Raw genomic sequence first — 70,851 nt, 5'->3', positions numbered from 1 at the left:
GGGAAATGTAGGCATCGCTCCGTTCTCCATTTGCTTTACAAAGCGAATATTTTTGTGGGATGCACACTGACTCTGGATTCAGTCACAACAGACACATCTAGCCTTTAATGGCAGTTGTGAACAGACAAACGTATCAAAGTCCACTTGTTGTCAGATCTCTCTGAACAGGTGTTCACACCAGGTCTGAACCACAACATGCTTGTTGTTTACAGTATTATGTTCACTGTTCTGCGGAGACTATCTCACAGGTTAAAAACAACATCACACCATATTGTGAAAAATCACTTACTATCAGTGTTTCTCTAAGTCTAAACCCATATAAAACCTAAACTTAAACTTACATGTAATGTTAATATCAACATAATACAATTATTCTAATGCCATAACCTACACCACCAGAACAATACATCACAATCTGTTCATACCTTGTTGTATTGAGCTGCTCTCTAACACACACACTCTCCTGAGCTGTGGGTAAAATGCAGATGCTGCACTCTTGTTAAAGATAAACCTCTGCAGTATCTCCCACCAAAATATGTTGTCACAGCTCTCTTATTCATTAAACTTGTTTATTTTTTACAATATAAGCTTTTGTATTTGCAATTCATAACTTAAATATGTTTTTGTTTAATACAAAATGGCTTATTTCTTTGTGTTCCTACACTGCGTACAGGATTTTTGATGTCATTAACCATCAATTAAAGACAGCCCTATTCACTGATGATTTAAGCTCTTCATTCAAAAATGAACCGATCGTTTGTCTAGTCTTTGAATGTATGCCCTCATCAAAAATCAGATTTGGGGCAGCGTGGTAGTGGGCTGGCTTTTGTTGTAGATGAGTGATTCGACCTGCTTTCTTCTAAACCCCCACCCTCCCCCCTGTCTTGCTACCGCTCCTCAAATAAACCTGCAAACCGCCGTCCCTCTCTCCCTGAGCCATGTGAAATCTGAGCACATGGCTAGTGCAGATTCTGATGACATCACCGTCAGCCACTCGGCATCTGCAAAGGCAGAGTGAGAGAGATAGAGAGAGGCTGATGGCAACAGATACAGAGCGAGACAGTACCACTCCTCTGTGACGGTGGTAGTTGTATCAGCTTTTCTTTGTCTCCTAACCTCTTTATCCCCCACTCCCTCCCCGTCTTGTCTTCACCTCAGTCCATTTCATCCCGCGTTGCCCTGTTGTCACTCGCCTTGAGAACCCTTGGTAGCCATAGCAACAAGCAGCAGGTTGGCCAGGACACTGTAGTCTGTCTGTTCCCGCTGTGCTTGTCGTCATGGGAGAGTGTGCATGAGGATGTGTGAGATGTATGATCGGGCCAATCTAATTCTGGTGGGTATTTGACGGAGTAGCCGCTTGGGGTGCTCCGTCTGTTTCCGGCGCTCCTGTTGCAGATGCAGATGCACTTTTGTCGTCAAGCTCATACGCGATTGAAGCAGAGACGCCCGATTTGTCGCGTATCATCACACCTGAGTGACCTTTTATGTATTAGGGGGTATGTGTTGAAAGAGGAAGGATAAAGGAGGCATAGATGAACATGTGGGGGAGGAGGGTTAAAAGGGGGAAGGGTATCCAAGGAGAGATGGACGGGATGGGGGGTGTAGAGGGAGAGCGAGCGTGGGATAGAGAGGAAGAGGAGGGGGGAAGGGTTTGGAGTGATCTGAAGCACCAGCAATCGTCCAGTGACATCACTCCTTAAATAAAAAAAAAATACTCCAATGCGGTGTTCACCCAATTTGTCCCCTTATGCTTTTTTAATAAACTGCATTTCACATAGCCAAATCCTCACAGATGAGGTTGCCAAGGAAACTGCTACGGGTGGCAGTTGTTTCCTTGGTGATTTGCTGCAGGGCTAATGGTGTCTAGGTTTGTAAGGGAAGATCTTGAAATGATATTCGGGGCATAAGCAGTTGTAGTTTTCGCTGTGGCTGTGGCCATTCATTGGTGGCGTGTGCATCAGTCGTGTCATGTCTTCACTTTAAGTCTTGCAGACAGTACAATTTATATAGAGTGTGTGCGTATGCACCAGGCCGAGTAATACGAGGAAAAAAAACAGACACAGATCAGTTGGAGTAACTTCTAGTCGAGACGGAAAAGTTACTGTTCACACAGGAGGTTTCATCAGAACCAAACACTTTTCAGTTCTTAAACCAAAACTTTTCCAAGCTGTTGACTTGAGCCGCAGCTGTTAATCACCTAATGGTGTCACGTGTAATATTTGCATGTGCAATCGTAAATTTTAGATGAATGTGTTTTATAGTGTTGATTATGGAATGAACCATTAGCAAAAAATGCTGCTCAACAGGCTGCACTTGGCAGCGGTAACAGTGGGTTTGACTTGGGATAGATTGTGGTTTTTGTTTTTCGATTTTTGGAGGGACCAGGAGACTGTGGCGTATGCTGTAAAGTCGTCAAATTTGCTAGTCGTTTCTGTGCCATGGGACTGACCCAAAACCTGAAGTTCTGTAGTGCCAATGCAGGCCATGCAGACCTGCTCAGGCTCTAACAGGGGTGCCATTAACTCTGTTATACCACCTTGGAGACATTATTTGAAGGTCGAAATCCTATATATTGTGGCTTTTATGAAATTACTATAAACAACTTCTCTCCTTCACTTGTGACTTCTAAAAACTGCCCCCTTAAGTTTATGGAAATAGGTCCAGGTGTGGGAAAATCTAGGTATCTAATGATTTTATTCAATGACATTTCAAAGGGTACTGTCACCGCCTCCTAGTTCTTTACATTTATTAGTCTTTGGAAACATGCATTTATTAGATCATCATTAAATAATCAGACATATTTACTTCCTTAGTTGTTATCTTTGCCCTCATTATCTTTTATGGATACAAACGGAAACACATTTCTGAGAAAACCAGGAGAAGAAACAACTGCTGTAAGAGACACGTGGTGTCACAGTGATGTGCACTTTCAGTCTATAGTGGTAGTTGGGTGCACCCACTTGTTTGTGGTTCCCCCTCCCTTAGTTGTATCTTTCCTATTTAAGCTTTATGCTTCTATGGAGCAATATTGAGAACAACAAAATAATTGGCTGTGGTGATAGAGCAGCCCTGTCCAATGAAACGGAGTAAACGAAGCGCGATGTGCCGCAGTGACGAGCAATTTCTTACGCAAGTCCTCCAGCTGATTTAAACAGAAAATGATTCATACACTTCAACGACATTTAGCACTCCGCTACTTCTGTATTCCTTTGTAAGTGCCGCAATGTGTGTGTAACTCTGAGACTGTTCCTTGGCATGAGCACGAGGCTTTTTCAATTATTGACTTTTCTGCAGAGATTCATAATCGCTCAACAGAGGATTACAAGGGGTTTTTTCCCCCCACCCTTAGAAGCACATAGTGTGGGTTGATATCTGATATGAGATATTGAGCTGTTCTGGATGGGCTCACCAAGTTTGATTTGCAAAGAGCACTCTGATTTTGAAGACTCGGGGAAAGTCGGTGTGTGTGTGTGTGCGAGGCTTTAATTTGCCTGTGGATTAAATAGCTTTGCACATTGAAGTCGAAGGATCCTGTGTCCTCATCCGCTCGTATTCTGGCCTCTTAAATCTCAGTCTTTATATTCTCTTTTTTTGTGATGCACCATTACACAAGTTTTCCGGGTAACACTTTATATCAGGGAACACATATTCACCATTAACTATGTGCTTACTAATGCTTATAAGTAGCATACTAGCCCTTTATTAGTAAAGCACGTATTAACACCTTGTTCAGGAAAAATCTTAATTCATGTCGTAATAGAGGTCGAATAAGGTTCTGTATAATAAGGTGTTAATACATGCGTAATAATTACTAATAAAGGGCTAATGTGTCTACTTATATGCATGTTAGTAAGCACGTAGTTAATGGAGCCCCTTCCTCTCTCACCCCTCCTTCCTCTGCCCTCCTTTAACCCCCCCATTTTCCTCCTGTACCTCCCCTGACCCCGTGTAGTAATCTGTGTTAATGTTCTTAGTCTGTCACGCTGTTTGCTGTTTATGTGTCAGCTGACCCACACAGAAACTAGGTCACAGAGACGGCGTGGCGAGGTTGAGGAGAGCAGCTCTCCCTCTTTTTTTTTTCTTCTTTTTTTTGTGCTAAATAATTCTGTCAAGTTTTCTTGTTCCTCCAGATCTTACCGCTGTTGTTTTTGTTCCTTCTTTTCCAAGTCGCTACACGGCCGATGACACGGCTTTGCCAGGAAATGAACACATTGATTCACTCACATGTGACAGGCGTAGTGCAGTGACATCAGAACGGTTGAGGAAGATGAGGATGAATTAGTGTGATTGTTGGGAGACAGAAAGCTGCAGGATGTCCCTCCCACTATGACCCCCTCAAAAACAAGCGTAGTGTCCAGGAAGTGGGAGAAGCTGTAGGTGAGGTGGACAAAAGCAGTGCAAACATCCTTGTATGAGTATGCACACCCTTCCTACTCGTTTATGAAAGTGGAAGTGGAGAGAACATTGTGTGGGAACGGCCCATGCCAGTGACTTGGTTTGTGGATATTTCAGTCTTCTTGGTGTACACAGGGTTTACTCTGCCTTAGAGTCACAAGGCAGAGAGTATTGTATTTTACATTCACATTTTCAAAATGTTTTCTTTTTACTAAGTTATTTATTAACCCTTAGAACACACAGAGCATTTTGTCTGCTTTTCCCCATTACTATGTTTAAACATACAGTATATACTATAAGAATGTGCAATTTATATAATTATAGATATAATTTATACATTTGGAAATACGTCAGTTCGAACGTCACTTGGCTCGTTTTTCATGAACAAAAACAAAAGAAAGACGGTCTAATTCTGTGACTTCTGCATAATTATTGCTTCTTTATATCACAACTAAAAATGCAAAATGAAATGAATCAGAGCGTTGACTCAACAGCGCATGAGAAGACGAAAGAAAATGCCTTTGTAAAGCCTGAATATGTGACCTATAAGGAGTTGTGTATTATTCCCACTATAGAACTAAAGAGGTTACACTCACACAAAAGTTATTGTGAGCAAAGCAAAAAAACATTTTCCCACCCTAACCCTACAGGGGCTCTGTTATGTAGCAGAGGATAGAACTTCCTCTCATCATCTTCCTCTCGCTGTCTGTGTCTCCTCCGGCAGACCCTGAAGCGCAAGGAGAAGGAGTACGAGCACGAGATGGAGCGCTTGGCTCGCGAGAAGATCGCCTCGCAGCAGCGGCTGTCCGAGCTGAAGAACGAGCTCGGCCAGTGCATGGACGTCATGGAGATCGACAGAGTTCTGCGGCAGACCATCCAGCCAGAAGACGACCAGGCGTCCACGTCCACCGCCTCAGGTGTGTAGTGACGAGCGTCGAACACATGAACACTGCAGCGTGTAACCTTGGACGTTAAGTTTACGTTAACGTTGAGTTCACATGAGTTCACACAATTCTGTTTCTCAGTGAAGCAGTGTTTAGATTACATTCCCACTCATTAGTATGATTAGTGATTAGTGCTGTTACACCCAAGTACTCCCTCTGTCAGGTCCGATATAATTGCTCCACAGAGTCTGATTTCAGACTCTGACATTACGCGCTGAAGCTTTAACTTCACGGTCGCGCACACTCACAGAGTGAGTCTGCATCGACTGACCGTATTCCTCTCTGTCCCACAGAAGGAGAAGACAACTTTGAGCAAGACATGGACGAGGACGTCACCCCCGCTCCGACGCCCCCACCGAAACCCAAACCTCCCATCCTACACGCTCAGCCACTCCTCACCTCCCACCTGTCCATCCAGCACGCTGCCCTGCCCATCTCCGGGGTTCTGACCACGCCGACGCCCTCCGGTCCGCCTCCCCCTCAAGCCATCGCCCCGGCTCCGGCGCCGGGCCCGCCCCCTCCGCCTCATCCCATCCAGACCCCGACCGTGCAGGTGCAGCCCACCGTCATCGCTCACGCCGTCTCCCACCCGTCAGTCATCCAGGCTGTCAATCACGCACTTCCCGCCAATCACAAGCACCTGACACACATCGCCCCGTCGCCCGGCCCGACGTCCTCTGCCCCTCAGCCGATCACGGTGGCGGCAGCCGCCGCCGCCACTCACCAGCAGATCGCCGCGCAGCCCATCGGACACATCATCACTCACCTGGGAGGTCCACTTCCATCCCACCTCCCGACTCTTTACCCCCAGGGAGTGTCCGTCTCCCAGCCCACCATGGTGGGCCACATCACTCACACGTTCACCCACCACACTCTTCCACACGTGCAGGCAAACCCCCAAGCTAACACTAACGGGGGCCAGGTGAACAGCGCGGCCGTGGTGAGCCAGGGAAACCCGTCGCTAGGGAAACCGACGGCGGTGCTCGCACCTCACCCCCAGCTGGTCGGACAGGCTGCTGTCCTCAACCCGGTCACCATGGTTACAGTACCAACCTTTCCCGTCAGTACACTCAAACTTGCCTAAAAAATAACAATAACAACAATAATAATAATAATAATAATAATAATTAAAAAAGAAAGAAGCTGGGATGGACTGAATGAGCAAAAGGTTCAGAACATTCTGACGAGTCTTTACACGCTGATCAATAATCGATTGAGAATCTCTCACAGACTTGCTTGTGGAGAAATATCCTCCTGATATTTAGGTCACAGCTCTGATTAGTGTGTGGAGAATAACATTAAACGCAGAGTCAGTGGGTCCGGCCATTGTTCATGAAAATAAGACTGTGACATTTGTCTTTGCTGCAAAGACAGGAACTCTGTGTTCCCTTCCTCCCTTCCTTGCCTTCTCCTCTCCTTCCTTCCTTCCTTCCTTCCTTCCCTTCTCTCCTATCTTTTACAACCAGAAGCACTAACATAATAAGCTCACACTCAGGCATCAAGGATTTACCTTAATTATTCATTCATCTAACTGAGGGCAGGAAAACACAAGAGAGTAGTTTGTCCTTAGGCTGTTGTCGTGGTGACGCGGCGGCGACACGTGCCCTTTTTGTATCCATGTAGCCACAAAGTTGTTGCCGGGGAATGACGTCACTGGTGTGTTTAAGAGCAAAGGCGACCGCATCACATCGTCTGATAAACGGAGCTTAAGCAGTGATACCGAGCGACACGTTTACCCTTTTATTTGGTTCCACTGTTCTGACGTTAAATTTCAAAATGGAATGCGCCCACCTCCAAAAAATGGGTTTTAAAGGTGAAGAATCAGAAGCAGGATAGCTGCATGTTGCCTCGACAGACAACTGGACGTCTGCCTGTTGTTTCCTTGTAGGAAACCCCCAAACTGCAGAGTCAGCAGCGGTCCTGACACGGAGTAGAAATCAGTGGGAAAATTTCCATGTGTCTTTGAGTCGATCCCAACGAATAAAAACCGCTTGGTCAGAATCAAATCTGAGCTTTTTGAACCCAAGGGCTTTTGGAAAACATTGCTAATGTTAAAGTTATGTGTTGCCCTGATGTGGTTATACTGCAAGTCATTCTCTCAATGTATCTGTTTTTTTACATTGGCTTTTTATGAATTTTGTTTTTGTTTTTTTTGGTTCAATTAGCAATTCTCATGAATGTGTGGACAGGTCATCACAAATGCTTTAAACAAAATGATTTTAGAGCAGAAACGATCTCGATCTCGACTCTGCAGCGACCGCTCTCAGAATACTCAGCTGTCATCGGTTGCTGTCTTTTCTTTTTTTTTAAAAAACAAAATAGGAGAATACAGGTTTCCATCACTCTAATGCAACAGCTCCCTCTACTGCCTCATCCTGCACGTCATACTGATGTCACTCAAACTTCCCGCATCTGGAAACAAACAATTTGAGAGGAAAACTTTATCTCTGTGAAGAGAGAGAGAGAGATGGGGGTGGGGTGGGGGGTGCTTATCATTTAAAACCTCAAGAGTTTTCTCACTTAAAGCTCTAAAGAATGTTTTGCAGCACACACCACACACAACTATTTTTTTTAAAAAAGTGAAACGGATAAAAAACACCCACATTATCTGTTTCTAAATGTGGACATTTTCCCCCCGTGTTTTGTTAGCTCATGGTTTCCCGGCCTCCTCCTCCTTCTTCATGTTATACACACGTCCCCCCCGCGCGCTGTTTCTGTACGTCCTGTCCTGTCCGTGAGTGTACTCGAAAATGTTTTTTTTATATTCTATACTATAGTTAATCCTACTGTACCTGTAGCATGGCTGTTGTTCTCTCTTGTTTATTCAGTTTGCCCTGTGCATGTGTGTGTTTATATCTTTGTGAGGTCCAAAAACCTATCTTTGAGAGGACATTTTGACCTTGTGGGAACATTATGTCTAGAATTGGGTTTAGGTTAGGGTTCGGCACTTAAGTTTAAGGTAAGGGGTCTATGACGTGTCCTCACTAAGATATAAAAAACGAATGTGTGTGTGTGTGTGTGCGCGTGCGTATATGGTGAGCAAGTTATTTTTTTACACAGAGGTGATCTATGGTATGAACCCGCTCGGGGTGCTACGGTGTGTGCCTAAACTCCGTTTTCCTGAACACTGTGACAACTCCGGCGAAACACAAACACACACACACACACTGAGCGAATGAAAGATTTTACAGTCCTATAAATGTGTGTTTTTGTTTATGTTAGGTTTATGTTTTTCCACTTTGTGTGTGTGTGTGTGTGAGAGAGAGCGTTTGTGTGACATTGCGTGAGGAAAAAGGAAACGAAAAAAACAAAAAAAGCCGTCGCTCTTTTATCAATAACAATGTCTAATATTCAATTAAGAGTTTTTGTAATATTTGTGTGTGTGTGTGTGTGTGTGTGTATGGAAGTTTTGTAAATTTGTGATTGTATGCACGTTTCTTTGGCATATGAGTGTATGTATCTTTGAAATTGAAATGCTTGTTTATTTGTTGTTGGGTTTTTTTTGCATGTAGATTGCCGTTTAGTTTTGTTTTGTTTAAAAAAAAAATTGCTTTTGTTTTCATGTTTATTTCTGGGACCATGTACAATACTGTATAACGTGGGCAAGGATCTTGGACCTCATGCTACATTGATATTATATATGAATATAAGAACATGTTTTCCCTATGGAGAAAGTTTTAAGTTATATATCGCCTGTACACTTTGGGCTGCCTTTAAGATCTAACTGTCCACTGTTTAAAGATAACAATGATGATAATGGATGAAAAAAACAAACAAAAAAAACATATTAATGAAGAATTATGCTGATGAAATAATAAAGATTCTTAATAAATCTTATTACATTTACAACACAACTTGCTCCTGTGTTTAATGTGTAAGAACAACAGTAAAACACTGGAAATGCAGTTTGGATTTAAGGGTTATTTATTTATGTAAAACCTAACCTCACTACAGTGACCACTAGATGGCAGTGGTGCATCATTGTTCATCCATTTTCTACCGAGCTGTGGGAGGAAGCCAGAGAGAACCCATGCACACGTGCAAAGGCCCTCAGTCGAGCCAGTGTCCACCTTACTGTGAGGTGCTGTGGATGACATGTCATTTTCTGTTTGATTTCGTCCCTTAAACGTTATAAAACCAAAGCTGCAGGCCGCACAAAATCTGAACGAGGGCCATGATTGGCCCACGGACCGGACTTTGGACAAGCCTGAGAGTGTTGAACCACTGCTCTTGAATGCATCACTGAGCTTGTAACTGCTTAAGGCTTAAGGACCATGCTTCTTTCTCCTTGCTGCACGTAAGGAAACTTATGGACTGTCGTACTTAAAAAAACAACTGGTGTTTGGGGACATTTAGATCCTGACTAATATTTCACTGAGAACCCTTTGTGCAATTGCTGCAATTGAAATACTTGCTAACACACAATAGAAAAAGAGTTTGAGAAAACCTAAAAAACCTAAAACAAATGTTCCCCTTAAACACACCAACACACATTTTTGGCTTTTCACTTCTAACATTCTAACAATTTAAATGTTTTTCATGCATATATTGTTAAAAAGTTATGCCGTGTTCTAACTTAAATACTCACACTGACACACCTGTGCTCATCGAAACCTGTTCAAATCACTATTTTTGATGCATCGTGACAAGAACTTGGCAACTTCATTCATTTTTTTTAATGAGCACATTTTGGTGCTCTAGCTGTGTTAACGTGAGTATTTTATGAAATATGACCATATGACAAATATGAAAAGAAATGTTTCTGCTTATCTTTCACGTGGGCCAGGCTGCAACAATCACACCAAAGATGACCCAGTTTGCATGAAGTATATTGAAAATATTTCATTCATTGTTGGGGTTTTTTTAGACCATAAAGTGAAGCATGATGCGTTGTGACAAATCTTAGCTATTTAAGGGTTAACATGCGTACAATTTTTATAGCTTGAAGTGCTTTGCTGACAACTGAATCTGTTAATAGGAGATAGATTTTAATAAAGCTCCATTTTTGCTGCAGGTTTCTGAATGTCACTCACAAGTTTCACACACGTCCAACTGAGGAAAACCTCACCAGACGTGACCAGACGAGGACCTTAGTGGTGCAATGTGGCTCATTTCCTTTTCATAACTCTCATGAACTGTTGCCCTCTCTCTGCTCCTGTGGGGAGTTACAGTAATGTGAGAGTCAGCAGGCCTGGTTGTGCTGCATCTGCTCCTGAATCCTCCCCAGCACCTCCTGCATCCTCCTCAGCTACAGAATAAAGAATAGAGGAGAGTCAGTTTTGCTCTTTAAGTGAGTGACTGTGTGATATAAAAAAAAAAAGACCTGATTTACCTCTTCGTCTTTCTCAGAGATGAGTCTTTCCTTTCCGGTAGTGACAGCCAGCGGGAGAGGGAAATCAGCCTCGCTGCCTCCCTCTCGATGCTTCTCAAACAAACTGTAACACACACACACACAGAAATGCACAAAAGAACACGTTTTTTTTGCATGTTTTTAAAATATCCTGAAACATTAAATACCACATGAGGATGTTTTAAACTGACAGGAATGACGGCAAACAGCGAATCCTGCTGTGATGGTCTGGTTTGTGGTCGTGTTTTTTGGGGCCACTGTTTTTGTTTGTTTGTTTGTTTGTTTTTTCTCCTGCAGGGCTGGAGAGTGGCAGAGGCGGGGCTGACCTACTTCCTCTGGAGTGCAACGAGGCCTCACCTGGCTGCAAATCCACACACCTGACTCCTATCTGCTCCTCACCCTCCCTATATAAGCCAGCTCAGACGTCACTCCAGAGCCAGAGAGTTTCTGGCTTACTAGTTCTCAAGCCCTTTGGAGTTTTTCCCCCTTTAGTTCCTTTTTTTTTGGGCTACTCTTCACCTGCTAGGACATCTTCCAGTGCAAGAGTCTCTCCTTGTGAGTCTCTCGCCTTTTCAGCCACTCAGTCCTCCAGGCCGTTCACAAAACAACAGAAACTTTGGCAGTGAATGACAATAATTAAGGTCTGAGTAAGAAAGTTGGCTTGTTTGTGACCTTTGACCTTTATGTGTTTATCTGTTTATTTTGTCAGCACTTTAATTTGAAAAGATTTGCCAGGTTTGACACAAGAAAGAAGCCCAACCTTGTAACTCAGTAACTTTTACCCTGAATACATTTGAAACAAGCTACTTTTTTACTATAACTTGAGTATATTTTTTGACCAGTACTTCTACTTTCCACCTCTGATTGTGACTGGGAAGTCTATATTAACTCTATATTATTTACACCTGAAGACGTCATAAAAATCCGTCCCTTTCCATCTCGACGCAAGACGTGAGTAATAAACTGAGCTGCTGAGACAAACAGACAAATGGCAGCCGCCGTGTGCATCCTGTCCCTCACCCACCTGCGCGTCCTCTCCTCCACCACCATGCGCGTCATGTTCTGGATGCACTGAGCTCTGTAGTTCTCGTAGTGCGTCTCGCGGGTCACGTCCTTCAGGTCCTGCATGTGCGTCCTCACCAGCATGTTCCTCAGCAGCAGGAAGTCCGAGTGAGCCGGGTTCTCCACTGACACATGACACACATGAATGGATTACGCAGGGTTCCCAGAACAATGAATGCACTTGTGTAAAAGTGATAAACTACCTTCTACCACACCCCACGGATAAGCACGACCCCTGAACTTGTGTCCTTTGCTTTCCGCCTGAGCGTTACCCCCGATGACTGCGAATGGGATGCTGTTCTGCAGCCACAAGCAAAAAGATTAGTAGTTAAATTCTAAGGTGACGTCATAATATTTACCATGAGAAACTAAGTAAAAAATAAAAACCTTGAGAATCTGTTCCTGCATCTTAAACTCTTCGTCCTCATCCGAATCAGACTCTGGAAACTGGTAGATGTTGATCCCAAACTGCTTGATCTCCTCTTGGATCTTAAATATATGAACACAAAGGGAAAATAATGAACACTTGAGCGCACAACCGAGACAATTATATGAACACGCCCAAGCAAAATGTACTCAAATGTTTAAAATCGGATTGAATTTGTGCAATTTGGTGTCACAGTTCAAACTGGACTTGACTTGTTTTTTTAGGAACAAAAATCTAAGAAAAACGGTCTAATTCTGTGACTTAATTATTGCTACTTTATATCACTACTATAAAAATGTGATGAAAATGAATCATAACCTCAACTCAACAACACATAAGGGGAAGAAAAAACTGCATTTTTTAAAGCCTGAATACCAGGATGTCCATATAGGGAAGTTGAAAACATGTGGTCCCTACATTCATTCAGGATGAACTATAACGACCTAAGTGTAGTGACCCTGCAGTTGTCCAATTGTTTGAATGTTTTTGGTCATTTCAAAGTCTTCTTCGAAGTCCTCTTCAGATGTCATACCTTTGTCTTCTTTCTGCAGACCTCCGCCGGTGTCAGGCTGTCAGCTTTGGCCAGCACAGGAACTAAATTGACCTTCTCATGCAAGGCCCTCATACACTCCACATCCAGAGGTCGAAGACTATAACGGGAATTTAAAATGTAAAATTCAATTCTACGCCCAGTAGATACTGAAGGATTGTGAGATGCTGCTGTTGTGAAGTACCCGTGGCCAAATGGAGAGATGAAGTAAAGGCAGCAGTGAACTCTGTTGTCCTGGATGTTCCGTCTGTTCAAGCCACTCTCGTCTCTGAAGAACTGTTCAAACTGCTGATCGATGTAGTCTTCGATTTGCCTCCAGCTGCAAATGGACACAATTGATGTTTATGAGCAGCAGGAGAGGAGAAGGGTGACGCCGCTGACCTCACCTCTCTGTGTTGTTGAGGGAATCCCCGAATCCTGGCGTGTCTATGATGGAGAGCTGCAGCTTGATTCCCTTCTCCTCGATGCTGAGGGTGTGTTTGATGATGTCAACTGTCTGACTGATGCGCTCTGCAGACGCACGCAAGCATAAACACGACTGAATCGCCCGAACAAACACAGGTACAGACCACTGCTGCACTATAAATTGCATTAATTATTGTTGTGTCATTTACACCAAACCAACAATTAAACAAGTTTAATGACTTTGGTTTTTAAAAGACTTAGAGCATATGTGCAAATATGCTCTAAATGAGCCAAATTAAACCAAAAGAACTGGCAAAATAATTTGCAACTAATAATATAATAATACTTTTCTACACTTGTTTGACTACTTCCTGTGAGTAGATCCATAAACGGCAGCAATGTCACACCTTCTGCGTTGGGAACTTTCCTGTCTTTGTAGAGATCCGTGAGGAACAAACTGTTGATGAGTGTGGATTTGCCAAGACCAGATTCTCCTACAGAAGAAGAGAGAGAGAGAGAGATCACACTAATTCATAAAATATTACAGCAGCAAAGCAATAATATGAGAGAGAAAGAAAGAAAGAAAAAGCCTTATTGATGTCCAAATCACAGAAGTCCAGCGTCATTTATTTCTTTTTAAATCTTGGTCAATTTGGTCCTTGAAAACCTCCAATTGTGCAATATTTAGTTGAAATGAATCGCCTATGGAAGAACTTACCACATGACACTCATAACTCACGTTCATAGAGTTTACATTATCTTCTCTAAAAGGGGCCTAGAATTAAAATGTATTATCATTATTAATATTACTTTTTACCTTATAACGTTTGTGTATAATGGTATGTTTTGTTGCATGTGTTTGGGGGGGAAACATTGTTCTATGCAGTCATGATAACAGCCTCAGTAAAGATAGCGACACACTCACCTGCCACCATGAGTGTGAATGTGAAACCTTTCTTCAGAGTTTTTCTCTGAACCTGATTGGGCAACGTGGCAAAACCCACGTACTCCTTGTCCTGATCCTGCAGACAGAACAACAAACACACAACAAAAACTGATTAAGGGAGCGTTTGTTTGTATACACCAGCAGTGCAGGGCTCAAGATGGATTAAATATTTTCTTGCTTGTCTTAAAAGTATTTCTGTTGTACTTCGTTGCTTCTAAATAATTATTATATAATTATAAGGATTTATACATTTTCTTTGAAATATATACAATTCCAATACAAAACTTTAATTTTTTTTTAAAGTCAAACCCCATGATAACACACTAAATCACACCTCTGTACAGTCGTGGGAGTCAAAGCGTCCCCATGGACTGTGTGGACGAGAGGCCGGGCTGACGGGGGAGTCCAGAGACGCCTGAGACACGAGCTGCTTCTTCAGCAACAGAGGCTGGAACCCACGGTGAGGTCTCTGGGGCGCTGTTGGAGATCCAGCGGGGGGGCGGGGGGCGGGACGGTGCAGAGGAGGAGGAGGAGCCCCGGGAAGGCTGGGCAGTCTCCCGTTGGTTGCACCTGCCTCACAGTGAACAGGCACCTGGTGCTGTTCACCTGGTCCAGAGGAGAGAGAGAGGTCTCTCATGGCGTAAGGAAAGTGAGCTTCCTCCTGGTCCTCAATGGACAGAGTGGACAACTGGGACAGAAGGAAGCAGTGTCTCAAGATGTGTTTATCATTTACTTTATTTGAGATTCTTTGGGCAATTTTTGCCTTAAAGGGGGAGGAGAGAGGACGGAGCAGACACACAGGAATCTGGATTTGCTCTAAAACTACGACACAAAACATTTGAGGATTTGTTTTGGTTGCCTTTATGTTTAAATCTATCTGCACATATTTTCAACCCCAAAATGACAGCACAAAATGAATATTGTAATTAAATTGTCCAAAACAAACCCCATTATATTTCTTTAAGGAAGAAATGCAAAATTACGCCATCATACAAACAAACACAAGATAATATTAGGTGTTTTACGGATTGTAGATTAAAAAGGTGAGAAATGTTATATTAAGTGTACATCTGCTGTCTTTTAACAGTTTAGGTTGTTTCTTCATTAATAAGCCCTGACCTGCAATCCCCTTAATACCATGACATAGGCCTGTACCTGCCCACCTATCTGTCCAAGGAGGACAGAGACACAGACAAAACAGACGGACAAGACTGTAGTAAATGCAAAGAGCTAATCTGAACATATCAACAAGGTTTAAGTTGTTATTCCTGGACCCTCCGTCTAAACCCGTCACTGTCATCAACACCAAACCTCGACACCTGAGATACACATTTACAGCTTCACACAGTCCTCACAACCGTCACTCTGTCTGTCTCTTGTTACCCACAAAGCTTTACAGACGGCTTAATCCAGCTTATAATGCTTCAGCGGGGAGATTTAGCAGGGTCACACACACAAACACACGTTTATGCCGCTAATTTAACCAAACCACAAATCAAAGTTTAGCCAGTTCCTCAGACGTGAGGTTCCGCCTCATTCGGACCAGGTTTTGGTTCCCCATGAGGACTACTGGTCCCTGATGAGGTCATGAGTGTTTATGAGGCCAGAAAAGGACACATACAAGCACAAACACACTTAACTATTCAACACGGTCGTCCTACCTCCTTTTCTGAGAGAGTGGCAGCTTTTTAAAAGAGAATAAATAATTAATTAATACACTTGTTAAGAAAAATGCAGACTTGCTGTGTGACTTGGATACTGACAAAAACATTATGATTATTTTATGAAAAGTAAATAAAAGAATGAACTGAAGAAAGAAATAGGTAGACTTAATTTACAGACAAATAACATCACTTATGTCTAGATTTTAGGCCTTAATTTAGATCAAGTCCCTGTGAGAGTATCACTGGCTGCACATCTCACTGACTTGTTGAACCTAAGAAGAAAACAGTGACGCAACCAACATGGAGTGGATGAAAGCAGGTGCTCGCTCGGCATCAAAGACGTACCTTTCTTACTTTTGCTGCGGAGCCTGACCGGAGAGGACATGTGCTCCATTTGCGCGTCAAAATTGTCCCACAGATCAAAAGCAGAGAAGTAGATGGTACTCGGTTGGCGAGGCCACTTCTATATACAAGAACTAATAAATGTGATGAGCCATATGGTGTGTGTGTGTGTGTGTGTGTGTGTGACTGATTACAGGTCCATGCATTAGACTGAGCTCCTTGTGCAGGCTGCTCTGATGTGGATCAGTGGAGTATTAGAGAGTGGGCATGTGGTGCAGCAAGCAGCAAGCAATACTGGCCAAACAGAAGTAATAATAAGTATAATTCTCTTTGTGCAATGTTGGCATTTTATTGGACAACAACATGTGTGTTGTCTACAAAGCACTGAATGCATCTCTTAGTTCCCTGTGAAGCACCCAAGAACAGGTTTACTGTGTGTTTCCCAGAAGCAGCGTTCAGTTATTCTGCTCCTCACCTGTGGAACAAACATCCTGAACACCTGAGGTCTGCTCACACTGCCAGCTCATTTATTATTTGCTGCAGCTTTTTCTTAAATTTTTAAATAATTCATCTTCGTTTTATTCTTGTCTTTTAATAAATGCGCTTTGTATTGGCAAATCACGGTTATATCTCTTTGAGAATATCTCAGTGAGATGTGACAACCAGCTGACTTGGTAAAAAGTCAAATTCAACTTATTCGGTCCAAGCATCATGCACGTTAACCCTCTCAAAAATGAAAGTAAAGTCACGGATATAATAATAATCTGAAGGAAAACAATAGGTTCCTCACACAAAAACATCAAGCAAACAATATTTGAATGGATTGAGCCTTTATTGTCTCACTTGGGAGGAGGAACACAAAAATGTATAGATGTGCACACACGTACACACACACCCCAAACCATCATCGTATTCAGGAAGTTTAACTGAAAATGTCACAAACTTGCAACGTCCGAATCCTGTGCTTCAGCCTGACAGCATCAGTTCATCTTTGTGCAGGATGTGGTTAGAGCAGCTACAAACGAAAACAAGAAGCTATTACAGGTACCCCGCATCTATTTCTGTTTGACTATAATTCAAATCTCCGGTTTCCTCCCACCATCAAAAACAGGTTAGATACTGATCAACCCTCCATCTGACCTCAAAATTTTGATTGTATATGACAATAGTGATGATTTCCTTGCCATTTTCTCTCTGACTTACTTCAGCTGTACACTTTCCTTCACGGTCCCTTTGTATGAATGTAAAGAATTGAAACTAAAAAATTAAAAACATGGTTAATATGATCAGAAACAACGCAGACTCAAAGATGTGCTGACATCTGCCCCGGCTGGTTGGGGTTAAAGGAGAAAATGGGGGATGAGGTAGAGACAGAAGATGAGGAGCAGACTGTTTAACAGTTGTATGAGGTACTGTCACAGTAGCTATTGTAAATATACTAATATTTTATTTTCAGAAGCAAAATACACCAACAAAACAATGAGCTATATATTTGGGCAGCCCGTGTCCAAGTGGAAAGGGAACTTGACTTGTAACCAGAGGGTTGCTGGTTCAAATCCCCACCTGGCCACTGCTCCTAATTCTAGGATGGGTCAAAAATGCGACTCAAACTCTGTCCGCGTGAAACATCTTCCGAAACAAAACTATACAGGATCTCTGATGATGTTTCCGTGTGTTCGTTAGGGTTTTTTCCCCCGCGAGTGAGTCATCTTCACAGTGAAAGATCGATTGAGTTATTGGTGTTTGGGCCTCAGGTCAGTGAGGAGTGAGGACTCCTCCCAGTCCAATCAATACAGCATCTTTTTTACGCGGAAGTAAAGTGTCGATACTTCCTGCTTTCCTGAGGCCAACAGTTTGTTAGAGACAATGAAGACTGGTGGACGTTACTTCACATATGAGTCGGACTCATCATCTATATTTAAGGTCAGACACGAGGGTTTTTCAAATAGTGTGAAATACTCAGATTAGCCCGTCTGGTACCAACAACCGTTGGTTAAGTTTCAAATTAAAAGTCCTACATTTACACTTTATTGAGATGGTAATAAAAACATAAATGTCCATAAGTTCTGATCAGTACTGACTAGGTTATGCTGAGAACATCACTGCCTACTTTTTACTGTACTGTTTTTGAGAAATTTCAAATTAAAAGTCCCATATTCGAAGAATTTTATTACAATTTTGAGATGTAATAAAACCAAAAATGTCCATACGTTCTGACCAGCACTAAATAGGTTGTGTTCAGGACATTTATGACTACTGCCGTACTGTAAATCAGGCATTTTTACTATGGAAGAGACTATGTCAAATAAAGACTCAACGTAAAACAGTGATTTAAGTGTAATTTTATTTTTCCTTTATTACGTTAACTAACTAGTTAAAAACTTAGTTGTTAAAACGAAGTTGTAGTTTTCACAGCTCGATGTATTGGATGTGGTCTTGAACATTTTAAGAGAACAAAACATACGACATCTAGATAAATAAATGACAGATGAAAGGATAAAGTGCTATGTGTTTCACAGTTTCTGGAGAAAGTGGATACAAATATGTTGATGTCATCATACTGTAGATGTTGGGTAGAAAATGGGCTTTGCAGATATGTGTGCCTCTGTGCCATTGAATTAGTCAGAGAAAAGAGCTGTCCTCTGTTGACCTGTCCCACAGCACTCTGCACGTCTGCCTGAGCGTGTGAGACTGTCCTGTCAGCGAGCTGTTGACCTGCAGTGGTTGCAAGAGCTGGTGCTGGAGTGGTGAGTCATTGCATTCACATGTTCGAGATCCGTCTGGACTTAAAGGCCTGCAGCACTGCCGTATGTCTTGTGTGTAGTTCAAACATCCATGCTCAGTCCTCACATCGTGATTGTCGTACGTGTGTTGCTGTCCATTCAAATGATTGTGAGCTGTGCTGGTTTGGTCTTGGCTTTGAAGCGGACACTTGGGCTCTGTGTGGTTATTCACACTGTCCGAGCATTGCTTCAAGTCGGGACTCTGTCTCTGTGGCTGTGGACAGTGGGACAGTTCATGAGATGGTAAGGTGTTCTCTAGGGCGTTTTCACAGTGGTTTTGGTGGTTGGGATTTTGCCAAAAGGTTCTACGCAGCTGATCCACCTCAGAGAGCAGAGGCAGACCGATGTCCAGGTGCATGAGGAGATTCTCCAGCCACTCCTCCAGCTTTGAAAAGGAAGGACTGTAAGAGACAAGGAGTTACTGTTGTAGAGCAATAATTTTAAAAACATTGAGTCTATTCTTGTTTGTGTGATACACAGCTTAGGAAAGTATTTGTTGTATAATGCTGCAAAAAAGCTAAAAGCTCTAAGTTGACCCATATTTCATGGATTACAATGAAATCAGGAAATGATCGTCTTTCCCTGTTGTGGTATAAAGATAAATGATTATAGCATTTTTAGGTTTATTAGGGCTGAACACTTTTATATACAGTAAATATCTAATTTCGATTATTTTGTCTGAAATTGCGTTTTCAAATTATTCCAATTTTCATTTAACCTTTAAAATGATTACTGTGTGATATTTGTGCAGATCTGTGAGTAACAAAGTAGTTTTTTTCTTCAGTTCAGGACAATTATTTAAGCTGAAATGATAATTTGACACATATTTTGGCTTTCATACATATTGCGCTTCCTGCGATTTGAAAATTGCGCTAGGCCATAATTGTTCATGCCCTAAGGTGTGTGAGGTACTTATGTTTAGTCATCGTGTTACATCGAGTACACAGTGTTCAGCTACCCCAAGAGCCATAATGGAATTTATGTATTGTTTTGCTATGAACAGCAGTGGGATTGCGTTCTAGCCCAGTAATAGAAGCCCAAGTAAAGTTTGCGAGCTCCCTGTGTAGTAGACAGTTTTTGAAATAAAATATCAACTGTACAATGTTTACATTTAACTTTTTGCATTTTTGCTTGAACGTGGGTGTGCAGTTGTGCTACAGTCGTACCGTTTATCAGCGTCAATGTCGCAGCAGAGGACGGCGATTGGCAGGAAGGCCGAGGGGCACTGAGGATGGTGGTACTGCTGTAGGAAACTGATAACATTCAAGCCAAAGTCATTTGTGCGGGGAAGGTAGTCAGGGTCAGCGTTCACTCTCCCTATTATCTTGAGAGGAAGAAGATACATAGTTCAATATCATACTCTTTACATTATTTTAAATCATGTGCATAGTATTTTTAGGATCATTTTTCATGTTCTCACCTCACATATCATGATACCAAAGGAAAAGACATCAACCCGTTCATCGTACGTTTTCCCTGTGAAGTGCAGAGGTAAAAAAAGAGTGATGAAGAGAACGGTGATGCTGTATTCACATTACATCTACTATTAAACCTGAGAGTACTAACAGGTCTTCTATACATTCCCCATTGTATACCCCATTGTGACTCTGATGATGTTATGAGAACAGTTGAAGTTATGGCACTGATACAAGATCAGAAAAATGACTGCCATGGGGTTTCGGATCAGAGGTAAACAGCGTCCAATCAGGATTAGCCGTGGAGGGGTCCTTTTTTTGAGATGACTAGTTAGCACCTTTAGTCTGATCTATTGAACACTTACCATGGATCATCTCAGGAGCCATCCAGTAGGGGTTTCCAACGACAGTATATCGCTTCCTGCGATCAGGCCTGCGGAGCTCTGTCAGCGTCCCCTTCACGGGTCGCTCCATAGACAAGGTCCTGCTCTGATTCCTCTCCTCCATCACCAGCCTGGCGAGGCCAAAATCTGCCACCACCACTGACTGGTTCTAAACAAGCAGGGTGGAGACGGAGTTATTCAGAAGATAGACTTATTTGTTTCAAAGTGCTTTGTCGAAAATAGAGTTCACCACTTGTTTACCTCCCTGACCAGGCAGTTGTGTGAGTTAAGATCTCGGTGGATGACATTCATAGAGTGTAGATAGGCCTTAGATAGAAATATATCACACATTAGATACAGTTTGTATGAGACTGAGGAATCCTTTTGGATTTGAAACAGTGACATGGATGTCTCACCATTCCAGCAGCAATGTCTTTGGCATAACTCACTCTTGTACTCCAGGAAAAGTCCTTGTCCTACAACAAAAGGATTGCGATAATCAAACAGGGTTTGTTCACCCTGACGTTATTCTTTAAGAAACATAACAACTCTTAACTAACCATTTTCACAATGGTCTCTCTGAGAGTTCCTCCCTGGATGTATTCAGAGATGAAGTGTATCCGTTTGTCCTTATAAAACAGTCCAATGAACTTGAGGACATTGGGATGGTCCAGACATCTCATCACCTTCACCTGTAAAAATCCAGATCAAAGATTCTTAGTGAAGTTCTCCTTAGTTCTCCTTGGTTACAACCATATTATACGATTGTTTTCTTTAAAAATGCATTAATTCTGCTGTGGATTTGCCTGCTGTCCACATAAATCTAGTGTTTTAGTCCTGCAAATTGAGAAGTTTGAAAACACTGCTGCCTCGTATGAGTTTAAAATCTGCTGGCCTGCTCTAGTTTGGACTGATAGAAACGGAGAACTTTGGAAACAGTGATGCATTTACCTGTATTAATTCAATGATTGGTTCTTATCAGGCACAACTCGATTTTTAGCTGAGAACGAAAAGCTCTTTATTTTATTTCACTCAATTTCCCCCAATGCTGTTTTCATGGCCTTTGCTATTCTGATGATCACTTACCTCCTTCAAGAAAGTCTTCTGTGTCTCTTCATCAAATCTGATCAACTCTTTCATCACCATCACCTCGCCTGTCTCATGATGCGTGACCTTGACAGAAATAGAAAGTCGCCCATTCAGAGTCACTCTTGTAAAGGACGGACAACGGGTGCACAGTTGTTCAGCATGTTGATAAAAAGTAAACTCTGTTACCTTTACCGCTTGTCCGAAGCAGCCTTTGCCGAGGACTTCTCCGTGAATGAGATCTGATGGTCTGAAGATGCGGTGAGTCCGCTCTCCAGGGTCTGCACGCAGAGACTCGGAGCGAACCATGTCTCTCCTCTGAGATAAAAGTGACAGTGCTCCAGGGGACAGAGGACACTTGTCTATACTGCAGCTGCGCCTGGGAAAGAGAAGAAAGTCTTAGACGGAGAGAAAAGGGAGAACAATGAATCTGAGAAGGCCATGACTCGTTATTTACAGGATGTGCCTGGATCGCATTCCTGTGGCTCCTTGTTGCTGAGGCGGCGAAACGTTCATTCTAGTTTGTTCATCTCTCATCTCCTCCCCTGGACTTGGCTCTTCCTCCACACTCGGGAGTTTCTGGGTTGAGGCGAGTTTGTTGTGCACACAGGAGTCGGGACAGTCGATGTCCTGGGGAGTTGTTGAGTGATGGACGTCGTTAGGCAGCTGGGGGTTGTGTTCAATGGTCAGCTGCAGTGGTCTGCTTGTGTCCTGAATCACACAGTCTATCTAGACAACGAAAGAGTTTGTTGAGCTTTCGAGACACTCAGATTTTTCAGCAATTCAAAGACTTTGTGGACCACTTATACTTGATTGCTAAATCAGTACGTGGTTGGAATGTTTACCTCATCTGAAGATATGTTGCATACAGGAATGCCGTTGACCTCAAGAACTCGGTCCCCAGTGTGAACCGAGGAGAGCAGGTCTGGGCTAAGGACGGCTGAGTCGAGCCTGATGGAGAATGAGTCAACGAGTGGAGTTAAGATTAAGACAGAAAAGGATGACAGAGGCATCTTGGTTGAGATTTTGAAGCTTACTGAATTGAAAATTGACTTCTGACACTCACTCTGTCACAGTAACAATCGGGCTTATGTCTTGACTGAGGTCAGTTGCCACAGTCAGGCCGCGTCGGCCACCTGCATGGGGTGGGAGAGACACCAGCGCCACCATGTGGTGACTTTTGGTGAGCGGGGAAGCCGAGCTCCCGGCTGACACCACACCTCGACAGAAACAGTGACCGCTGCAGAATGGTGGGAAAAATAAGGGACACGTAATCGAATCTGAAATCTCATAGACTTTCATGAAGCAAATTTTTTTTTTGTTTGTTTTAAACTCACCAGTAGAGCGTGGTGTGTTCGACGAGCGTGTACGCGTCTCCGTCGCCAATGAACATGTCACAGCTCATGCAAGTGAAGCATTCCGGATGGTACTTCCGCTCTCCAGCCACCTGGAGAGGCAGCCCGGTGAAACACAATGCACAGACCAACGGAATAATATTGTTTATTGCGCATGCAGCTCTGAATATTTGAAAGTTCATTCTGTGCATTCCTGCATCAATAGCTTTTTATGTCAGGATGTTTTCAGTAGGATATCCTCTGATTTGAGAGTTGAAAGAGAGAAACATTTATTTATTTATTTTCACATCAGCAGGGGACCAAGGAGGCAGGAAGGCTTTGAATGCATGAATTCATCTTTGTAACGCTTGGTGTTTCATGTAATATAATAGAGTACGGCCATAAATATTACATAACGCTGGTGGGTCAGCTTGATCAATGAGGCAGCTATTTTTAAATTAGTCCACCAGCTGTGAATCAATATAGCTTCTGGCTGAGTTCCAAATGTTTTATAGGAAAACAGGAAGGATTATCTGCCAAGGTGACGTCTCTGCTGGGTATTTCACTGTGATGTTGTGAAATGGAATGTGCATCTGCATCACATGGGACTACACACTCGCATAGTCCATGAAAGTGAAGTTTGCATTCATTTTGAGTGTCAGTTTGGGATTGTCATCCAAATAATACACATTGAATTTGTCGTTGTGTCATTGCCGGTGGCTAAAAAAAGAAAAGTGATTATCATGTCACCATAATGAGTCCAGTGGTGATAGTGTCCTTGCACCCGTGGCAGTGCTCCCCGTAACGTGCCCAGTAGTGCTTCTTACAGAAGAGCTGTCCCTCTCTTTCATAGTACCAGTGAGACAGGATACAGCCACAGTCGCAGCACCTAAAGCAGAGAGAGAGAGAGAGAGAGAGAGACCAGTCAGTCAGTCAATGAGGTCATGGAAACGGATACTTCAGTGGAAGCAAAAGTAACATGAGCCGCCGTGTCAGTGATGGAATACACAAGACTTGAGGAAAACTGACCTGTTGGATCCTCCCTCACAGGATCAGGTTTTCTCCTCTTTAGCCTATTTTTAAACACACCGTGTTGTTGTACTGTGTCAGTGATTTCCCCCCCGTCATTCCTCTCTTCACTTGTTAGATTCTGCGAAAGTGTAACAGTGTGATTGCGCTGGAGGATGATCCAGCTTTTCCTCCTTCTTCACCAGCACACTTTATAATAGAAGTTGTTCCCTGAGAATGAGCCTTTTATATATACTTATGAGGGCTGAAAGGAAATATCACACTATTGTTATTTTGTGACACGATACTTCATCGGTTCTTTGAAGCACCGTATTGCTATGGAAATATTCTAGAGTGTGGTTTTGTGTTGTATTTTCAGCCATTTGACTCTCTCTCCCTCTTCCTCTTTCTACTCCTCTCACTACAGTCAAAGAAAACTGTGCATTGTAAGACATTGTTTTACAAATTGAAATCGCAGTCTGAAACAGGTGTTTTGAGTTGTTTTTAAAAGTTCTATTAAAAACAATACACTAAATAAACATGAGAAATAATTCATATATTTTTGTTCTCATCTTTACATTTAAGTATAGAAGTTAATATTTTGGTGGTATCCTGTTTTTAAATCTAACACAGTAAATATTGAACTGAAGCAATTCAAATCAGAACAGAAGTATAACAAAAAAATCACAATATGTTGCCTTATTTATAGTGTAGCTAATACAGTATATCACAATGCTTTATATCATCACCCACTGACATGCTTCCACAGAAGTTGTAACAGACCTGTATTTCGCATTTTTCTTTTTCAAGAAAGAGGAAATGGCAGAGAGAGTGAAAAGAGTAGACAGTTGTTTACGTCCTTTCTGACACACAAAGGCCTCTGTTGTAACGATGCAGCATCGCCATCCGATGACACTAACTCTTACACACTCACATAGAGCTGAAACAATGAATCTATTAATCGATTACTAAACTAATCGACAACTATTTTGATAATTGATGAATCGGTTTGAAGCTTTTTTCATGATTAAAACAAGATTTCCGATTGTGTAAGCTTCTTAAATGTGAGTATTTTCTTCATTTCTTTGCTCTGGATAACAAAGAAGTCATTAAAAGTGAATCATTTTGGTTTGTGGACAAAACATTTGAGAACATCATCATTTCCAGGTTTGACGAAACAACATTTTTTAGGGTTTTCTAAAATTTTATGGAGAAAATAATCAACAAAATCGATTATGAAAATAATAATTAGTTGCAGCTCTACATTCATGACACTACATTATTGCCCCATGAGCATAGCCACTCAGAGGTTACAAGACAGAACCAAAACAAGAGCAGACATCACATCAGTTAAAACTATATGTAAAATATTACCAAAAAAAAGTGCTTTCTTATCTCTCCAACACTACACCCAGAGAGGTGGGAGGTGACTTCCTGAACAGAACACAGCTCCATGTTTCCTCCCTCCTGGCTCCAACTGTACTGTAAAGGCCACGCTGCTCTGACAATGGAGAATGAAAAGTTTTGCCGCACTACTTCAGTCCTGTTACACAACAAACATTGATCCTCCGTCATGTTAACATCGGTGTCAGTCATTTCTGTGGTGACTGTGTTTTGTGCTTCTGCTCCATGATCTTAAAATAGAAAATATATGGGCATCATTGATTGATTGATAATGGACTTGTTTGCTGGGGATGTAAGTGAACTATGGGAAGCACTGTGAGAGATCCGTTTGTCTTGCCTCTCATTCGTTACTGAGGAAATAACAAGATAATAAAACCATTAGACGGCTGCAGGTCTATTTTTGACCGACTCGCTGTGCCATGCTGTTGGCGACGGATGTGGAACCGCTCAGCTTACACATCTGTGATCCCGCTTTTCAAACATCTGGTCATTACAAAAGCTCTGGAAACAGCACGGGCAAATTAACTTCACCATAGTGAAAGTGTTTTCTCCATTTTAATCTTTAACTATTTCTTCATCTCCTCTCTGTTGGGAGATTATGTCTCTAAAAGTGGAGCTGGAACCTGAGCACCTAAAGGTCAAATGTTAAGAATTGAATGACGTCTCATCCTGCCATGGGACTTCCTTTAAGATGGGGAAAAACAGTAGCATTTTGAAGAAATGTTTGTTTTTCGTTATAGTACTGGTGTGGGCATTTATTCTGCATGGCTCACAGGACAGTGATGTTTCCTGTTGTTGTTATGATGTGTAATCTACTTAAGAAGATGTGAAAGCAGAGAGATTATTGAAAAAGAGGCTTTCGTTATCCGTATTGATTCACTGTTAAAGACGTGTTTGAGGAAGTATTGGGCTACAGTTTTCATACGGTATTTCCTGTAACTGACTTTAACTGACTTAAAAGTGTGTGTTACACTGTCTGCTTTCTCTGTTACACATGCAACAATATGTCATCAGTTAACAACAGAGGCTCTTTCCTACCTTCCCTTCATCCCTCTCCGAAACCTCTGGTCCCGCCGTGACATCCTGGCCTGTCAGTCCAGCACCAGACAGCTTTTAATTCAGACACAGTCCACTCGGTTTAGAAAAGGCCTCCTTTGCTGCATGTGCTCATGAGCGGATCATGAGGTGTTGTCTTCTCTCTCTCTCGCTCTCTCTCTCTCTCCATCCGCTCAGAGGCTTCCTGTGTGTGACTTCCCTCTCGGATGATGTGAAGAGTGGTGGAGCTGTGTGAGAAAAAGCTCTGACCCACTGACACCAGCTGCCCACTCTCCCCCTGCCGGCTGCAGAGAAACAGACCTATCCCGGTGAAGACGATCTGCTCCACCCTCCCCTGAACTCAAGATACAGTTACAAACTTCTGCCGAGTTTACAGAGTCCGCCGAGGCTGGGAGAGAGAGATATACGCTTACAGGCTGTCGAGTGTGAAGCAGGTTAAGAGTGAGAGAGTCTATGAGTCTGTGGTTCCTGAACTGAGCTCCCGTGTTCCCATCGGCACAGACATAATAATCTCTTTATGAATGCCCCAGTTACTGCACTTGTCTCGATCCAACATCCAACAGTACAAGCCTCTATTCATCACACACACACACACACACACAGCAGACAAAGAGGGGTAATTCCGTTTAATTTGTAAGAAAGGGGATTAGCTCACAGTCGGAAGAAATATACCAGCAACGCGGTTATTAATGTGAGCGTGGTTCTGCTCTGCGTCACGAGTCATATGTAGCAGGTATTTGCAGTTAGGGCTGGACAATATGGCCAAAAACATGATCATAATAAATGTCAGACATGTAAAGAATGTTGTTTTTCTTCTCGTGAAAGAAGGTTGATGACTACGACGGAGTATTAGGGCCAAACCGAAGAGGGGATCAATCTTTCGAGAATAAAGTCGTAATTTTTTCATCATTAGCTAATGTATTATTATGTAATAGCAGCATCACACAGATCTAACCAGCGATGGCTTGCAGTCGACCACTATCAGCCATTTCCTCCTCCACAAAAGAGATGACCCCCCCGCTGATTACTCAGTTTCTATATTAAGTGTTTCTTTATTTGTGAAGCCCCCAATCAAAATGTACGACTTTATTCTTGAAAGATTGAAAAAAAAAAAAAAATTAAGTTTGGCCCTAATACTCCGTCATAGATGACAAAGTAAATTGTGGTTTTAAACTTCCATGTCGTCTTCATGGACAGAAAACGACTATGCACTAGAGCTGAAACAATTAATCGATTACTAAATTAATTGTCAACTATTTTGATAAACGATGAATCGGTTTTAAGCTTTTTTCAACAAGATTTTTGATCGTTTCAGCTTCTTAAATGTGACAATTTTCTGGTTTCTTTGCTCCATATAAACAAAGAAAAACCAAACGATTACTCGATTAATCAAAAAAATGACACAATAATCCTTAGCTGCAGCTCTATATTGAACCTTTGTTATGTGACGAAAATAATGATATCAGGATATATTGTTTTTGTTTCAAATTACATTTTCTATAATTAGTGCAGCCACTAATGAATGTGTGCTACACAAACAGACAGATGGAAACATACGTCTGTGGCTTTGGGTGTCTTGAAATTATGAAATTATGTAATTCACAATCACATTATGTTTTTTTTGTCTCAGTGACATGGCGTTCCCTTGAGGGCTGTACGAAGAAATCAACACGGCTGCGTTTGTACAAGTGCTGCATGACCATGTGACGTATGCAGTGTTTGGTGAGTTTCAATGTTTTTTTTTTTCAGTATGTTGTTTCTCTTTTCTGTCAAACACGTGGTTATCAAAACTACACACACACACACACACACACACACGCACACACACACCATAAATCACCATCTGCCTCTGAATCTGCAGCTTCCTTTTTATCAAAGTGTGGACATAGCTGTGAATAATTGCCATAGCACTGTCTGTTAAAAACATTTTTTATCCTTTATTAGCTTTTTCGGAAAGTGTACAAAGGTGCACCATTTTCTTTCATAGGCCACATGAACACAAAAAAACAACAACACAGATATTAAAACACATGTTAAGCTACAGAAGAGTCACTTACACTGTTTTATCTGAACTATAATAGAAAGTACAGTGTAATTCAGCACACATCCAATGACAACGTAGACAACAAGGCAATTGTATTTATCATGAACACGACACACAAAGTAACTAGAACGTTCAACTATGCACTTATTTGAATTTGTAAAATACGACTAAATAAGTAAAAGAGCGTAGCCGCTTTCTGCTTTTTTTTCCTCGTCAGCATAATTTAAAATAACTTGTAAACGTGAACAATTTCCAACAGTGTTAAAGAAAGTAATAAAAGAGGACGCGGTAATCAAAGCTCCTTAGATCTTTAAAAATATCTTATCTAAGCCACATCGGAATATGACGGAAACACGTCCATTCAATCATGTAAAAATGTGTATGTTTTTGTAGCTATAAAACAGTGCTTTCAGTGTCGTGAAGGGAGTGTGTGTGTGTGTGTGTGTGAATTTCACACACACGAAGAACCTGCGGCCTCCGCGACCTGGTGATTCTGCTGAGACCGGCGCAAAAATAGCAGCCACCTGTTTCTCCCTTGAATGACAAGTTTCATCAACGGCAAAATTCATGAAACACTCTTTGCAGACCCTAAAGAAAACAAAAAAACAACACTCTGAAAGGAGCTTCCCTGAGGGAGTCCTTGTTCTTCACCAGAGGATTTAGGGTGACTCGGGAACACCAATGATGTTCAACGCAACAGCAATAAGAAAAAACTGTATTATAGCACATCTTGGTCATAAAATTAAAATGAAAGTCTTTGTTTGTATTTACCTCAGTGGTTCTCAGCCTGTCAGGCTAGTCAGGATGCCCAGAGAGTCATGAGGTGATTTATTTAGTTAAAAAACAACTGTTTTTTTACAAATAAACATTTTCTTCATTTCATTTCACCTCATGCCTTGTCCATCAGTATCCCTGACTCTCACGGGCTGAGAACTGCTGTACTTGAAATAAAATAAAAAATAAAAATAAAAAAAAGACTTGCCTACATTCTAAAGCAAAATAAAAGGTAAAGTGTAGTGTATTGAAGCTTTTGGCTTCTATGGCAGGTTAGACATTTACAATCTGGGATCATGCAGTAGCACCACTGTTGTTTTTTTAATGAGGTCACTTCCTGTCTGCTGGTCTCTCACTTCCTCCTCTGGCCACAGTAGCTGCCCTGACAGCCGGCACCTAAATAGCAGAAGAGAAGAAATGACTCTTCCCTTGGTTAAATTGTGCAGTTAGAAATGAATTGCTATTATAACGCTGCTATTTTCTTTTCTTTAAAGTACAATGCAATAGCTTACAGTATTATTGTTTGTTACCTCTGTAGCCGCTAGATCCTAGTAAGGCCTGCATGGCTGCATATTTGGCTGCCTTCTGTGCTTTGGCTATGAGGGAAAGAAGAAATTAAAACGGAAAGTTACTCGTCAAATACTCAGATTATAAAAGCATACGTGACTTTAGACTTTGATGTGGGGAATGAGTGATTTACAAATTGACATAAACTTCAGTATTTTTAAGATTTCATTTCCAAATTTCATCCCCATCATTTATGGGGATGATAAGAAAACTAATTCACTTTTGTCTGGGTGACAAAATGCATCAGCAAAATTGTGTTATTTTAAAAAGACAGTATCAAACTGATATGGGTATCAGTAGATTATAGTAGTATAATTATTAGAGCATGCAAGTGAGTTTTCTTACATTTTTGCCCGGCCCCTGTATATCCTTGAAGACAATTACAAAAAAAGGGAAAAACTCATCATTAACAACTAATAACAGTTTTGTCAAGTCATCATTTGATGTGCCAGAAATGACAAGAATGCAAAATATACCAAGTAAGGTCTCACATACTTTTTACGTGCCTACATGTTTTAATTACAATGTATTTTCTGCCGAGAAGTCTTACCTGAATATCCTCCACCAGCTCCCCCAACATAGCCGGGGCCGACTCCCCCTGCTGGAACAGTGGACATATTACAGTCTGCATGACACATTGCAACTCTCTCGCTTGAGTTGTCGAATCTAAAACGATTCAATTAAATTGATTAAACTAAGAGACCTGGTACGCTGCCGACTCCTCCTGCTCCCTGACCTGCTCCTGCAGGTCCTCCAGCTCCTCCGACGCCTAAACACGCAAATGCAGTATTAACATTTAAAAATGTGACCTATTTTTAATTTTTTTTAATCTCATAAACACCAGACTGATGTTTGACATTTCCCTGTATGAACTAGAAACTCACCTGTGCCGCCTCCAGCGACACTGCCTGTCCCTGCACTAGGAATCCTTCCTCCTCCAACACCTGAACACAGGTGTGGTTGACATATATTAGTTTAAATGATTGACAAGTCATTTGTGATATTATGATATTATTGGTAGTGCTAGTTATTAGTAATTGTAATAGTAATCATGTACTTATTTATATCCATAAGAACAGAAACTCACCTGGTCCATAGCTGGATCCACCCAACTGTGAGCCATAACCAGATTTAGAAGGTTTCCTTGACCCAATTGCTTGTCCACTGGGCCCAAATCCAACCCCCCCCTGCCCAGTTCCAGTGCTAACTGGGCCATAACCACCAGGTCCATAACCACCAGTTCCGGCCCCACCGGGTCCGTAACCACCAGGTCCAGCTCTACCAGGTCCGTAACCACCAGTTCCAGCACCACCAGGTCCAGCACCCCCTGGCCCGTAACCGTAGGGGCCTGTTCCAGTTCCACCAGGGCCCACTCCTGCACCTCCTCCTAATACCCCTGCTTCAAGACAACAAGGCATATTCATGTATAAACATTCTGTATAAGCAAAATCGCACTCCATTTATTATCTACACATCGCTACAAGCAATAAAACTGTTCAACAATACAAAGACTTAATGTAACATAACTCTTTTATAAACTTTGTTCCTTAAATTGGCAAAGCTAACCCTACATAAACTACATATTTAGTGAAAACCCTCACCTGTACCATACCCTGCTCCTCCATAACCTGGAAAGGGACGAGAAAAGGTACATCAAAGTATTTTTTATTTATTTTTTTAATTCATTTCTTGTCTTCTTGAATGATCCAATACTTACCAGATTTAGCAGGTTTTCTTTTTCCTAATCCTTGCCCCCCTGTTCCTGTGCCAGCACCTCCTGGTCCGAAACCTGTTCCTGTGCCGGCGCCTCCTGGTCCAAAACCAGTTCCTGTGCTGGCACCTCCTTGTCCGAAACCTGTTCCTGTGCCGGCGCCTGCTGGTCCGAAACCTGTTCCTGTTCCTGTGCCACCTGGTCCGAAACCTGTTCCTGCACCGGTACCTCCTGGTCCGAAACCTCCTGTTCCTGTGCCACCTGGTCCGAAACCTGTTCCTGTGCCGGTGCCCCCTGGTCCGTAGCCTCCTGTGCCAGTACCTCCTGGTCCAAAGCCACCTGTTCCTGTGCCTCCAGGCCCAAAACCGCCAGGCCCATACCTGCCAGGTCCAGTGCCTGTTCCGCCAAGTAAAGTTCCTGCACATTTAAAAAGTTAATGAGTTTTTAATATTCCATAGCTAGTGTTTACACAAGCATAGAAGGCGCGTGTCAGATGTGTAGTGATTAGGTTGTTACATGGCATAATGCAAGATTAACATACATTCAGCACATACTTATTTATCAAATGTTGTTAATGTTGAAGTTACAGGGTAATTATACCTGATTTGGATGGTTTTCTTGCCTTTCCTAGTCCTTGACCTCCAGCAGTATATACACCAGGAATGCCCCCTGACCCACCAGCTCCATAGCTGCCTGGTCCTGTGCCAACACCACCTGGTCCATAACCACCTGGTCCTGTGCTAACACCACCTGGTCCATAACCACCTGGTCCTGTGCCAACACCACCTGGTCCTGTGCCAACACCACCTGGTACAGAGCTACCAGGTCCATAACTACCAGCACCAGGCCCAAAACCAGGTCCAGTCCCATAGACACTAGGTCCTACCCGCGTACCATCAGGCCTTATTCCATAACCTATAAAAAATAAAAAGTGAGTTTCTTTCTTTTTTTTTTTGCTTCTTTTTTTTTTACATGAATGTTTGTAAAGCAATCTCTGAGAATAATCATCTTACTTTTTGGTGGTTTGCCACTCCCAGTACCCAGAGCTGAACCTGTGCCATACCTGGAACCTGCAAAACAGAGCACGTTGTTTAAATTGGATCCATTTCCGTTTTTTAATTTTTTTAAAAGGTCAACGTACCACCGGGACCCACACCACCACCATAACCCCCGAGTCCTCCACCGACTCCACTAGGTCCCACTCCACCTCCAGCTCCTACACCTACACTTCCAGGACCAATTCCAACCCCAAGTGTTCCAGTTCCGCCAGGACCACCAACACCACCAATGCCTCTGCCTCCATAGCCTCCAGGTCCAGCTCCATATCCTCCAGGTCCGGCTCCATATCCGCCAGGTCCGGCTCCATAACTTCCTGGCCCAACTCCATAACCACCGGGTCCAACCTGGCCTCCGCCTCCCAGAGCTCCATATGCTGATGGAAAGTTAAAGACAATCCATGTGTCTTTCATCGCTGAAGTATTTGTTTCATTATGGAGATCAATTAAATTTTATAGACAGCTTTTAGAACCTTTGCTTGCTTTTCCTGTTCCAACTCCAGCTCCAACTGGATAACGTAATCCTGAGAAGGACAAAAAAAGAACACATTGAATTGTACTTTTTGTTTTTCAGTCACATCTGCAATTCAGATGGCAAAAGAGATTGAAAGTTAGCGTACCTCCACCTGGCAAAACTCCAGCTCCACCAGCACCGTAGCCTTTGGTAGATAATGTGTTAGGGTTAGGGTGAATATGTGAATGCAATATAGGCAACAGTATCAGTGTTTAACGTCATAGCAACTCACTTTTTCCAGGTTTAAGAGTTCCTGCTCCTACTCCAGGAACCAACCCTGCTCCTCCAGGACCACCTCCAACTCCTCCAGATGCAGCTCCAACACCAGTGGGACCACCTCTAACTCCTATGACAGTACTGACTCCACCAGGTCCACCCCCTGCAGCAGTCCCATCAGCTAAGAAAGCAATGTAAATATCTTTTTCATTTTTTTGGATGAATTATGGTACACGGTTTTCAATTTTGAATGGTGGCAAATGTAAGACGGGTCAAAATTATAGCTTTAAAATCAACACCTTTGAGTGGTTTTAGTGTTCCTCCTACTCCACCAGTTGTGTTAGTTGGTCCAACTCCAGTTCCACTACCTGAAACCCCACCTGCTCCTCCTACACTAGTAGGACCCCCTCCAACTCCTCCGCCAGTGCCTCTTGAACCGTCTCTCTCACCATCAGGGCCTCCCTCTCCATCTCCTTCACCTGGTGTGTCACCTCTGGGTACACCTGCAGAGACACACACACACACACACACACACACAAAGACACCAAAAGCCGTATTTTAGCTCAGGATTAAAAACTAGAATCGAGAACAGAGTCATAGATGTTTGACATCTGAACGTTAAGATCTAGATTTACTCTGCTCACCTGGAGGTTTGAGAGGTTTGGCTCCAGGCAGTGTTCCTCTTGAGAGATCATCAACAGAACCTTAGAAACAAAGTGCATCCCTTCATGGTCATTATTTATTCATCTTCTATGTCTATGTGTTGAATTCTCACCATGAAGAAATGTGGCTGCTTTGAGAGCTAAAGGACGACATAATGTTCCTCATTAAGTGCTTGGTTATGTACTGTATGTGGCTGGTGCTAAATCTCACCTCCAGAGGGATTTCTAGGAAGTTCTGGCATCAGTTAATATATGTCAATCCTGTATCCTATAATCCTATCCATACCACGGATGATTGATGTATATCCCATATGGCAGATTTTATGGTGAAATCATGCCCATGCTAATTCAAAGTCTGCTGTATATGATAATAATAATAAGCTTTGTTAACCTTTCACTAGCAGCATCAGGATACTTTTGAGTTATGTAATGCAGTCACAGAGTAGAGAACAAGTGCATTTAAACATATTCAATTGTTTAAATGAATATGAATACATTTAAATTAAAATGAATATTGTGGCCTATCAAAAAGCTATTGAAACTAATGGATACACATGTATTATGCACCAAATAAAAAAAATATTGGATTATTTTAGAGAAAAGCTTTCAAGAAAAACAGGATTCTATGGATCTTTAGGGGAAAAAGAAAAGGTTGTTTTCATTATTTTACACCCTCAAGTTCAGAAGAGAATTGTGACTGTGTAATATACTGTCTATAGTAAATGACTGCTTGGTCCACTGTCCACACCTAAATCTAAATCTAGAAAACTTTCAACCACAGGCAGTGGTGCTGTGTTCACAGATAATCATGCATGGCTTTGAAAATGATTGATACTGACCTGGTACGTCAGTCCCATTGATCGCTGTTTGTATAAAGATGATTGAAAGAAAAATCAGTCACATTTTCATTCATGCTACAACACCTTTGCATTGTATTAATATGCATTTGTATTTACATGTAGTTTAACACGAACAAGAATACCTGGTTTCGCTCCAATGATGGGGATTCCCGTTCCACTCAGCCCATCTCGAGCGCCACCGTCCACTGGTCTGCCACCCACACCTCCTGTGTCAGTATTAATATATCAAGTTATTGTCTGATGCTATTAAATGCTCTTTTCATACATGACATCTTTATATTATCCTTATTTTTAGAGGAATCTGCAGGAGTCTAAATTTAAACACACCTTCTCCAGTGCTTCCAGAACCCTCTATCACACTGCCAGTGGCACCATCGCCTGGAATAAAGTATTGTTTACATTTGTGTTATGCATGTTTGACATTATAATGGAATCTAAATGTATTACTGTGTTAATACGTGACTGAAATGTGATTTTTGTCTCACAGTGCTGAACAGATACTGTATGTACCTTCTGGTGTGGGAGATGGTGTTCCTCCAGCACCTCTTTCGCCCCCAGGTCCTCCTAATGCAGATGTGACAGATTATTGCACAGATTATCTAACAAGTGAATAATTAATGTTTTTCTAATCTGTCAAACAGGATTTTACCACTGGGCCCAGATGTTGTCCTTGCACTGCCGCTAGTGCTGGTGCCATTCGCTGAAACACCAGTGCCGTTCGCCGTGGCTGCTCCTCCAACACCCGTGCCTGCTGCTCCCCCGGGTGTAACTCCACCAGGTTGCACTACAGTTTATAAAATCAAATTATCAAAATACCAATTCAGGCATTGATAAAGAATATTCTACTGGACAAACTACGCCTTACCATACTTTGGAGCTTTAGATCCAGCTGTGCCATAGCCTGAGGATCAGAGTAAATGAGACACTGAAGTTGATTATTGAATTATTCTTTTTCCAAAATCAACAAAATTGTTGTTTATGGGAAGGATTTTGTCTATGGCAGGTACTTTGAAATAAGAAATACTGCCTTTTGTATGTATGTAAATGTGATTGTTGTCTCCCTTCCATTACAGAATAGGTGGTTTTACTTGTGTTGGTATTAAGCAGATATGTCATCAACTGTCATTGTGAAGCAGGAAACGTTTGACCTAATAATCTGACCAGTATTTCAGGACGGAATAACAATGCAGTGAATACTTGTTGCTGCAGTTCCTACTACCCACCAATAGAGGTCAATGAAGGAACGTTACATGGGATTTGATATGAAGATAGATGTCTGTGATAGAATGTTTAGATGTCTCACATCTAAACATTCAACATATCTACAATACTTGTTAGAATTGTTGAAATTCTGCAGACCAGGAACTCATTTTACTCATTCTGCAATGTATAATACTTAAGCAACAAGTACCACAACTTGACCTATACCCCAGGTTAAAATAAAAATGTTTTACTGCAAGGAAAGCATTATCATTATGTATTTACTGGACAAAAATTGACAGTTTGATACCGTATTTAGCAGCTTTTGATCCAGGTCCGTATCCTGTAAATAAAACATATAATTTAATAAACATTAAGACAAGATTTAGGTGCAGTTTGTATTTGGCAAATGGTATCATCAAACCTGTTCCATATCCAGCCCCTGGTCCTGTACCATAGCCTCCACCAGGTCCATAACCAGCACCAGGTAAAGTTCCATATCCACCAGGTCCATAGCCACCAGGTCCATATCCTGTTCTTCCAGTTCCTAGAGCTCCTCCAGTCCCAGGGCCGTAGCCACCTGCTGCCGGGCCACCAAATCTTGCATCCAGACCAGATCCTGGAGCTCCACCACCACCAGGAAGCCCTGCAGTGGGAAACAAAGGTGTGGTATAGCTTAAAATATTATTCAAGAAATCCTCCCACTCTATCAAAGACATTTCTTGCATGAAAGTAGTAAAAAAAAATGTGCATTAAATCTCGCTATTGTTTTTATGAGATTTAATGCACATCACAGTCAAATCACGGTTTTAGTTTTATCTTAACTGACAGTTTAAGTGTCTTAAAAATAAATGTGTTGTAATAAACATCAAATTATTATTTGAACCTAATTATGAACCCTTATTTTGTCAATAATCACTGCATACGGCATATTTTTCCCAATACCTTCAACCCCAAAAATATTGAATAATTCGTATATCGCACCGTAAATGAGAGATCCCCCAGGATATCCTATGAGAAAAACATTAGAGATTAAAATATGTGTACACAGTTCTCGATCCGTTGGCTATCAGGTGAAGGTGTAGTTAGGGTAAAGGAAAATGTAATCTCTACATGTCCTTTACTTAACTTTAACTTCATCAGTGTGTTATGAGGTAATGCACTGAGAAAGAAGAAGAGCCTTAAACAATATCATGATTTGCAGATATGATCCAGAACTGTTCATTCAGTCTAATTGAGTATTTCTGATAAGGCCGTTGAAGGAGGCAATATCTGTGTAAATAATACTACAGTTTTATATTTAAAAAAAAAAAAAAACATGAATTAGTTGCTATTACATGCGTATTTCTATAGGTATGTTTCAGAGGAAATGTTTTGCTGTACGTACCTCCAGCGCCGCCCGGCCCAAAGCCTCCCGGTCCACCTCCGGTTACAACACCAGTGCCAGGTCCACCACCAGTTCCCAATCCTGCTCCAGGTCCGCCACCCGTTGTTTGTGCACCTCTACCGGGGACGCCTCCTCCTACTCCGAGCCCAAGTCCTCCAGTACCCAGTGCACCTCCGGCCCCTCCAGGCAAACCTGCAGCATTTTATTCAAAAATGTAAACTGATAACACACACATTTTAGGTTTGATTTTGATAAGACGTTCACTCAGTTAACAGAGCTTTTACTAAGGGACCGTCAATAATTCCATTCACAAACAGGACACACCCCTTTTATTGGAGTTTGGTGCTTCCTATGTTACTTAATTATTCTAATAGAGTCACTGTCATGTGACCCACTGAATCCCAATCATATATGATTGTCTTGCTACCTTAAATAAACTGAGTACATATCTTTATTATTGAATTTGAATAGATATGATAATGGCCATAAGACCAGGTAATAAAAAAAAACTAATATTTCCTAATTGTTTCTCACCATATTTGCGGGCTTTGGCACCAGCATAACCTGCAAAATACATACGCAAACAAATTTGAATTAGTTAGCATTGGTTATTAGCCAGTGGATCTACATATGTATGTTGTTTCTATATCGTTAGCTTTCATCCTACCTCCGGGTCCATAACCTGCACCAGCTCCACCGGGTACGACTCCCCCTGCAGGTCCATAACCTGTACCAGCTCCACCGGGTACGACTCCCCCTGCAGGTCCATAACCTGTACCAGCTCCACGACTCCCCCTGCAGGTCCATAACCTGTACCAGCTCCACCAGGTACGATTCCCCCTGCAGGTCCATAACCTGTACCCGCTCCACCGGGTACGACTCCCCCTGCAGGTCCATAACCTGTACCAGCTCCACCGGGTACGACTCCTCCTGCAGGTCCATAACCTGTACCAGCACTTCCTGGTCCATAACCTGTACCAGCTCCACCAGGTCCGACTCCTCCTGGTCCATAACCAGTACCAGTGCCACCAGGTACAACTCCTCCCGCAGGTCCATAACCAGTACCAGTGCCACCTGGTACAACTCCTCCTCCAGGTCCATAACCAGTACCAGCGCCACCAGGTCCATAACCTGTACCGGCACCCCCAGGTCCGAATCCACCTGGTCCATAACCCGCACCTCCTGGTCCATAACCAGTACCAGTACCACCTGGACCTCCTAGTGCGCCACTTAACATTCCTATGAGGGAGTAATAATATCTTTGATATCCAACAACAATTCAGTTCCACATAGTTTTTTAGTTTGTGTTGTTCTTACCATATTTACGAGCTTTGGCATTGGCATCATAACCTGCAACACAGATAAAGTTGCTTTATATTTGCCTGTGTCTTTGTTTTTAATGTTAATAGTGTATCTCAAGCCGCTTATCTTGATAAATGTTTTGCTACACTCTCTAAAACATTAAATCTTACCCCCAGGTCCTGTTCCAAGTCCTGTTCTAGGTCCTCCTGATCCAGTTCCAGCACCACCTGGCCCATACCCAGTTCTACCAGGCCCATAACCAGCTCCTCCCAAGCCAGTTCCAGCACCACCAGGAATAAGGCCACCTGACCCAGTGCCAGCACCACCTGGCCCGAAACCGACCCCAGTACCAGGTCCTACACCTGTGGCGACTCCAGCTCCTCCCCCTGGTCCTCTGCCTCCAAGACCTCCAATCGTACCAGTGCTTGCGCCGCCTGGACCAAAACTATAGCCGCCACCCGGTCCACCAGTCCCTAAGCCAGTACCCAGCCCTGTGCCGAGGCCAACTCCGGCTCCTCCACCTGGTCCCCCTCCTCCCAGGCCTGTCTGACCTGGGGAAATTAAAGGTGCTTGTATCATAGCTACAAACTAAATGGTTTTTGAATGCACATTATTTATTATTTGTAAACGTATGTCTCACCATATTTGCGTGCTTTGGCTGAGCCAGGACCATAACCTGTGGAACAAAGCATGCCTTAATGTTAATATTTCACATAAAAATACCTTTCTGTAGACATAGAGAAAGAATTGAGGAGTATTAAATTACAGTGTAATAGATATGAACAGCAAAAAAAGAGTACACCTGGGCTGCAGTGTAAAATATACCTAGTAGCTGCTTAATTTGTGTAAAAAGTGTTACTTTCACTGAAAATATTCGTTAGATGCCTGGGTGGGGTTGTCCCTGAAAATCTGCTGATTATACAAAATTAACTGATTCACCTCTACTTTGGGGTTTCCAAAGGCAGAGGTCCTCTCACTAGTAGGGTTGCTGCTTTACATATTTATTTCCATAACTTTCCAGGCTACTTTCCGAAAGGTAATACTTTTTTTTAATCTCAACAGATTCTGACTTGATAAAAGTGCACTACTCCAGATTTACCTAATCCAGGCCCACCGCCAGTTCCAACTCCACCTCCAAATCCCGGTCCGCCACCTGTTCCGACTCCACCTCAAATCCTGGTCCGCCACCTGTTCCAACTCCACCTCCAAATCCTGGTCCGCCACCTGTTCCAACTCCTCCAAACCTGTTCCAACTCCACCTCCAAATCCTGGTCCACCTGTTCCAACTCCACCTCCAAATCCTGGTCCCCACCTGTTCCGACTCCACCTCCAAATCCTGGTCCGCCACCTGTTCCAACTCCTACTCCAAATCCTGGTCCGCCACCTCCAAATCCAGGCCCACCTCCTGTTCCAACTCCGCCTCCAATTCCAGGTGTTGCTCCTGCTCCGCCCCCAGGGAGTCTTCCAGCCCCACCCCCTAAAGCGCCTCCTTGACCAGCTCCAGCTCCACCTGGTTGAGAAAACTGTCACTCATGGAAAATGTAAGTACAAATTACATGGTAATGCCATTTCATTTCTGTTGTGTTGAACATGAGGTTGATGCCTCAACTAACACAACTTTACCATATTTAGCTGCAAGTTTGGCTGGATTCTTCGTTTTCCCTGATCCTGTAATTCACAGAATAAATGATTTAATAAATGCATTTCTTTTTTAGCATTTAATATCCACTTTATGTAACTGTACAGACAACTGCAGATGTATTGGTTGTTGTGTACCTGCTTTTGGTGATATGAGCGGGTAACCATGAAAAACCCCAGGCATTTGCTGTCCGCGACCATCTAAGATGAAAAAATACACAAAAAAATGCTCATCCTGTACACAAATAAAAACAAACTTTGTAAAAGTTATATTGTTCAATTCTGTAACAGTTTTTTTGGGCTTCATGACACTCACTGCCTGCTCCTCCTGGTCCAACACCTCCCTGACCGAGTTGTGCAGACCCTGCAAGGAATCATTTTAAATAATAGTTTATATTTTTAGGCCTGTGCAGCAAGTTGAGATGTTCTCCTCCATAACTAATGCGTTAACAAACCAGTCTGAGGCCCAACTCCAGTTCCTGTGGCCACTCCAGGTAGAACCCCACGGCCTCCAAAACCTAGTCATGAAAAGGCAATGAAAATAAAGTAAACACATTAAATTTGTCACAAGATTTCATGTTGTGTGTGTCTCCGGTGTTGTTGTGTACCTTGGCCAGGTACAAATCCACCTTGATAGAGCCCAGGTACACCTACCCCTGTGTGACAGCATAGGAACAATTAGAGAACTGTCTGAAGATGTCCGTGTCTCTGGTCGATCATAAATTATGAACTGAGCAAAAACAAAAGAGGTGTCTTGTTTCACCTGGAACTTGTTTAGGTGCTTTATTCTTCCCTCCAGGTCCTCCAGCAGTCGTACCAATCTGTGGAAGTACTGGAAATGACATGGAAATGAGTGTTTTATTTACCAGGTTTAAGTTCTCGTTTCACATTTGTTGCTACTTTGTAGAACAATTTTAATATAGTTTTAATGCATGTGATCATTACACACATCATCATTATATAGTAGAATATTAGTGTAATGGAAATCATATGATTTACCTCCACCAGGCCCTACTCCAGCACCAGCAGGTCCAAATCCAGTACCAGCAGGTCCAACTCCAGCACCACCAGGTCCAACTCCGGCACCACCAGGTCCAACTCCGGCGCCACCAGGTCCAAATCCAGTACCACCACGCCCAACTCCGCACCACCAGGTCCAAATCCAGCACCACCACCCACGCCAGCACCACCAGGTCCAACCACACCACCCGACCAACTCCAGCACCACCAGGACCAAACCCAGCACCACCAGGTCCAAATCCGGCACCACCAGTTCCAACTCCAGCACCACCAGGCACCACCAGGCCCTACACCAGCACCACCAGGGCACCACAACCAGCACCACCAGGACCACCAGGCCCTACACCAGCACCACCAGGTCCAAATCCAGCACCACCAGGCGCACCACCAGGTCCAAATCCGCACCACCAGGGCACCACCAGGGCACCACCAGGTCCAACTCCGCACCACCAGGTCCAAATCCGGCACCACCAGGTCCAACTCCGGCACCACCAGGCACATAGCCTGTTCCTCTAAGTAATGTTCCAAGCCCACCTAAGAAAATGAGAAAATTGTATAAATACTCTTTGCTATTGAACTAATGTAATGTCATTAATAACCAGTTGGGTGTATTTACTTGTTTTGGGAGGTTTGGGACCAGTTCCACCAGTTCCTGGGTATTGACCAGCACCACCTGGTCCATATCCACCTCCATATCCACCTGGGTCAAGACACAGCTTTTGCAATTACACAGACTGTATAGCAATCCATCCAGCCACACCTAATGATTACATAAAAGCAAAACCATACGTACGTAGTGCTTTATATTCTCTGCCATTGTGTCTACAATACACACTACATCACACAGTAATGGATTCAGTGTGTCCCTGTGCGACTTTGTAATGTGATACATTAGTTTTAATTAGTGTTCATGTTGACTTCTAAAAACTGTTGGATGGTTTGGCTGTAGACTCCAGGGAGGACTACGGCTTATGTTGAGAGAAGTTATTAAACTCCCTCCTCACATATAGCCTTTCAATTTGTGCACGTTACTAATTCATCTAATCTCTTTTTCTTGAGCGTAATCTAAATATAAGCAGCTTCAAGTCACAGTGTTTGTGGAATACTTTGCAGAGTTTTGTCTTGAGTTGGTTTTGTGTGTCATATGTTTGTTCACGTGAACCAGGGTGTTTGCGTGTCGTTCTTTCAGGATGGAGCAGAACAACACAAACACACTTTGTGGGCATTATTATGTAGTGCACTTGTGTGCACTAGGATGACCAGACTTTTGGTACACTGGAAAGTGTGACTCAGTTCTCTGCACGCCCCCCACTGACCCATTTCATACGAGCCAACATAATGGGAGGAATATAAAAGGTTCCACAAATACGCGGCTTAACCTCTAAGAACTGTTCGGATATTATCACCGGCATTCTTCATCCCACATTCGGCAACTCGCACGTTTGAAGAATGAAAAACAGAGACAGGCCTGAAATTCCAAAGCAAATCAGTCTTTCTGACTGATGTGATGATTTCCGCCCTTTATCTGGGGACTAATACGTTAGTCGTTATCACTGTATGTGTCCATGTGGCTGAGTGGCTTTGAGCTAGTGAGGAAATGAAATAAGGGTACATGTATGCAGTCCTTATCCTGCCGCACAGAATTTACCAGGGCAACAATATTTGCAGTACACGGCCTGATCACAGATTCACGAGGGAGTTCATCCTGGATTCAGCATGGATATCTAGTTCTGTCCAAACTAAGCAAACGTATGTCAGAACATGCACATCTATCCCCCTGCACTTCCTAGTGACATAAGATAAGATTATAACGGCATTGTCTATAACAGACAGTGTTCAAAAGAATATCCTATGCTTTTTCAATGCTTTCAGATAAGTTACGACTGTGTTTTATTTAGTCTTTTTAGCATTTGTATCAGATATATTTAACAAACTCATGCCTTGTCCACCTGGACCAACTCCCCCAGGTCCAGGTCGGTAGCCACCAGATCCAACGCCACCTGGTCCAAAACCACCTGACCCAATGCCGCCCAGTGGTCCGACACCTCCAGCTCCCTGTCCTGTTGTGAGTCCTCCACGTACACCGTAGCCACCTGCAAGAAAAAAAAAGAGTGTCAGATACACTGTTACACTCTGACTGGGTTCCAGTCAATGTGATCGTCTCTAGGTTTGTTCTGTTTTGGTCAAAAATCAATACTGTTACATTCACCAAGCCTTATAGTCTCACCTGTTTTTGGAGGTTTTCCGCCTGAAGATAGAAATCATAACGGTTGAATCAACAATAGTATACTTGGAAAAAGGGAGGAATAATAAATCAAGACATCAACCAGCCATATTTGTCTCACCAGCCCCAACACCTCCAGGCACCACTCCTAGTCCACCACTGCCTGGACCAAAGGTGCTGGGCCTGTAGCCGCCTGGTCCAACACCTCCTGGTCCAACTCCTCCTGGACCGACTCCACCTGGTCCAACTCCTCCTGGACCGACTCCACCTGGTCCAACTCCTCCTGGACCAACTCCTCCTGGTCCAACTCCTCCTGGTCCAAATCCTCGTCCTACTCCGCCTGAAGAATGAAGTCACCAGGATAATGTGAGTTTAAAACAAGCTTAAATTGTCACCCACAATGTTTTGAAAATGAAAGCAGCAACATGTTTTTCATACATGCGACTTTGTTTCCTATGGCTGAAGTTAATATGCAGTATTTATTATTAGTATAGTATAACTTTTTTTTACTTTGCTTCTAACCTATAAATGATGATTTTATGTTCTCTCAAACATAAAATACACCATTCCTTACATTTACTCATTTATTTATGTTCAAAAATTAAGTCGTCATCATAATTAATCACCTCCACCGGCTCCTGGTCCAAAAGTCCCGAGACCAGCACCAGCTCCGCCTGGTTGAAATCCAGTCCCGGCTCCTCCTCCATATCCTGGTCCTGTCCCACCTGGTCCAAATCCAGTTCCAGTTCCTGCACCAGCACCTATGCCGGTTCCAGCTCCAGCTCCTCCACCGGCACCAGTAGGTATGTAAACACCTAAGACACATAAACAGTCACATAATGAGCAAAACCAAGTATATTCCCTATTATTAATCATTATTGGTGCACTGGTCACTTCATTAGAGCAGAACTTTGGATTCAGCTGAGACGTGACATCCATGAATGAGTCGCTAATAGATGACGGGATTTGTGGAATTTATGAGTCATCAGTGAGGACTAACGAGGCACCAGCGCTTCATAAAACCACTTAATTTGTCTAAATAACAGGGATTACATTTAACAAGTACGGTCAGTCGCCACACAAGCAGACAAAAAGGAAACTGTAGTTGTGTGTGTGTGTGTAATGATTATCAACTCTGACTTTTCACTGCAGTTGATAACAAGCAGTGCCTCATCCAAAAGGCATGTTTCTCTGGCCATTATTCTCATTGTAGTGGCGAAAGTACACGTAATTCCAAAGCCACTGAATAGTCGTTAACTATAATCAGGTTTCAATTGGCTTGATTCATAGGTACTGTTGTAATTCATCAATCACAAAGGCGAGAGAGAGTTGTGTTTCCACTTTATTTCCACTTGCCAAACATCCAAGTTACATTTTTATCCACATGTATCAAAGCTTCTTTGGGATCAAAAACACATAGAAATATTCCCTTGATGTTCCAGGTTGTGAATGACGATCTATAGATTCCAACAGTAAGACAACGCAACCTAATGTCACGTATTGACCTGACCAAAATTTAGCACAGCTTTTAAAACGGACACATCCTTGTTACACCAAAATTTAGCACAGCTTTTAAAACGGACACATCTATCCAACGGCTAGATATTTTTAATCTCCCAATTCTTTATCATAGCCAACAAAGATATCAAAGTGTCCATGGTAGCTTTTATGTAAAGAACAAAATAACATCAGAAAGGCAGCAAAGCCACATTCCTTTCCTTGCAAGAATATTCAATTAAATCAAAGGCTTAAGGCCAACTGTTAATAAATTACATTGTAACAAGTGTCAAATCTTGCATCAGCCATCCGGCCTAATCCTGAACTAAAACTCCTATATTCTGTTTGGCAAATCACAATAGCCGAGAATAGAAACACAGAGCGCCAACAGCTATAAAAGGAAAAAAAGGTTTTTCAGATCACATGGCCCAGATGTGAGAAAAAAGAGGTCAGTGGGGACTCCTAAAGAATGCGAGTTACTGATTTCACAGTAACGCCATGTACAGCGCTTTGACAGCACACAGTAAATAAGTTACCTCTTTGGTCATTTCATTCTGCACGACTGAAAACTATTCCATCTCCCACAAGCTGTTTTTTTAGGAGGGAAAATTGCACACAGAGTATCACACTAGAACATGAGATAAAACATAAAGGAGATAAGAGATTTTTAACAGTTAGATTAGTAACTCCTCCTATTTAATTTTTTTCTCTTCTCACAATATTATACTGCAACAGATTTTAGTCACATTCAGTTTCTTTTAGTCTCTAACATGCAACCGTCCTACACCTTTGTTGGATGGTTGACCAGAGAGTTGGATTTTGGAAAGCCCTTGGGTTTACATTTTCAAGTCCGCACTTGACCCACATGAGGGTCGTGGTTGGCGGCAATCTCAGCTGACATAGGGCGAAAGGCGCCCTGGACAGTTCGCCAGTCCATCACAGGGCCACATATAGAGACCATCCACTCACACTCCTCCTAATTTAGTGCAGAGGTCTCAAACCTGCGGCCCACGGCCCCCCCAATCAAATGAATGCGACATGTCACTTTATGTTAAGTTATAATGGGTTATTTCTGTATTATTTATTTATTTTTTTTAATTAATAGATTAATTTTGTGTCATAAATATGATTATTTTGTGGACTATGTACGTTTGAGACCAGGGGTCCAAACTCAAATCATTGACCTAATCCCCATAATGTTTTTGGACTGTGGGAGGAAACCGGAGAACCCGAGGAAAACCCACGCACACACGGGGAGAACATACAAACCCCATGCTACTCGTTGACACAAATATCTTATCAGCCAATCACGCGGCAGCGACTCAATTCATTTTGGCTTGTAGATACGGTCAAGACGACCCAGCTGTTGAAACCAAACATCAGGATAAAAAAGGAAAATTGATTTAAGTGACTTTGACTGTAACATGGTTGTTGATGCCAGATGGGCTGGTCTTAGAAACTGTTGATCTACTGGGAATTTCAAGCATAACCATCTCCAGAGTAAGTTTAAAAAAAAAAGCAAATATCCAAAATGACTTGCTGATGCCAGAGGTCAGAGGAGAACGGCCAGATTGATTCAAGATGATTCGAAAAGCAACAGTAACTCACAAAGTGACTCAAAACAACCTCTCGTTACAGATAGGGTATGGAGAAGATCGTCCCTGAATGGACAACCATGAAGCAGATGGGCGACAGCAGCGGAAGAGCGGATCAGCCACTTTATCAGGTACTCATAATGCCTAAATAAGTGGCCGGTGAATGTATATTGCATATATCTATTGACACAAAGGCAGGGGCGCACATTTTTGGTTGGCTAAATGCCAATTTAGCACCAGCTTCCATGATTTTATTGATTCTTTCAAGGTTTTCTCACCATCCGTCCAAAACCTTAAGTTTTTCATTACTTTGTTCATGTAATATAATGGTTCGGTTTTCCTTTCCGTGAGCAAAACAGCCTAGCTCAGCGTTTAGTGTAAAACATGTCATGAGAACTTATCCTGTTGGCTGGCCGACTCACAACATACCTTGTTTTGGTTCAGCCGGCGACGTTCGTTATCATCTCCCGCTCTCTCTTCAGCTCCTTAATGTGTTAACCACTCAGTCTGCCGTCTCCAATATTTAACTGTTGCTGTTATCGTGAACAATTAAAGTCGACTCTCCCAAAAGTATAGAAACATAGGTGCAAACACTCATCCTTGAAGCGACCAATGGCAAGTCTCTATCCTCTGTGCTGACTCTTCCCGAGTCTGACCTTACACATTACACAACAGCATGAAACACTTTAAAACCACCTGGGCTGTCAGACCTCATACATGCTAAGAGGAAAAAGATTTGAGGTATTATACTGCACTATGACTTGTTTTAGGATTGTCATTCTTACTGAGATGCATAAACAGTTCTTCTATACAAAAAAAATCTGCGTGCAAAGTTGTGCAAATAGAAATCATTCAACAAAAATGTCAACAAAGGCATGTTTTGTTTTTACAGAGGACAAAAAAAATGCGAGCGTTGACAGTAATTTTGATAAAAGAGTGTTGAAGCATGTCCAACATAAGCTCAGTCCATTAAACCCCACTCGCACAGGAAAAAAGATCAGATAAAGGAAATACTGCAGCGATGTTAATGATGATGTTTATGAAAGGTGACTTTATTGGTCACTTTCTCAGTGAAAACCACTCTAAAGAAAACACTTTATTGTCAAATGTTTGTGCATTCCAGGAACGTAGCCTTAAGTCTGTAGCAGCAAACGTCTACTTATCATATAAATCAGCTTCTCACATATCAGAATAGTAAAATGTGCAGAACTACCGGCACACCAAACATGCATCACTCCTCTGCTGCGCGAATCCGTCATCACCTGATCCCCACAGGTGCTACACAGCCACACGCGTGCAAAGTCAAAAAGGGGACCCACCTCCTTGCAGTGACGGTTTCCACAGAGCCAGGAGAAGGACTCCATGGAAGTATGAAGCCACTGTCCCTCTCGCCATCTTGCTCCCAAATGTCCCTCTCCTCTCCAAAGCTGCAGGTTTTATCCTCAGCAAGCCTATCAGGAATTAAAAAGGCCTTCTGAAAGAAGGAGGGAAAATGAAAGAAGGGTGGGGGGCAGGATGCAAGAGAGTACAGTATGTAATTGGCTAAGAGACACACAGAGAGTGATAGACAAGAAGAGGGAGGGAGAGAAAGCACAATGGATCACCTCATTATACCAAATAGGTTGTTCCAACCCCCCCCCATGACTATTAGACTGCATTTACATGGTCCTGCAGTCTGAAGTCTGACGGAGGGCAGAGGAGAATGCATGAGAGACTCGGCAGTCAATAAATTGTGTTTCTCTTCAGACACCTGGAAAAACTAACAGGAAACAGTGCCAGAGGTTTTTCTCTCAGAGTTCCAAACAGGTGTGAATGAAGCTGCAGTGACTCAATCCAACCTGCTGCTCGTGAATCTTTGGCACATTTTCATAAACTAAACAACTATAAATAAAATCCCAATGACAACATAAATAGCACGAGGCTTACATGTAACCGTTGATGATGGACAGATACCTAAACAATAGTAGCTGTGCCTGTAATGTGAAATATGCATGTGTATGTGTGAGCATCAGGGGGGTAGAGGTAGTTTGGCACACATTAGGGCTCGTTTCCAAGAAACAAAATCAGAGGAAATGAAAGCCCCCATTCTCTCTCTAGTCAAATAAAATAAAAACCAGAAACATGTGAATCCCTGTGACTCCGAAGCATCATCTGAATCTGTGAAACAAACGTCGGGAGGAGAGTAACACTGAGGAGTTTACAACCGAGCGTGGAGGACAGAAAAAAACAAACAAAAAACGCAAAACACCAAGAGGAGAAGCAAATGTAAAAAATTAGATCTGCAGTGGTATTTATTTTCCTAATAAGAAAAAGTCACATCATGATCAGAGAGGTCAATTGACTAAGATGGTTCCGTGGGTTCTTTATTTTTTTGCTCTCCACCTCGAGTCCGAGTGGTCGCAGAGATTCACACTGGTCCGGAGACCTGGGAACAATCACTGTTTTTGTTTCGACCAGTGGTATTGCTGGGGTTTTTCTCCATGTTTGGGCTGGCTGGTCCTGTCCCAACTCCTCAGGGCCGAAGTCTGAATCTGGCAAGAGTCTGAAACATTCTCTTTGTTTTGCTGGTAATGGGCTTGGAAACAGATGAAGTAAATGAGCTAATGGCACTCGTACACTTGGTGAGGATCGGAGGCTGAGGGCAGGGGGAAGAGGAGCGTCGCGCTCGCCGCTTGTCAGAAATATGTCACGTCGCAGTTGATGAGTGGACATGAAACCGTATTCACTGACTTACCCCTGAGTTCATGATCTGATTATCAAAAAAAAAAACCTTATTATTCCATGCAGCCCTAGGATCTCTGGGCTCATGCCCCCCACTGAGAAAGCCAACCAGGGCCTGGAAGTAAGAGTGATCTCATTATGTAACCCATTTTTTCCATGCTGTTTTTAGTCTCGCTGCCACAATGAAATGATGTTTATGACAAAAGAAGCACAACCTAATGAGACTCTTACCTGAGGCAGATGTTTGTGATATGTGATCGCGTACAGGCTTTGGAGTTCTGTCGAAACGTGGTCGAAGTTCGAGAACAAATACATCATGAATGTAGTTGTATTTCTGCACGAGCGACTGTTGTCACTCGCCGTGTATTTACGTTTGTATGCGAGACAGAAACGGGGGAGAGAGAGGCACTGCTACCTGACCACCCATAATTGGTCTTAAAGTGCAGTTTATTGCTCTGTGTTCGGATTTGATGGAACTACATAGTTATGCAGTGAAATAATCGCAGGGTAATAAGACTGAAAAAGGAAGGGTCAAATGAACACTATACACTGAGAGACATATGCATTTTTAAGCTTGTAGTCATTCATAATTTCTAATACAAAGGACAACAGTATTTTGTTAGCTACTCAAGAGACATAATGGTCAATTACTTTAAATCATAATAGATAGTAGGTTTGGTTTGGCTATATGTCCAAGGTATTTGTTTAAACTTAAATGAATACCTGAAGTTCCCCGCAGTCGGAATGAATCAACGACCTTCAAGACCTTATGTGTCCTCTGCCTGGTGCCAAAGCTTTCTAACTTTTAATAGATGAACTGATTTGCATTCCTTTAGTTTGACACCTGAGACTGAGGCTATAAAACCGCCCGACCACGTTTCACACAGCTGAAGAACTCGAGAGCAACTGGCGTGATGCAGAGTTAGAAAACTGGACCTGTTTAGTCAGTCTGAGCACAAGTTTCCTGCACGGTTACATCCCGTACGCTGACATGAGTACACCGACACCTGTGCACGCAAACCCGACGAGACAGATTAACTCAGCTTAGTCAATAAGTGGTGTTTTTGTTTTTCCTGTGTGGAGTTTGCATGCTGCCCCAATGTTTACGTTGGTTCCCGCCCAACATCTACAAAGCCATGCAAATGTGGTGCGATGGAGAAGGTGTAATAATTTTTCCCTTGGGGAATTAATAGAGTGCTATTCTAATCTAAAGGGCAGCTTATAAGTCCTGTAAGGGAATCAGATGTTTGCTTCCTTAGACCTTATGTTATTACTTGAATTTGAAAACACAAAACAAGCAAAACATAACATCACAAACAAGAATTACATATGGGGGCCACTTGGTTGGTGTAGTGGCAAGCACTCTTATCTTTGCAGCAAGAAGACCTGGGGTTCGAGCCCCAGTTAGAGGGCCTTTCTGCATGGAGTTTGCATGTTCTCACCATGTGTGCGTGGGGTTTCTCCGGGTTCTCCGGCTTCCTCTCACAGTCCACAGTTCAAATACACGTAAGATTAGGTGGATTGGACACTCAACTGACCGTAGGTGAGAGAGTGGAGTGAGAGAGTGGAGTGGCCCTGCGATGGATGGATGGATTCACATATGGACTTAAGCAGTTTCATGTTTAAAGGGCCACTTTGAGGCCACAGTACCTTGGATTAAAACATTGATGCTAAGATGCTGCACTTATACCCAACATTAAACCGTGATTATGCACAAATACGTAACTCTCCCACCATCGGTTTTTTTTATAGACTGAAAGTGATGAGAGGAGATGAGAGTCTATCACTTTAACTTCCTCTCTGGTTTCATATTTTCTATCTATATTTTAAGGTGTCTTCACTGCAGACCATCGATTGTCTTCTCCTCTGGTCGAGATGTTTTTGAGAGGGGTGCAGACCAACAGACCCAAAACATTATGTCTTATATGTCATAATACATTAATCGAAAACATGAATCCGTGACTCACTTTTGTCAGTATTGTTATCGTTAAATAATCAATTGCTGCTAATTTTTGTTGCACTGCGGCTACATTTTAGAACAGGCAGGCATGACATCATGTTGTGTGCATTTGGCTGGTGTGTAATGCAGCCGTAAGAGAAAAAAAGAAAGAAAAAAAAAACTAGAAAATGAGCACAGAAATGCGGCCTCTGCTGCCAATTTTTATTTTTTTTTTTACACAAAGTTATGATGTTTTTCTTAAAATGTCTACAGCCGTCTGTGTGGTGCCGTCTGGTGTGGTGTGTGTAAAAAGGGTGATTAACATTCTCATCCGCCTGCCGTCCTCTTCACACATCCATCCACACCACCTGCCGAACCCTTTGCCAGCATCTCTCTCTTAGCTCAGGGAAGCGTATCAGTGTTACAAATAAAGTGGTGGAGCGAGTGGTGCATGTTTGGTGTTTACCTAACGTCTACCTAGCGTTTACCTAATGTCTGCTGCCTATATATGGGCGCGTGTGTGAGCTGGAGGACTGCTCAAAGTTGTCCCCCCCCACACACACACATGACTGGTTATTTACCCCTCTGTGTAATGGAGGGGAGAGAAAGCAAAGTGATGGAGAGAAAAGGGCAGAAAAGGAGAAACCCAGACAGACACGCAATTGTTTGACTCGATAAACGGACTTGAGTGCTGGTGAACGTCAGGCTACAGGTCTGGGTAGGATCAACTTTCGCTGCCGACTCATGCCAAACATATACATCTCCAGATCTAATAGCATGCCATGCCCACAGGCCCCACACCCGCCTCATATTGACACAAACTTTACATATCAGTCAACATGGAAATGATTCATCTCCCCCTGCATATTGAGATTTAGTCAGGTGTGTGATGTTGACAGCATGACAATACATTTTGTCGATCACTTTAAAGGAATACTTCACCGATTTACATTTAGCTTTGTATTACTAGAATAGGGGGTAGTATTTTTGAAAAATTGTGCATCCCAAACTCAGTTTCCCGAGTTGAAAAATATCGTCATTCTTTTTTTGTTACGTGCCCACCAGTGACACTTGGTTCCTAGGCTTGAAAACTGCAACGCTGATTCCGCATTTTTTAGACCCACTCGTAGGGGGAGCAGTATGAATTTGTGTTGTGTTTTAATGTCATGTTTTTTTTATTGTTTGCTGCATTGCGTTGTTATGCACTGTGGTTGTTTTACCTTTACTCTTTTATTGGTGTGGTAGTGTACAGCACCTTGGTTGTTTTGAGTGGAGTTGAGTTTATGCTCTCTGGGTGAAACCTGTTGACGGTATACCATTTGTGTACTGGATATCATGTGTAGCAGGAGTGGCACGCTGTGATCCTCTCTGTAGCACTGACGGCAACCGACATGAATGTCGTTGACAATAACTCAAGTTTGGAGAAGCTGGGAAAACTCACAAAAGAAAGACATACATCGGACGCACCAGTCATTAGTGAGCCCACCTGGAGCGAACCATTTAAACTGATGATGAGTTAACATTTGCTTAAATGCCTTATTAAGTCGTTAAGGCACAATTACGCCATGATAGAATCCTCCCCAGCATTCTTCACGTGTGCACAGATGCAGACAGACAAAGGAAACTATAGACACACAGAAAGACAATATCACAGGTGATGTCAGATGAGCTACGCTGTGCGACGTCGCCTGTTATTAACAAGCCCCTTCCCATGACTCATAGCGACCCTTCCGCACGAAGGGGAGAGGCTTCTCCTCCCACGAGGGTTGAAACAACACCAAATCAAGAGCAGTGCCTTACATAAACACTGCAGCGCTGTGACATATGGAGGGGCCATGCATCAGTATGCGAGGGAAAGATGAGGGAAACTGGAAACAGCTGGGTTAGGGGGGCAAGGAGAGGAGAGTGAGGGGTGAGAACACTTCGGTTCACCATTGTGATATTTTGAACTATGTGATGATCAGGCCCAGTTGTCTTCATGGGGACCAAAACCTGGTCCTAATGAGGTTAAGGTTAGGGTTATGGATAAGGTGAGAGATAAGTCGGTGTAGTTTCCTCAGAAGAGTAGCTGTGCAAACCTGTGTGTGTGTGTGTGTGTGTGTGAGGGAGAAAGTGTGTGTTACTCATACAATCAGATGTTTTGTATTGAACTTACCTCGGGCAGACTGAAGTAAGTGGAATGATGAAGTCAGTGCTTCACATTATGCCAGGCTTACTCTAACATCTCACTCTCTCTCTCTCTCTCACTCACTCACACACACACATATAGTTCTTTCTTACAAATGCAATGCGTAACTTTTAAATATAAACAAATGTCCATTACAAGGGTGGTGTCACCTGCATTATTCCCGCACAAGGTGGCCGGTAACTGGCTGAACAGACGAGCTCCATCGCCTGCTGTGCTTCCATGGTGAACACAAAATGCAGTCACTGCAGCAAACGCCTTGATTTAAGACGTTTTTGATGACTTCAGAGTGAGTTTCACTGACCTGTTCAGCATTCAGGCAGTTTGTGTTGTTCTCGTGCAGGATCGTTAAGGAGTTCCCTGTCATATAATGAGGTTCTTTTTCCTGTTAACACCACAGTCAGTTGCAGACATTTAAATATAAGAGATATTTGTTAGTGCCAGGACTGTACTCCATCCAGAGTTGCTTTTTTAGTCAGGCCTATATTAGGCATGAAACCCCAAGTGATCACCAGCAACAGGGACTCCGACCCCAGTAGTGTGAGGTCATTCAGCTTCCCGTTGAGTGGAGGATCACTCAGCCGAGGATAGTAATGAGTCACTCACTGTCATCGCTGCAGCATCGGGACACGGCCGTCCATATGGAGGGAATTATGATGCTGAAATCAGTCTGACATCATCAGCGGGGGCCCAATTAGACAGCAGGCATCTCACTCGATTAGATCGTGACTTGTGCTTTCGAATGTACACTCTGACAACTTGACGCAAACTCTGTTGTTTGTGTCTGGGGGTTTTATGAGGTTCATCTGTGAATGGTCAGAGCCTGGAAGATAATGAGGTGACGCAATGGGGAGTGTGATTCCACAGCTTTGTTTTTGTTGTGATGACAACATTCAGTCAGCAAGTGTGGAGGCATCGCAGGAATGTCTCGGGCCGTTTTCACACATTGAGCGTTTGGAGTGGTTTACTTTAGTTATTCTCGTTTGATGAAGTGCCAAAAAGAACAAGAGGTCAGTCTGTAGCCACACCACCTGAAATCATAGCCCTTGGTCCTTTTTCCAAGAGAAGTGAAGGGAGTGAGAATCGAATTGCAGCAGCTCCAGGAACCTGCATACAAATGCTCCGATTTACAGACATACGGAGGCCGGCTCTGACATGTGATGGCTCGCAATTACTTAAGACTAGAGAGTGGAGTATATAAAAAAATATATAATTAAAAGTGATTTTAATGTTTTTTTGGGCACATGGTCATACAAGGTATGAACAGAGTGGAAGGAATAGTGTAATGAAGAGGTCACAGAGCAACAGCATGTTAGTCAAGTTTTGTCAAACAGTCTTTGTTTTGCTCATGACGACATAAAATACAAACACTTTTATTAAGATGGATGATGACAGATAATTATGGCGTGTTTCAACCGACTCGCCTCGGCACAGCTCGATTATTTTGCATTTCCACTAGCATAGTACCTGGTACCTTTTTTTTAGTACCTGCTCTGGCAAGATTCCAACCGAGCCGAGGCAATACTATGTGTGATGTCGCCAGACTGCCGGCCACTGATTGGCCAGAGTGCTGTCACAGGAAGAGGAATGAGCAAAAAGTCCGACACAAGAATCAGACTGAACAGTGCCGAACTGTTGATCAATTAAAAAGACTTAATGATCCTAAAAACTAAAGTTAATCTCCAACAATTACCAGAGAAATGTGTGAAATCCTCAATATTTAACAGAGGAGTCTGGTGTATTTAGCGACAGCACTACCGGTGACCGGTGAATGGCATCACAAGTCGTACAGTGGCCTTGAAGACTCAACATGTTTCCGTTGTGGCTTTTGCTTCGCATTGAGTCTTCAGGGCCACCATATAATAGTAATAAAATCAAAACAAAGCTTGCATTAGATCACAGAATGTCAGTAAAAATCAGGTGCTCATCAAGGAGCAATAGACCATTCAAGTTTTTCAGGAACCTTCGATCTTTGGGGTAAAGTCCATTGCGTCAACGTATAAGTGGCAGTTTTAATAATCTCAATATCCTCCAATATCTGGGGTCAGATCCTGATGTTTTTCAGGAAAGATATCCATGATTTAATGAAGAGTTTTTATCTTTTTCTACATAGGATTGCCTTGGATCCCTTTTTTGGGGACTGCCACTTCAACAGTACTTTATGGATTTTCTCTCAAGATTGATAGGACAGTCATTACTGAGAATTCTGTCTGTCTGTCTCTCCCCCAGAAAACAATTACAGGGACACAAAAGGATTTTGGAGCTGTCACCACTCTGAGAGTAAAAATGACCTGTTGCTCAACTTCTGTTAATGATGAAATGACCCATCTCAGTGTTGAAAGTGAGAAAATTCAAAAACATTAACACATATCAGGGATAATTGCTAAAATGGCATCGAGGGAGCGGAGTGACTCAGTGCAGTGTGAGGCCACATGTGTCTGTGTCAACAGGCTTAATTCAGCAAGCACGTTGTCATGACTGCACCAGGACTTTTTCACAGCAGTGACAACATTACAAGAATATGCGCATCATGAATTAGTCCCCATATGTATGTCGTTATTTAGTAGCGATAGTCACGATGCATCGCGTAGTACATACAAGTGGATGACAGCTTGTTTAGCAACGCGGGTTTACGATAAGTGAAAATACAGTAAAAACCTGCAGTTTTTTTGTGTAAATGGTTTAAACTGGACCTCAGTTAATGTACAAAGACAGAGTGCATCATCAGTACAGACCTGAAAGGTGAATGTACACATGATGGTACAGATGGTGTTTGTGAATGCACGGCTCGTAGTTAGAGAGCAAAAAAGTAAAAACCACACCTTTTAGATAGATACTTTATTTGTCTCCAATCACAAGGCATTTCCACACAGTCACAGTAACAAGCATCACATCATAACACCTCATTTACATTTTCATTGCCCCTGAAGCCGTATCCACTTTCCAGTGTTGTGTAACATGTTTTCAGACCAGCTGAACCCGATATTTGTTGTGTAAGTTTAACAACTTAATGGCCTGTGGTACAAAAGCCATTTTGGATCAGTTCTCGTGGGACGCTGCAGGGCGACCGCAGCACAGCATCCTTTTATAGATCCTCTTTTTTATCAATCGCATACCCACGACCTGTGGGTATGTGTGTATGAATGAGTGTAAGCACGAGGACAAGTGGAGGACATTGGGTGGATTCTGTTTCTTTTTTCATTAAGTGAAAGGCTGCAGGGGAAAACCTTTGCCTGATATGTATCAGTCCACTTTGAGCACCTCACTCGATGAAGCCGTCACAGTCTCCCCAAGCTCTGTGGACTCTCAGTAACTCAGCCGAGCCCTGCCATGTTCACACTGCTGGTCATTCTCCTCGCACTGCAACTGCTGACTCTGTGGTCTCATGCTGCAAGTGCCAGCTTCTTATCGCCGTGATTAATGTCGTCCAAACGCCACCGCTGCTGTGGACAGGTGAAACGTCCCGTGGGCCCCTCAGACGTGACGCTAACACATTCACTGAGCCAGAAGTGAACACATTACTCACATAAGCCACACACACACACACATTGCTTATGCACAACATCCCCGCTCAGCAGATATATTTTATTTGGCACCGAAGCCTGTTTTGATGTCTGTTTTATAGCTACTATGAGAAGACTTAACACTGGATGGGAACACCATACACACACACACACACACACAAACAAAAAAAAAGCGTAAGAGTAAATCAATCAAAAGTGATCCGAGTGAGAAACCCCTGATACCAGATACGTGTCACGTCGCTAATATAGAACAGGACGACCACCACATCTTCATACTGCCTGTGGTCTGGCGAGACACGTTGCCAGATGAGATGTGTTCACACAAAGAGAATGTCTGCGTCACTAAGTCCTGTTGAAATATGTGCGCCGCCATTTGTGCTTACGTTTGACTCAAAGACGTTGTTATGTTGGGGGCATTTAACATATTTTCCTTTGTATTCAAATAACAAACATACAAACACAGATTAACATCATGAAACACAACTAGGTGCTCGTTCTCTCTGTCCTCATTTTGCAGCAATCCCCGATTCCAGAGCTTCAAGTTCCAGCTTTGACACCACATCTCTATCACTATTTAACAGTAATGTTACCTTCATCCATCCTTCATCTGCGGCTTGTCCTTCTCTGAGGGTTGGACCACCTTGGAGGAGATGATGACGACAGTGATGGTAAATAATGTTATTACTCTCAAATACACCTGTTACACTATGTTTTCCTGGCCTCTATCACTCCTCTATCTTCTTCTCTCCACCACTACCCCTCCTTTCTCTCCTCTCCCCGACACTAAACGGTCCAGGCAGATGTTTGTACACTCCGAGTCTGGTTCTGTCAGAGATTCTCCCCGCTGTCGCCAAGTGCTTACTCATTGTACGGTAATTGCGAGGCCTTGACCTTACTCTGTAAAGTGCCTTGAGATGTTATGATTTGGCACCATACAAATACATTGATTTGAATTTCATTTTACTTTTGTCAGGTTGTAGTTTTAGACAGGACAGTTCTGAATCAGTCATGGCATGTTTTTAGTACTGCAATGTAATTTGTACATGCAGCAGCAGAGATTGATAATAATAATAATAATAATAGCCTCAAAACTGGATCTGGATCCTGCAGCCTGCAAGATGTGGACAGAGAGAGAGGGAGAGGACAGGAAGGGAAGACACAAACGAGAAAGAGAAAGTACTAGACAACTCCTCAGGAAAATGTTTTCTGACATTATGAATCAAGTGAGAAGTTGGCATATTTTTCCCCTAGGTTCCCCCCCTCCTTGGTTGTCCTCGGCCAGCAAACTGGAAGACTATGTCCACTTTATCACAATGTTTATTATATCACATGCAAACAGGCTTAGTTACAGTGGTTTTAAATCATCTAACAATGTGGAAACAGGAACAAAAGTCACCCGTCATAGCTAAAATATTAACGTTAAAAACACACCATATAACTGAACTGCAATTTATTTCAGAAACACAGGCAAACCTCTAACTCATTTTGATATTGAACATGCAACATCATGTTTGTTCTGTTCCTCCCTGTTCTGCATTATTTTACTAACTATCCTGTTTTTCTTCTTTCATTCAATTATTTCATTAGCATTTCATTAGTGTTTCGTTCTTTTTTCGTTTGCGTTTTGTTCATGTTTCGTTCCTGTTTCGTTCACTCAGTGGGTTTTTACCTAGTTAAATAAAGGTTAAATAAAATAAAAACACTTTCACAGCAGTTACAGCCATTGCTCTGTATGCAGAGTGGTGATGTCTCCACTGTGTTGGGTTTTCTGGAAAGAGATATTTCTCATAAATATTTTTATGTCACTCATTTCCTTTTGAATTGTAAACATAGCCAGCTGGACTGATGTTCAGTTGGCTGTAATTATGCTATAATGCCATAATGACATGGATGACTGAGAACATTTACAGTACAGTTTGTCACTCTTGGATGAAAACAAATTAAAGAAATGTTTTGTTCTTGATTGCAGAGGGAAAAGAAGTCCTTATCGGTGCCTCTGTTTGTGGATAAGAAAACATTTTTACTTGTGGAAAATGAATCTATTCAAGTTTTTAACTACCCTCAGCAATTAAAACAAAAGCCAAATCCAACGTTAGGTTCATCAGCATGCCCGGACCAAAAAGATTTCTGTTGGTCAATTATATTCTCTGCAGCCATAAAAAGATACAGTCAGGTGATAAATGCACTGGGAAATTTGGCTTGTTTGCCGTTATTAGTTCATAGTTTGCTTTTTTAACCAGGAGACCATTGAACAAAAGCAGTTAACTATAATGACTTGATTCAAATGCAGCTTACCAGAATAGATTCATGGCTTGTCAGATGACTTAATGCAGCAATCACAATTATCTCTTTCCAAGTTTCATTGTCTGAGGCCCGAGAGTAAAGAGCATAAACATTAAACTCACTTGTCTCCACATGGACGTCTGCACAGCGCCGAACTGCGAGCGTTGCCAGTGCATGCCACAGCCATGACTGTGAAGTGTCTGATGTTTGAATCGCGTCCAAATTGCAACAGGAGAATTTAATCATTTCACAGGGAGAGCGAAGGGAAAGCGAGGCAGATTTTGAAGCGAGAACAGAGGACATGAGACATTTAGACTGAGCCGCCACTCAAACCTCTGGCAGCAGAATTAATGAGCACTGCTTGTGGCGCATACCTGCAATATGTCCTCTCCTCCTGACCATACATAGAATCAGGCACAATCAGACAGCCGTGTTATAAATACTGATTTGAGACATTTTGGCAGCTGAAACCGTGACCTAAATGCTAAAACTATGAACAGCGCTGACAGCGGTTTCTTAGGAGCTAAAGAGAAAATAACACTAACGAAGTTACTGTAATCTTTTTATAGACTATCTGAGCTTTCTGGTTGGCTGTGTCATTAATCATAGACGGTGACAGAATGCCCTCACTGGGTGGTTTCACGTGCACTCCTGCACGCAGAGGTGGAAGGAGTACTGAAATATTCTATTACCGCTAGTTTGATTAAATTTGACTTAAGTACAAGTAAAAGTTCTGGTCTAAAAATGGAATCAATTTAAAGTAAAAAAAGTAGTGTGTTTAAAATGTACTCAGAGTATAAGTTACTTGGGGTTGGGGTTCTTTCTTGTGTCGTGCAAAAAGGACACGGCGACACTAATCTCACATGAATTGTTCTTAATTAAAGGCAAACCTTTACAAATTAAAGTCTTAAAGACAGGTGAATAAAGCAATTCACCTGTCATCATTCACCTGTCTTTATTGTTCGCCTGTCCTCATTCATCTGTCCTCATCATTCACCTGTACTCCTCATTCACCTGTACTCCTCATTCATTCACCTGTCCTTGTCATTCACTGTCCTCCTCATTCATTCATCTGTCCCCCTCATTCATTCATATGTCCTCCTCATTCATTCACTTGTCCTCCTCACCCATTTACCTGTCCTCGTCATTCATTCACCTGTCCTCATCATTCATTTACCTGTCCTCGTCATTCATTCACCTGTCCTCGCCATTCACTTGTCCTCATTATTCACCTGTCATTCAACTGTCCTCATCATTCACTCACCTGTCCTCATTATTCACCTGTCCTCATTATTCACCTGTCCTCATCATTCACTCACCTGTCCTCATCATTCACCTGTCCTCATTATTCATCTGTCCTCGTCAACTGTCCTCATCAGTCCTGGTCATTCATTTACCTGTCCTCATCATTCCTCACCTGTCCTCATCATTCACCTGTCCTCATTATTCATCTGTCCTCGTCATTCAACTGTCCTCATCATTCACTCACCTATCCTGGTCATTCATTTACCTGTCCTCATCATTCACTTGTCCTCATTATTTACCTGTCCTCGTCATTCACCTGTCCTCCTCATTCATTCATTCACCTGTCCTCATCATTCACCTGTCCTCATTATTGATCTGTCCTCGCCATTCAACTGTCCTCATCATTCACTCACTTGTCCTGGTTCATTCACCTGTCCTCATCATTCATTCACCTGTCCTCGTCATTCAGCTGTCCTCATCACTCACTCACCTGTCCTGGTCTTTCATTTACCTGTCCTCATCATTCACTTGTCCTTATTATTTACCTGTTCTCGTCATTCAGCTGCCCTCATCATTCATTCATTCACCTGTCCTCATCATTCACTGTCCTCATTCATTCACCTGTCCTTCTTATTCATTCACCTGTCTTATTTAGCCGTCCTCTCACCCTTCCCTATTTTAATGAACTGGAACAAACATTCTATACAATTAAAATCAAAACTTTGACAATCTCAATACGACCCATCTGTGATGTTTAGCTTTTATAGCTATCGTTCCTAATCTGTATCTGTATCTATTATAGTTTCTTCACTGTTCACTAGCAGAATACACGGGTTAGAAGACTCAGAGTTGTGTTGTTTTGGGTTTTTTTTTTATCAAGTGTTAAGAGATGGAGTACCATTATCTCTGGAGGTCCTAGCAGACTTTAAGCCAAAAGCATGAGTCACTGCACTGTGGGAAACATCAGTGGTATTCTGCCTCCCTCACCGTTTAATTCAATCATATCTAATAATAGGGGATTCACAGGAATAGTTGCTAGGACTCCCAGTGACTCTTAAAGGAAAACCTCCTTTGAGTATTTAATACTTTGTCGATAACAGCTTGCTATTGGTCTATAACCAGGATCAATAAACCCTTTAATTGATTTAATTTTAAGTTGTTTAAAGTCAGCATGGGTAAATTTTTAAAGATAAATAAATGTCTGCTCCATTCAAACTGCTGTCAAATGAGTTCATGCGAGGCTGATTAAGCCTATCATCAGCTCTTCACAACTCTCTCTCTCTCTCTCTGTTTTTCAGAATAGCAGTGTTTTGTTTTCACACAGATGGAGGCAAGGTGGAAGCACCCGTTATACATTTCGTTACTGCTAAAAAAATCAACTTGGGACGTTCAAGGAGTGACAGAAGTTCCACACTGGTGTTTTTAATAGTTTATTAGAGTGGCTGTAATTCTTTTTATACTCAATGAAAGTAGAGGAAACAGTGCGGCAAGTGTTAAAGAAGTCATCGCGGTAGTGAATCGAAGGAAAACAATCAAGTTTAGTTAACCCACTGTGAAATGTAGCACTGAGTCGCTCGAAGACTGTAGACATACAAGAATTATACAATAAGAAACTACATTGAATACTCTAGTATGTACAGACATATTTAAGTATATATACATATATATAAACTTGATTATATATGTATATATATAAACTTGATAAATTGACTCATGATTATTTGTATAATCTGTCAATTATTTTCTCGATTAATCGAGTAATGGTTTGGTCCATAAAACGTCAGAAAACATTAAAAAATGTTGACCAGTGTTTGTCAAACCTGAAAATGATGACGTTGATTCAAAAAAATGATTCAGTTTTGAATGATTTCTTTGTTTTATGGAGCAAAGAAACAAAGAGAATAATCACATTTATGAAGCTGAAACAGTCAGAAATCTTGTTTTAGTCATGAAAAAAGGTTCAAATCGATTAATCGATTATCAAAATAGTTGACGATTCATTTAGTAATCGATTAATGATCAATTCATTGAGTAATTGTTTCAGCTCTTGTGCATTCTGTATTGATTATTGTCTATATTGTGTTATCCATGTTGTGTATTGTCCATAGCTGTGGTTATTCAGAAAAGTGGCATGTCCTAGTGGAGGAGCCTTGAACATGAACATGTTGCCCTGCTCATCTGAAGGAAGCTTTATAAAAAAAGAGAAAGTTGTTTAGGTTCCCTCTCACTGCTCTCTTTGTGTTGTTCTCAGCTGCAGCTGTTTCCAGAGAAAATGCTCCGCGCTGTGCCAAACAGCAGACAGACAATATTGGCTCCTACCAGGTGACATAGTGAAACAGTTAGCTGCTAAAGCGTCAGATATTTCCCCCAGGAGTCAGAGGAAAACAAAAACAGCTAAAACGGAGTCAATATCAGGCATGGATTCCACTCATAGATAGAAACACCACCACTCCACATAAATGATGGCGGTCTCTACTCTGTACCTACTAAATAGTCAAGTGTGTAAGATTTAGAACCGTGTGCCACTTTTGTTTTTTTACACTATGCTGTTTTACAATTACAGATTACACTAGTCCAGGGGTCTGCAACCTTTCGGATGAAAATAGCCATTTTTGTTCCCTAATCTTGAGCCGCAAAACCTATTTGACCCATACATGTATTATGGGTAAAATATGTAAAGCCTATATTTATATGTATATGTCTGTATATGTACATATATATATATATATATATATATATATATATATATATATATATATATATATATATATATATATATATATATACATATGAAAGAATGGTAGTTTGTTGCATTTTGAAATTGAATAACTACAAAAAGAACATTTCATTGATGTGTATACCCAACATCAAAGTGGAGAAAATACATTGAGAAAGTTAAGCAATATTTTGATTGTACATTATTTCATTTAAGTGTCAGTAATGGCTTCACATAATATTTCAAACAACTTTTGTCAAAGTTACTGGGAGCTCCTGCAGAGGGGCCGGAGTGCCACATGTGGCTCTAGAGCCACAGGTTGCAGACCCCTGCACTAGTTCTTCCACACTAGACCTTTAAAACGTAAAGATCTTTTTTTGTTGTTGTTGCTTCCTCTGCCTCTGAATGGCTTGTTATTGCTTATACAGGGAATTCGTATCTGTGTTGTTTGAAATGCAAAACTAAACGTTCAGAAGGACTAATAAGCACTTAATATCAGCTGTCTGACCTGCTCTGGATCCTTGGCCACAGAATTTTCGGGCTCCCTCTGATATAAAAAGCAAGATGATTGGCAAATATAACGTGCTTATTCTAATAACACATTATAGCAATCATTAATGTTTTCATTGGATGAATTTGCTTGATAATTAACATGAAAGCTTGGATTTAATAACTGGTCGACCCTTCTTTGAACTCAAAAAAAAAAGGAAAAAAAACGCTAAATGGTGATGCCGATTGGACCTGCACTAGCACTGTGGAACGCTGATGCGTGCAGGGATGTTTTAAATTTTGCCGAGCAGCAGCCTTGTGGTGTCCTGCCATGCTCCGGTGCACATTATGCCCCTCGATTTGCACAGTATAGACTTAAGGAGGAGAGATGGTAGCTGTTACTGTGGGCCTTTGTAATCTCAGTGGAGGCCCGCGTCTTTGAAGCGTAGCCTCATAACCCAATTATTTTCTGTTTATAGACAAGTTTGTTTCACTGTGAACTGGCAAATATTTGGTAATCTGCAGCTTCATGCAAAGTGACTGTCAACCCCCTGAGATCGCTCTCCTGAGCAGCATGATTCACATCAACAGATGCTTCTCGTGAATACTAAGCGCTCTGTGTTGTTTATAAGTCGGAGTTGATTTAACCCAATCTTATTTTTGAGGTTTGTTAACTCCTGCCTCCAATTAAGGTCCGTTGATGTCATTAGCCCCAGGCCTCGCATACTTTTTTACAAAGCCTACACTGTGATATTTCGAATAATGTATTCAATATGGACAAGAACAATACGAGCATTTGTGCACTATTACATTATGCAAATGCAGGTAATTCAAAAGAGTTCACTTCACTTTTTCTTGCAATTATATCTTTGCATGAGTGTTTGTGAGACTGAACTGCGAGGATTTTCCAAAGACACCAAATTGAATAGTTTGACCATGAGTTATGGGCTGTAAACATGACACTCTGCCCCTTTCAAAAGTATTACACACAGCTCAATTGGGAATACCCCATCTCCCGTACGTCTGTCACAGGTAATAACAAGGACGTTATGGTATGTAAAGTGCCGTTATGCAGCCCGTTAAACGCTGCATTTAGATCGCAACACTGCACTGCACAAGGGTCAAGGGGCCAAGATGACAAGAAGTGATGTCACAAACTGGGAAATATCTTTTAATCCCTCCCCCGCTTAGATGTTTTAATTGACAACACATTATCTAAAGCGATACCACATTGTTGTACTGTATGACCTACTTTAGCACTTATGCTTGGAAGTGTAACTCGGCTGTCTGGGGCGGCGTCACCTCTCACTCAAGACACAGTTTGCTAGCGTTCGATGACGCACTGTTTTGTGTGTGCAACATGCTTTAATATGAGCGCAGTATTTCACTCTGTTCATGTTCACTGCAGGAGAGGTTGACTCGGATGTTTTCGGGCAAATGCTGAGCCAGTTCAAGCAAGAGCGGTGGATGTCATGTTTCTGCCTGGGTTTCATAGAAGACAGTAAGAGATGTGATGCAAAAATGGACGACACTCATCAGAAACTGAATTTGTTAGAATCAGAGATGTCTACGGTACTTGACTAAGTCATAGGTCTGTGCTCTTAAAGCACTCAATAACACACTTGAACGTCACTTTTCATAAAGATTATATCAGCATCATACAGTTTAGATCTAGGAAATATGAGGACAGTGAGAGAAAGAACACGCATCATGAAGCATTCGTACCTTTTTCTACATTGAACGACAATAATATATGTTATTAATGTGTTTATTTCTTCTCTGAAGCAGGGTGAAAGTCACATTTCTGGACCAATGTAACCAATAAACCTGAGTGAGCACACAAAACATCTACTGTGCTTGAGGTCAAGCACAACTACGTTAAAAAATACTCTTTTCAATCACTTTGTTTATTACATTCAAATTCAAATGTGTTTGAGAATTGCCACTGAAAAGTAAAAACCACACATTTGGCTCACTCCTCCATGTTATTTTTTGCTCATACTTGATGATTTATGCTCCTCGACCCAGTGCTCAGTGTTGATGTAATAGCTTCACGTCTGTCAGGTGTCGGAGCAGAGACGGCTGGGCTGTGTCCACCAGAATAAACAGCACGGTGACACATTCCCCCACAGTCGCTCTCACATACAAAATGTGGAATAAACACTTTTACTTTAAATTACTGATGTCGCTTGCTGTGACGGGAGGGTGACAACACGCCCGCAGCTGCACTTTGTATCGCACCGCATGATGGAAGTTGGGGCGTGAGGCCCGAGGAAAAGACAGAATGTCATGTGTTGTTACAATGTTGCACGAGAGCTTAGTGGCATTTAAAAGTCTGAACTGTGTTCCAGTCGTATAGTAGCTGAAGTGTTGTGGGTTCAATTCCCGGCTCCGCTAGTCTACATGCCGATGTGTCCTGACAGCTGTGCCGACGGTGTGTGAATGGTTGTGAAAGTGTGAGTGAATGGGAAAACTGTAGTGTAAAGCACCTTTGAGTGGTCATCAGGGCTAGAAAAGTGCTATATACAGTAAATACAGATTATATAAATATATAAATACCATTTACCATCATGTGTGGACCAAGACATCAGTCACCAAAGGCTCTGTAACAGCGGTGTCAAACTCAGGGGCCCACATACGGCACAATTTCATCTCAAGTGGGTCGGACCAGTAAAATAATAGCATAATAACCTGTTTCTCCTTTGTTTTACACATTTAATGAAGGATATTTTTAAAAAATTTGAAATTTCTTGCGAAATTTCAACAATGTCGTGCCTATATTTGCCATTTACACATCCCACTGGATCTATAAATGCACAAACATTTAGTCACAGGTATCTGGAAGTGAACAATATTGTATTTGACATTACGGTTAGATTGTAATCATAATGTGAAATTTTAACAAATTCATCCTGTGGGCCAGATTGGACCCTCATGTGGGCCAGCTCTGCCCTCTGGGCCGTACGTTTGACACCCCTGCTCTATATGATCTATAGTCCAGACAGCATCAGCCGTGCTTTTCACACCAGCAGCTTTATTAAAACGTACTCGTCCCCAAAGTCCGCACTACATTTGGTCGCTCATCATGTTCAGGTTTCTGCTGCAGGACGTAGTAATCACCTGCAACAGACCCCAAAAATTCACTCTCTTCTTTTAGAAACTTAGCGAGGGCACCTGCATTTAACATTTATCTGTTTTCATTTCATACACGTAATTGCTACGACTGGTTTAATGTTGTTTTGCTGTTGATGGATCCCTTTTTGTTTGTTGTCAGCCCTGTTTCTTCTATGCTGCCACTTAACCAGGTCGTCATTGACGTCAACCAATGAGAATTGGTTCTTAATTTACTTTAAAATTGACTTGAAAGTACTAAAATTTGATAAATCAATTTTGGGAAAAATGAATGTGATTTCATGAGGTATTACATTTTGTCCATAGAGTTTGACTGCAAAACGTTGGCATGGCAGGCATGCTCACCCTGCAAGATTGTCTCGGGGGCCGCACGCGTACACGTGACATTACACATCTTGGTGAAAACAGCATGGAGACACAGGAGCTGTTGGTCTACTGCTGCTTCATGTGGTAAGTTTGTGTCACTAAGGGAAATCTGAACAAAGCCTGTGATGACGATGTAAAATTGCTGATTAAGTTAGTTTACAGTAAGTAAGTTTACAAAGTGGCACAAACTTCCGTTTCCAGGCAGGAAAGTCTGTCAAACAGCGGCAAACATATTCTTGAGATGTTGTAGACGACAGGATGGAATATATTTTTATTAGGGGAAGCCTTTCTGGAAATTATATTTCCTTGTGTCTCTGCCCAGTGCAGAATCAGGGTTCATTCTTAAGTAATCAAAACACTGGAAGAAAAAGACAATTTCATATATTGCGTTAAATTTTCTGCTAATAGTTCACCTTAAATTCTACACGCTGGACCTTTTAATGTGCTTACTAATAATCATAGCTGGGATCAATTTGGAATACATGGCTCTGATGAGCTCAGTTGTTTATAGGCCTTTTACCACTAACATCTGGGATGGTGTGGAGCAGCAGACAATCGTGTGTGCAGTCAGTAGCTCTGTATACAACTGTATAATTGTATTAAGGAGAAGTGTGCATCCAGCATGAGTTTAATATATTGTTATATATGTTTTACTGGTGGTGCGTGAAATAGTTTTTATTACATAGTAACTCAAAAGAAACCAACAAGATAATCAAACCAAGGAGCACAAAACAATTATTTATGCAAACATGTCGCCATAATTGCATGGTGTTGTTAACTGTGTGTTCAGACGACATGAATTATCTGCTTATTTCAAAGACAAGAACAAAAAGATGAGAGCGGATGCACAGATAGTCAGAGATGGATTGGATTGGAGCTTTGTTTTAAACTGTGGCTGCAGCCCAAAAGAGGGGAGGACACTTTCATTGACCGTACAGTCGATCCACTGTGAAAACAAACTCATTAGCCTGGCAGACTGTGACTCACTGCCCTTTACCCTTTACTCGCAAACACGAGCACTGCCAAGTATTTTTCCTTGTACGCCGTGCCTCGCCCCTTCCCCGCCGCTGTGCTATCTCGCTTTCAACTTTTAACCTCCCCAAGATTCATCATCATCATTTAAAACAAAGGAGAAAAAAAAGAAGATAGATATCAAAGAGGCTCAGTCCAGTTTCCACAGCGTGGAATATTTGATCTCACTTTTTACAGTGAGTCTTTGCCAGGGTGTAAAAAAGATGTATTTGAACTTCTCACTCATGGCTTCTCTTTCATACTGTCATACTGATTCTTGTTACTTAACGTGTACGTGCAAGTTCAACAACATGAATGCCATCAAGGAGAGACCATTTTGGATGTGTGAAATGATGCTCTGTGTAAAAGAGACTTAGTTTGTTCCCCCTTTTTTCAGAGGTCATCCTCAAACCAGGAGGTTGGTGGTTTGACCTGGCAAGGTATGTATGGTATGTATGGCATATAAACATGAATATGTGTATGAATGGCAAAACAGCAGAGGTAGAAAGAGTACTGAAATACTCTACTCAAGTAAAAGTTCCACTATTTTGAGAATGGTGGTAAAGTATGGGCTCGGTCAAGTAAGAAAGTACTGGTCTAAAAATGTACTCAAGTTCAAGTAAAAAAGTAGCTTGTACTCAGAGTAAAAGTTACTTAGTTACTTTTTTCACAATGTCGGGGTTCTTTCTTGTGTCGTGCAAAAAGGAAAATTAAAGCAAACCTTTACAAATTAAAGTGCTGACAAAATAAAATATGTAAACACAATGTATCGGTCAAAGTTCACAAATGCTTTAACTCTCTCACTCACTCAGGGACCTTCACACCAATTCACCTGTCCTCATCATTCAGTCACCTGTCCTCGTTCACCTGTCCACATCATTCTCCTGTCCTGGTCATTCACCTGTCCTTGTCATTCACCTGTCCTCGTTGTTCATCTGTCCTCATCATTCACCTGCCCTCGTTGTTCACCTGTTCATCATTCACCTGCCCTCCTGTTCACCTGTCCTTGTTGTTCTCCTGTCCTCATCGCTCACCTGCCCTTGTTCACCTGTCGTCATCATTCACCTGCCCTCGTTGTTCTCCTGTCCTCATCGTTCACCTGCCCTTGTTCACCTGTCGTCATCATTCTCCTGTCCTCGTTATTCACCTGTCCATATCATTTTCTTGTCCTCATCACTCTTGTCGCCATTACTCACTGCCTCTCGAGACCATATACCATGTAAACACAAATAACCCAAATATTTAAATTACCGAATTTTCATTAGAGAGTTGCATACATGAGTGTTTTTTTCTCAAGACTACACTCTGGCCTTGTAACCAAAGCCTCACAGTATTTCTATAAAACATTCACTCCACTTTAAAAGCTGAGATAAGTGATTTTGGTTATGGGGCTCGGTCAAAGTCGCATGCAAACACTAAGCTAAATTGTCTAATCTATTGTAAAAATGTGATATCTGCTGACAAATAACTTCTACGGTGAAGATGTAGGCCAACACTAGTGCAGTTATAGAGTTATAGAGTGGAAATATAGAACTCAATCACTGTGTTATCATAGAAAACATACATGTCTAATCATACAGTCCGTGTGCTATCAGGCCTCTGTCTAATGTCACGGCAGCTGGGGGGTTTCCCATGATCCCATCAGAGCTGATAACTGACCGTGTCAATTCTGCCCGACAAGAAAACACTGGCTGCGTTTGCAATTAGGTATGAGTGTGACTATCTCTGGGTAAATATTGTAATATCGCCGTTGATATGATGTGATCTACGCTTGTGGACTTATCCTCTGATTTGATAAGAAGTCGTTCATGTGCTTGTTTACACAGTAAAAGTCCCATAACAAATTTTTTTTTGGGGGGGGGTCAATATATTATGATTTTCTTTGACAATTAAAAAACTCCTTTTTTTAGTTCTGTTTATCTGTGTTATAATGCATTAATCTGTGGGGTTTTTTTAGTTAAATTTGAAGCATGTTAATTTGTCTCACATTTGTGCTGTGTGCTTTTTTGAGAGACTCTGTTTATTTTGGCTCATCAAAACTATTTTTGGCCTGATTGTGTTTATTTTATTATTAGCAAGGGGCGGCTAAATATGGCAGTTAACTTAAACGAGAATATTATGTCTTACATGTAATGTTCTACTTTCACATTCAATTTAGATAAATGTCAGATTGACTCAGATTGATTTTGGAAACATGACTCGTGGGTTATTGTCAACGTATCGCAATTGTTTTTTTTCGAGGAAGGAATTAAGTTCGCAATTATCGATACCATTGAATCGCAATAAATCAGAATCAGCGCGGTGGCCAATGCGGGGCAAACGCACCTCAACAACACAAAACACACACGGCGAGAGAAACGAGCTGCATATTCACAAACGCTGCAGATTTAAAAGCACGAATGCAACGTGAGAAACACACT

The 70,851-nt window shown here is 42.1% G+C and overlaps 4 protein-coding genes across 6 annotated transcripts in view; 1 reads left to right on the top strand and 3 right to left on the bottom strand.

The window, feature by feature from the left end:
* Positions 1–9,193, top strand: part of mntb (MAX network transcriptional repressor b) — a 15,775-nt gene extending 6,582 nt beyond the window's left edge. For both annotated transcript variants that reach the window (XM_044042443.1, XM_044042444.1), the window contains exons 5-6: positions 5,120–5,312; positions 5,633–9,193. In XM_044042443.1, coding sequence (XP_043898378.1) covers positions 5,120–5,312; positions 5,633–6,423 — 984 coding nt within the window. In that variant the 3' untranslated portion in view covers positions 6,424–9,193. The remainder of the gene's footprint in view (positions 1–5,119; positions 5,313–5,632) is intronic.
* Positions 9,194–10,166: 973 nt separating this feature from the next.
* On the bottom strand, positions 10,167–16,294 carry LOC122779815 (septin-5-like). Of its 2 annotated transcripts, XM_044042458.1 has the most exons (13): positions 16,089–16,294; positions 15,741–15,763; positions 14,414–14,767; positions 14,059–14,155; positions 13,541–13,627; positions 13,115–13,238; positions 12,913–13,047; positions 12,711–12,828; positions 12,139–12,240; positions 11,955–12,051; positions 11,714–11,876; positions 10,672–10,774; positions 10,167–10,587 (listed from the first exon to the last, which is right to left on the bottom strand). In XM_044042458.1, the coding sequence occupies exons 1-13, from the start codon at positions 16,135–16,137 to the stop codon at positions 10,522–10,524; spliced, it is 1,518 nt and encodes a 505-aa protein (XP_043898393.1). In that variant the 5' UTR covers positions 16,138–16,294; the 3' UTR covers positions 10,167–10,521. The 2 variants fall into 2 exon arrangements, with proteins under 2 accessions (XP_043898393.1, XP_043898392.1); XM_044042457.1 differs by lacking the exons at positions 15,741–15,763; positions 16,089–16,294 and having other exon boundaries at positions 14,414–15,506.
* Positions 16,295–18,411: 2,117 nt separating this feature from the next.
* LOC122779799 (LIM domain kinase 1-like) lies at positions 18,412–26,997 on the bottom strand. Its single transcript, XM_044042423.1, has 15 exons — positions 26,537–26,997; positions 23,837–23,975; positions 23,090–23,199; positions 22,819–22,992; positions 22,598–22,703; positions 22,210–22,481; positions 21,942–22,131; positions 21,753–21,839; positions 21,227–21,358; positions 21,083–21,142; positions 20,928–20,993; positions 20,649–20,835; positions 20,289–20,344; positions 20,035–20,192; positions 18,412–19,269 (listed from the first exon to the last, which is right to left on the bottom strand). The coding sequence occupies exons 1-15, from the start codon at positions 26,578–26,580 to the stop codon at positions 18,708–18,710; spliced, it is 2,343 nt and encodes a 780-aa protein (XP_043898358.1). The 5' UTR covers positions 26,581–26,997; the 3' UTR covers positions 18,412–18,707.
* Positions 26,998–28,471: 1,474 nt separating this feature from the next.
* LOC122779707 (fibroin heavy chain-like) lies at positions 28,472–48,256 on the bottom strand. Its single transcript, XM_044042293.1, has 50 exons — positions 48,140–48,256; positions 44,355–44,543; positions 43,850–44,068; positions 43,732–43,752; positions 43,445–43,597; positions 42,121–42,204; positions 41,849–42,038; positions 41,484–41,791; positions 41,248–41,316; positions 41,093–41,140; positions 40,940–41,002; positions 40,801–40,848; positions 40,623–40,685; positions 40,470–40,514; positions 40,174–40,356; positions 39,961–40,082; positions 39,570–39,573; positions 39,487–39,522; positions 39,017–39,397; positions 38,862–38,894; positions 38,355–38,783; positions 38,212–38,316; positions 38,079–38,108; positions 37,545–37,736; positions 37,142–37,168; positions 36,582–36,803; positions 36,468–36,500; positions 35,823–35,858; positions 35,607–35,741; positions 35,468–35,521; positions 35,285–35,335; positions 35,080–35,163; positions 34,937–34,960; positions 34,080–34,139; positions 33,735–33,938; positions 33,452–33,616; positions 33,326–33,364; positions 33,179–33,229; positions 32,792–33,082; positions 32,664–32,720; positions 32,251–32,565; positions 31,657–32,067; positions 31,541–31,567; positions 31,027–31,338; positions 30,824–30,883; positions 30,643–30,708; positions 30,490–30,540; positions 30,285–30,308; positions 29,903–29,968; positions 28,472–29,768 (listed from the first exon to the last, which is right to left on the bottom strand). The coding sequence occupies exons 1-50, from the start codon at positions 48,213–48,215 to the stop codon at positions 29,725–29,727; spliced, it is 6,000 nt and encodes a 1,999-aa protein (XP_043898228.1). The 5' UTR covers positions 48,216–48,256; the 3' UTR covers positions 28,472–29,724.
* Positions 48,257–70,851: the final 22,595 nt, after the last annotated feature.

This window comes from Solea senegalensis, linkage group LG13 (genome assembly GCF_019176455.1).
Source record: "Solea senegalensis isolate Sse05_10M linkage group LG13, IFAPA_SoseM_1, whole genome shotgun sequence".
Classification (NCBI taxonomy): Eukaryota; Metazoa; Chordata; class Actinopteri; order Pleuronectiformes; family Soleidae; genus Solea; species Solea senegalensis.
The sequence above is the reverse complement of the archived record's forward strand: the minus strand, read 5'-3'. Positions and strand labels throughout refer to the sequence as shown.

What these genes read in the sequence shown, in the direction of transcription:
- LOC122779815 (XM_044042457.1), bottom strand. Translation starts at nt 14,917, where the DNA reads ATGTTTTGTGTCGTAGTTTTAGAGCAAATCCAGATTCCTGTGTGTCTG. An exon ending in ATCTCTCCATTTGGCCACGG is followed by an intron (nt 12,829 to 12,912) that starts GTACTTCACAAC and finishes TTCCCGTTATAG; the next exon opens with TCTTCGACCTCTGGATGTGG. An exon ending in TCTCTGAGAAAGACGAAGAG is followed by an intron (nt 10,588 to 10,671) that starts GTAAATCAGGTC and finishes TTTATTCTGTAG; the next exon opens with CTGAGGAGGATGCAGGAGGT.
- LOC122779799 (XM_044042423.1), bottom strand. Translation starts at nt 26,580, where the DNA reads ATGTCACGGCGGGACCAGAGGTTTCGGAGAGGGATGAAGGGAAG. An exon ending in ATGCGATCCAGGCACATCCT is followed by an intron (nt 22,132 to 22,209) that starts GTAAATAACGAG and finishes TCTCTTTCCCAG; the next exon opens with GCGCAGCTGCAGTATAGACA. An exon ending in ACAACTGCCTGGTCAGGGAG is followed by an intron (nt 20,836 to 20,927) that starts GTAAACAAGTGG and finishes CTGCTTGTTTAG; the next exon opens with AACCAGTCAGTGGTGGTGGC.
- LOC122779707 (XM_044042293.1), bottom strand. Translation starts at nt 48,215, where the DNA reads ATGGCGAGAGGGACAGTGGCTTCATACTTCCATGGAGTCCTTCTCCTG. An exon ending in AGCACCTAAACAAGTTCCAG is followed by an intron (nt 41,141 to 41,247) that starts GTGAAACAAGAC and finishes GCTGTCACACAG; the next exon opens with GGGTAGGTGTACCTGGGCTC. An exon ending in ACCATCTCCCACACCAGAAG is followed by an intron (nt 35,336 to 35,467) that starts GTACATACAGTA and finishes ACTTTATTCCAG; the next exon opens with GCGATGGTGCCACTGGCAGT.